Raw genomic sequence first — 72,089 nt, 5'->3', positions numbered from 1 at the left:
ATCTGAACATCCTCGCACGGTCAAACTCAAATAGAGGTTTTCCTTCAAAACACTGCAATAATCAGGAGAAATTAACCCACAATTCATTACAAAAAAAGATTGCATTTTTATCTAAATTGAGACTACGCTATGCGCAAAAAACACACAGAAACTCACCTGAGCAATCCAATCACCTATGGAGTAAACAACCCCACTGATAACCATCTTTGCAAAAACTGGATTTGTCTTAAGAGCTTCCTCATAAGCAGACCAGTTATGCTGAGGTGCATATCTTAATATCTCAAAAAGTGTCCATCCCTATATATAATATCCAAAAACATAAATCATAGCAAATAATGAAAATCTCAACCCAAAAAGAAAGTTACAAAATTTGAATCAAGTTTGCATGAGTTAGTCTTTAAATTTACAAAATTTGTATCTAAAGTTAGTTTTTCTTATTTCAAATTTCCACCACAAAACCAACTTCATTTCACAGAACAAAATTATCCAAAGAAAACACACTAAATCGTTTCACTTACATGCCAGTAATCACTATCAATGGTGAGAAGCTTGGTAAGAGCGAAAGTACCAGCAGCAAGCACAAAAGTGGCATTGATAGTCCTATCTATCAGCTTCTCTATGTTCTCCTCGCTCTCATCTCCAACCAAAGTGGAAGAAGAAGAAGAAGAAAACCCTTCCAATGATAACAAACCCTCGTTTGCTCCGAACCCACGCACCTGAGTCGCCAACTCGCCATCCTCATCTTCACGACTCACTACCACGCCTTCTTGTTGGTCCGTTATATCATTGCTCTGCACCGGTATCACGTCGAGCTCCTCCGCCGCCGAATTCGCAGCAACCACCCGTTTGTTTCCCGAGAAAATCCGATTCCGGGAAAATCTCGAGACCGGGAAGTTTTGCGCCTTGTGAGGGACCTTCGATTTGGATTTTCCTTCGGAAATTGATGACACGAAGCAGTGGGTAGGGATGGCGCTGTGGACCGACGCCATGGCCGCGCGTGGCTGAGTTACGAGTCACGAGTTTCGCCGCTGCGTTTTCTTCTCCGAGTTCGGTGAGCTGCGAAACGCGAGCAGTTATAGTCGTTTAATGATCCGGTGTGTCGCGCCTGTGTGCGGTTTGGTGCTTTGAGTTTTGACTTGCGATGTTGTTGGCTGTCTGTGAGTAACGGGCTGTAGTCTGTGTAGATTGATTACGTGGAATGTGACCCCACTTGAGTTTATGTTCTGGTGATCGAGGGAGTATGCTGTCCACATGAAATAGGACAATGTGTGGTTCCATTGGACATCACAAGAATTAGATAAGGGGATTAATTTTCTAGGAAAATATATATATATATAAGTGTGGTTCATAAAAAAATAAAAAAAATAAAGATGGATTCCACTTTTTAATTGTGAATGTAATATAAGAAAATTTTTTAATGAAAAATAAAAAAATTATTTTCCGTTAAATACAGTCAGCCATGAACATTTTGTCCTTTTTCTTAAAATTCATATTCGTTAAAAAAAATACTTTTTTGTTGTTATTAAAATAAATTTCATTAAAACAATAATAATTCATGAATGATTGAAATTTTAATAAAGGGCGTAATTTTAATAAATTTATTAATAATATATATTTAAACTTCAACGTAACTAACTTTTGATATATTTATAAGGTTTGGTGTTTGTCATTTTAAACGACATAAGTTATGTCATTTTAGGAGAGAGATAGACACAGACAAATAAAAATCTTGAGAGAGAGAAAGTGAGTGGTTTTTTTTAATTTAAAATTTAAATAATTTTTTTTCTGTGTCTATCTCTCTCTTAAAATGACAGAATGTTATGTCATTTAAAATGACAAACACTTTTTCCATATTTATAACTCTGTTTATAGTTCAAAAATTATTAATAACATAGTTTATAGAGTTTGACGTTTGTCATTTTAAATGACATAAGTTATGTCATTTTAGGAAAGAGATAGACACAAAAAATGAAAATCATAAGGAGAAAGTGAATGATTTTTTTAATTTAAATTTTAAATAAAAAAAATTATTTTGTGTATATCTCTCTCTTAAAATGACATAACTTTATGTCATTTTAAATGACAAATATTTCCCCCTAGTTTATATTATGACAACCAATATATAAATTGATCTTTCATCACAAAAGATAACAATCTTATTAGTTTGCAAAATTAAGAATGATCTAGCAAAATTAATATTAAGAAGCTTAAATTTATAGTAGTTAAAACAAATGTGAGATACCCAAAACGAATTTATCATGAAATCTTTATAATAATAACAATAGAAAAATTATACTCTTATGTTACATAAGATTCATCTTTCATGTTACACTCACGTAAAAATATGTGTCTTTTTTTTTTTTTTTTTAAAAAATTGATGGGGCTCATTTAATTTATCTCTCAACATAAGAAAAGTAAAACTCATAATAATAATAATATAAAATATGTACACATTCATGAGTGTGTGTCATCTCTGTACATTTAGGTTTATTTTAGTAGCATTAATCTATCATTTCATATTTAAACGAAAATTGAATGCACAACATTGATTTAATTATTTATGGATAAATAATGTCTAAAGTTTCAAATAGGTAAAGTTATTTTCTATAATTTTTTATCCTTGTATTTCTCTTTTTATTTTCATTATGATATTAGAATCTCAAGAATCAGAATCTCTTGCAACGAGTATTCAGCCATGTGGGCCTCTCAAGAGTCAAAACGGACACGGTCCAGGAATGCATTGGACATGAACCACACACTGACTCTTCCTGAATCCTGATCCTTATGCTTGAGCCGTGTTCACTTGGAATATAATTGAAGCAACTTGCTTAATACTTGTACAACCAAACAAAACGATGATGTCTCTGTTAAGGATAGCTGATTTAACACATTTTGTTGAGCAATTAACATAAGCCATTCAATTTTTTAAGGTTATAGATAAATATAAAGGGAAAAATATTTTTCCTCTTAAACAGTATAACATTATGTTATATTATTTCAAATGAAAATACAGTATTTTATAATAATATTTAATCAATTATGTTTTTATTTATTAATTTTTTTTTAATAAACTAAGGAATGATTTATACTTATAATTATTTCTTCCTTATAATCTCCTACAACCATTCTAATTATTATTGGATGAAAACAAAATTAAATACTCTCACTTAATATCAATTTATAACACTACAAGAAAAATTTATTTATATACAAAAAAATAAAAATAAAAAATTTATTTGTGACTAAAAATTTCGTCATAAATTTTGTCACAAATGACAATTTTTGACACAAATAATCAAATTTCGTCATAAATAAACTTGCGACGCAAGAATTTGTGATGAAATTTACTTGCGACGTAAGAATTTGTAACGAAATTTCATAAAATTTTGTCACTAATAAGATTGTTTCTTGTAGTGTAACCGTTGATTTGATTTAGAATGGTGGTAAGAAATTGTACGAGAAAAGTGATTATAAATTCTCTTTTTCCAAAAAAATACTCTTGTTCGGTGTTTAAAGAAACTTATAACAAAATTAAACAGGCAAATAAGGAGGGGGATATTTTGACTACCAAAAGTGTCAACTACCACCTTACTACCTATCAAATCACCATTGGATCAAAGAGAGAGAATGTTAAAAAGTTTTTCTAGAGAGAGAAAATATTAATCCAATGGTGATTAGATAGGTAGTAAGGTGGTAGTGAAAACTTTTGATAGTCAAAATATCCTCCCTCCGCAAATAAATGCAAGTTGAAATTTTGATCCACCTCTTGCGGTCCAAAGTGAGAGTAGAGATAGTTAGCCAGAGATATTCATGGCAACGTTTGCAGTCCCAAAATAATTGAGGTATACAACAAAAAATTTAACTAGATAATTGTAGAAATCGCCATTAGCAAATTAATAGACTTCAAATTGTATTATTTCAAGTAATTTAATTTATTTTTATTTTAATTGGTTTGGTTTATCATAATAAATTTAGTTTATCTTATCATATCATATTGTAATATTTGTTATCTTATTTCAAATTATGTTATTAGGTAGTTTAGTTTATGAGTTCATGTTTTCTTATGTTGAAGGACAACATGAGAGAAAAAAAAGCAAAAACAAATCAAGTGTGGGTCTCACATTTTATAAAACAACAAAAAAATAAAATTAGCTGGCACAAAAAATGAATTCTCTATAGGAAAAAAATTTTGCTTTCCTGTCGGAGAAGAGTATGATTTCCATTAGTTTATTTATTAGAATGTGTAAATTGTTACAAAATAGATAATCCCTCAATCACAAAGGAAATGAATGAAGTAATTACAATCTTTCTTCTAATTATCTTTTCTCCCTCGTACCTTTCTCCCTTATTCTCAATCTATCTTCTTTCTTCTTATCTATAATTCTTTTTCTTTTTTTTCTCTAATTCTCCTCTCTTTCTAATTTCTATTGCTACAACGATGCTCTTGATCCCAAATTCACCATCATTTTTTTGTGATCTTACATAGCAAATCCAAAACATCTTTACCAAGATGCATGCAACACAGAGAGCATTAAGCCCTTCTTCCAAGAATGGGTTGAATAGAATGAAGAAATAACGGCCATCAAGATTCAAAAGGCATTCCATCTTTATTTGTTGATGCACGTTATTCACCGATCATAAGATAACCAACTAATGAAGAAAAATCAAGAAAATATAAAAGTTGACCAATCACAGTCAGAGAATGAATCATACGTTATTGTTGCTTCAGCCACAAAAACCTTGTGTATTCATCTACATTCTGAATTTAAGATCATCACCATGCTTCGTAAGCACACACCTACCAATCTACAACATAACAAGCATGCATGGTATATGCAGTGGAAAGCAGCAGCAGAGCTGCTATACAACTGTGGTGGCGTCTTTTGCTTGGGTGGCATGTGCGACACAAAGGTGAAAAGAGCAATTGTTCAAGATAATGGTTATGTCCAGCTATGATGCACGAACACTGACACGGGACACGACACGACACGCCGACACATTAATTCTAAAAAATATCATATTTCGACACGTTGGGACACGTTTTGATATTAAATAATATTTTTAATATATAATACAATTTATATTTAATACATATAACAGTCCATAATAAGTCATATAACCAATCAAATATTCAAATTTCATATAAATAAAAATAATTTTTAATATCTTGTTAATTTTTAATTTCAAATTTCATAACAGAAAAAAATTGATTTATAAATTATTATTTTTAGTATAGTTAGTAAAATAAAATTAAGAGTAAAAAAAAACGTGTCGGATGCGTGTTGGAACGTTGACTGCGTGTCGAAAAGAGTTGACTGTGTGTCGGAAAAACGTGTCGGAACGTGTCAGAAAGTTGACCGTGTGTCCTAAAATGTTGACCGCATGTCAGAGTGTGTCTGTGTCGGACACGTGTCCGACACGCAATTTTTCCAAAAAGTAGCGTGTCGGGGTATCTGAGATGTCGAGTCCTATGGAGAAATTGAATCAATTGATGATGCCAACGCAGTATGCAAAGAAGACGCGACGATATATATTTGATCCCAATGGAAGCACAACTCAACCTCAAGGATGAGATTGTTTTGAAGGGTGATGAAATTTAGCAACTATCATAACCAAGCTAATAGAATTCCAATTATATTATCACATTTAGTTTAGTTTATTTTTATTTCATTAGTTTAGTTTATCTTAATAAGTTTGGTTTATCTTATCGATAATATTAGATTCATATGTGCTTCCACTGGGATCAAAGTTGAATTGTTATGTTTTCTTTGCGTGTTGTGTAGGTATCACAAACCGATTCAAATTCCCCATGAAACCAAAAAGGCTTAATTGGGGTTGAAGCTAAAGGGCTTCTTCATAAAGAACTTATTGAAAGTAGTGTCATCTTTAGATGTTCTTCCAAACTATTCTTTTGGCATCCTAACCAAAACATCCACATCAAATCCAATTTCGAAATTAGTTATCATATGAGGAAATTCTTTGTACGCTAAATACATATCTTCAAATTCCAAGATGAGGTCAATATTATCAACTTCACTAACTCGCATCTGGTCCATTGCTTTCGAAGCCATCACTACAAGGTGCAGGAAACACCTTTTTCAATTGGTGAGGAGGTTGCTTCAACATATATCCATCAAATTACTTTTGAATTTTGATAGTCGTAATTTTTTGTTCTCGTCGATCATCTCTTGCAACAAACGTGAAATGTAATTGTTGGTTTGATTTATAGCTTTGAAGGTTTGCATTATAATTTCACATGTTTGATTCATAGCTTCATATAGTTGAAGGAGGTGAAGGAGCCACATGTTTGTGTCCATGGAGAAAGATTTAAGTCAACAAGAGCACCAATTTAAGGAACAAAACTAGAAAAATATAGAGAAGTTAGAGATAGAAAAATTGAAAAAAGAGAATTAAGGAGGATATTGAGACATTATGAGAAAGACTTGAATTATTTTCTTATGTTTTTATTATTCAATTGTGTTAGGAATGTGGCTTTCATACTCAAGAGGGGGGTGAATTGAGTATTACAATATTTTCGCAAAAGCCCCCTTGTAGTTTCTAAATAATCATTTCAAGCAAACTTTGATATGTGAAAAGCTAATCAATACATTCAAACAATCCATAATATATAATATATCACAATTATAGAATTTGTTCTAGCACATACAAGATATCAAAGAAGCAATTAAAGTGTTAGAAATAAAGAGTTTAGAGTTTAGAGAATTGCAAACACAATATATCCTGGTTCGATCACTACCACTTGGGACCTATGTCCAAACCGAAGCCGCTCGATTAACCCTTTTCCCTAATGGTCAAGCTTTACGAGTGTTTAACAAACCTTTACAATCTTGCAAGACTTCGGGTTCTTGGATACCTTATAATCTCCAAGTTTACAGGTACTTGACAACCTTACAATTCACTCCAAATTTACTTAGGTAATTGGCTACCTCTCAAACAATGGTCTCACAACCCTTTCAACACAAGAATACAAGGAGAGAAATATTTAAAAATGAATATACACTCTCAAAGTGTGGATATACAACTTGAAGCACTATGAGTATATGGATTTTCAAGATATGAGCTCAAATATGTTTGATTTTTGAAAGATATATAAGAATATGAAAATGATAGTGTAGAAACTCTCAAATCATCCTTAAGATGTGTAGGAATAGTGATCTTCACATTTTAGGGTCATAAGGAATGTATTTATAGTGATTTTTAGCAAAACTAGTCGTTTATAGTTGTTATAGGCTTTCTGTCGCAGGGGGAATCAATTTTCATACTTAGGGAATCGATTCCCAACCTTTACAGGAAGAGGGAATTGATTTCCACATGGTGGTAATCGATTTCCTAGTTAGGGAATCGATTCCCATATGCAGGGAATCGATTCCCAACCTGTTGGAAGGCTGAAAATTTGACAACAATAACATTGTTTCGTATTTTGGGCATAACTTGAGCTATTCTTATCAGATTGATGTGATCTTGGTCTTGTTGGAAAGATAAAAGAAATATATACAACTTCTATGAGTACACAAGATCCAAATCCATCACATTGGATAAGAAAAATTGTATGGAAGGCAGTAGCAAAATTATGCAACAAATTTTAAGTTCAAATGTGTTCTAGCTTGCTTCCAACCATTTTTTATGAAAGATCTTGACATGATAAATATGTTTTGAAGTTATAAAATATGTCAAGGATCTTTTTCATGGATTTTTCAAATTTCTTTCAAGTATATAAAGGTTATAATTATGCAATTTGAAAAACACGTTTACTTTGAGAAAACTTTGAGCTCATGCAATGCAATCTATCATATACCCTCACATATATTCTAAGTCCTAAAGATATATTCTAAATATGATTTTAGATTTAGCTTCAAGTTTTGTGTCTTGGATCTTTACTTGAGTTTGATGCTTTGACTTGTTGGATATGACAATGTTTGACACTTGTTGATTTTGATCATTTTTCACCATGGTTATTATATTGAGCTTCTCTTAGATGTTGTCTATGATTTGTTGTCTTTGATCTTGGTGTTTCTCTTTTAATTATTCCTTGTTGCTCTTGATCCAAGCATCTTATTACTTTGATATGTCATTACTCTTCTTGTTTGGCTACATCATATATCTTCAATATCCATACTTGGTTGATGCTTTTTGCTCTTGATTAATACTCTTCTCTTTTTGTTGTTGCCACTTTGTAATCATCAAAACATACATGGAATCTACAAATTGTTCTTCTGTTGTTTATTAACAAAGTTGAATTATGTAACAAAATCCAACTGAAAATCTAAATGTAATATAATCTTAATTTGAATTAGAAATTATTGAAAAGATAACGTAACTAATTTTAAATATTAAGATAAAAATAAACCAATTTAATAAGGAATAATAATGAATTTGGATGATTACAATAATATTATGTGCTAACCATGTGCACTATGTCTAGTTGTCTACCTAGTTTGTGTGAATTGCAATAAGCCAAAAAGGTGATATTTCACATAAGTTCAATTTTTTATAGGGGTGTCAATATAGGTTATGACATGCGGGTTGACTTGCGACACGACACGAAAATTCATATTCGGGTTGATCCGGAAAAAAAATCATGTCATATTCGTGTTAGAAAAAATGACACGCAAAAAAGTCACGTCGTATTCGTCTTTACCCATATTTTTTATTTTTTATTTTAATTTTGACTCATTTTTTTAATTTTTTTATCAATTACCGAATTGACCCCTATTTTGCGTGTTATTCGTGTCGTGTGTCAACTCGAAAAAATTCATGTAGTATTCGTGTTGAAATTTTTGACACGAATAAAAATTCGTGTCATGTTCATGTTGATGTATTCGTGTCATATCAAATTCGTGTCGTGTCAATCCGTTTTGATACCCCTAGTTTCTCATGTGGTGTTTCACGTATCAGATTAACCACAGAATATCCCCCTCGCTTTTGTGCATAATGTGGTGCTGAGTTGGGAACAAAATCCTCCTTTGTTTATAACCACTAATGGTTAAATGCAAAGAAAATGGTATCAATTCCTCTCCACAAATAAAGTATGAAATTTCTGTGCATGCAACCTATGATATATGTTGAAAAATTCAAGTGTGATGAGTTCTACATTGGTTGGTAATGGGCTAAGTAAAAAGTATATAAGTGGATGGATCTATAAACCCATGCCTTAAGGTTTTGGGTTGAGATGTGGTGTCGGACCTACTTGGTGTATTAGATCCACTTAGCTCATTGGTGGTGTCCCCCACATGGGCTTCCCCCTGGACTCGCATGTCAGTGTTATTAGAGCCGGGTTGGGCTCGAGTTAGCCTGGTGATTGGCTAGGAGGTGGGTTGAGTATTTGGGCCCTAAGGTACTTAGTTGAAAGGGAGCATATCAATGTTGGGTTTCACACTTGAGGGGGAGATTATTGAGATATTAAAGTGTGATGAGTTCCACATTGGTTGATAATGGGCTAAGTAAAGAGTATATAAGTTGATGGACTCATAAACTCAATGTCTTAAGGTTTTGGGTTGATATATGGTGTCGGACCCACTTAATGTATTTGATCTACTTAGCTCATTGGTGATGTCCCCCGCCATGGGCTTCCCCCTGACCCGCCTGTCAATTCAATATACTTATTCTACAAATCAAAGAATTGAGTAGAAAATACTAGAGTTACTAGAAGTTGTCCATTGCTTGGAGATCTCTTTCATTGTGCCATTGGATTTAGCATGGACAGAAATTTCGACAAAACGTAGGCATTTACCCCTTTATAATTAAGTAATTTACGACACAACCCACACCACAACAAAATGAGGACGATGCCATATCCAGACATCCACACAGCATATATAACAAAGAATGAAGATTATTTTCAGCTCTAGCATGGCTGTAAGTTTGTAACACAATGAGACCTAGAGGTGTTCATCAACCGATCCAAACCGCAGTGACCGAACCGAAAAACTGAAAACCGAATAATTCGAAAATCAAAAACCGAAAACCGAAAAAAAAACCGCAAATTTTAAGTGGATTGGATCGATTTTTGGGTGGGTTGATCCAAACCGATCCAATATATTAATTCTCCTCTACCTACTTGGGTCTTTCCCTAATCATAGCCTAAAAATTTCTAAATCCAAGACCCATTAATCCATCAACTAAACTCAGGAAAAAATCTAGTCACATTTCATCAACAAATTTTTATTTTTGTAGAGCTTCATATCTCATTGCAAAAAAAAAAAACTACATTTTAGTTTGCTTTTGTATTTCAAAAAAAAAATTTACTAAGCCAATATATACAAAAGATGTTATTTGCACAATAATCATGAAATAAATTTTAGGATTTTCAAAAAATCGAAAACCGATTCAATCCAAACCGAAAAAAATTGAATTAGATCGGATCGGATTTGAAAAAAAATCCAAACCGAATGGATGATTATATGATAAAATCGAAGATATTGGATCAGATGATTTTTGCTTCCAAAATCGATCCAATCCAGACCGCGAACACTCCTAATGGGACCTACTCCACTTTCCTTTGGCAATGCAAGAGACCACATAACAATAGACTTGCAAGAAAACCACAATAACAAATAATATTTGTCATTTGGTGTGTTATTATATTGTATAATTCTATTCATTAAATTCTTTTAGGAGAATACTAATATCATATTATAAGAAACTAATATCTTATACCAATATAAAATATATGAGGTTCACTAATAATAAGAATAACTAAAAATGGAAGGTAGCCGAGAGATGGGTTATGCGCGTAGATCTACGCGCGCGACTTTTTCTTCTGTGATAGGGTTCTGGTGCTCGTTTTGGAGAATTTTTTTCTTTGATTTTCTTTTATTTCTGATGATGCTAATGGAGGATGAAGTTATGTTGAATCAAGTTTCCCTAGAGGGAGATAGAGGGAAGGGAAGTAGAGAGAGACTTCCATTATACGAGGAGGTGGACCTTCGAAGTGGAAAGAAACCGAAGGGAGAGTTGGTGGAGGTTCTGGTTACGGATGATCAGATGTTGGAGAAAGGTGAGGGGGAAGATCTACCTCCTATTCACTCCATGCATGCTGAGAAGAAAGCTGTGGGAGAAACCAGTAACTCACGAAGTAAGATGGTGTCTTACAGAGATAAATTACTTAAGCTAAATAGAGGAGGGATCTCGGATAGTGAGGAGGAAGACTGGTTGTCTAGGCAAAGGAGGGAGGAAGAAGAGGATGACCTCATGGATGAGTGTCCTCAAGATCCTTCGGAGGATCCTCTTTGTCCGATCTACCACATATTGAATGCCCAACATAAAGAAGACTGCAAACAATGGCGAAAAGCTCTGATTATCAAGTTGCTAGGGAAAAGGATTTCTACTAGATTCTTGATGGCTAGGCTTCAGAGGCTGTGGAATCTGACGAGTTCGCTTGAGTTAATCGATCTAGATAATGGATACCTGTTGCTGAGATTTCAGGATGACAACGATTACCGCCATGTTCTTGAAGAAGGACCTTGGATCGTGAATTACTACTATGTTGTGGTTCAAAGAAGGAGGCAATTTTTCGATCCATATGATGATCAAGTCAAGAAGTTGGCAGTGTGGATCAAAATTTGTGAGCTACCTATTGAGTTGTACACAGCCCACCACCTATGGAAGATTGGAAACATTTTTGGGAGGACTCTAAAAGTGGATAGGAACTCTCTACGCAAAAGTGATTCTGGTATGGAAGTCATCACTGAGAGAGCTCAATTTGCTCGAATATGTGTGGAAGTGGATCTAAGAAAGAGTTTCTTGTCAAAGTTTAAAATATGTAACAAAACTTTTCAGGTGGGTTACGAAGGTCTACATTTGATCTGCTTTAGATGTGGAGTTTATGGCCACAAAAAAGATCTCTGTTATGATATTGCTCTTAAGGAGGAACAGAAAGCTGAGGAAAGAGAGTGTCTTGATAATTCAGGACACAATAACCAAGAGCAAGCCAAAGTAGAAGGGAAGCAGATGGAAGCTTTTGGTGACTGGATGGTGATTCAAAGGCAATCCAGAGGAAGGAAGTTGAAGGCTGTTCTAACGAGGATGAAGAATGAGGGTGTGGGAAAGGGTACATCAGAAGTTAAGAAGGTGGTTCTTCTTGAGGTGAATAAGGTTGAAGCTGGTGCAGAGAAAATTGAAATTCATATGAAGGCTGAGCAGGTTAACAATCAGGGCCAGGAGCCAGAGGTTATGGAGATAGGGGACCTACCTAAGGCGAATTATAAGATTCAAAGTCCCTTGATGGATAGGTGTAAGAACCTGCACCGTTAATTAAGGAAGTTAATTAATTAATTATGTGAAATTAGGAATAATTTCATAATTTACCCTAATAATTATAACAAGGCTTAAATAATATTGGTAAGTGATTAATAATGCTGAAAGTCGATTTTCTGACGAAAAGTGCAGATACCGGTTCTGCTACTCGGTATAAATGTGTACCGATGAAGTATCCCGGAAAATTATGAAAAGTGTGTATATGTCACTAGAATAATATATAGGACTTGTAAAATAAGTTTCAAGTTAAAATAATGTGAACTGGTGCCATAACTGATACTGCTATGGAAAAGCGCGTACCGGAAAGGTGCTGCGAAAAATAAAATAAAAATATGATAAATCTTAGAAAAATGAGTAGGTTCTGAATCCTAAGTTTGGGATTAAAATGCTAAGCGTAGCTACTAGTGCTAATACAGTGTGTTAACACTTAAACTGGCTATATATACTCATTTTGGCCCAAAACCCTAGGCCATAATCAGTTTATACGTGACCCTTGGTGGCTGACCAGCTTCCTCCACTGTTCTATTGTCTTCCTCCCTCTATTTGGTGAGCCAAGTGGCCATTCTCTTCCCAATCTCCTCTTTGAATCACCTTAGATGTTGTGAACTAGTCTTGAGAGGTTGAGAGGCACCATTTTCCTGAGTGTTCAGCCACTGCTTGTGAGAGTTTGAGAGCTGAGTTCCTTGGCTTGTGTGGTTGAAGCCATTTTCTTGGTGGTTGGTGCTCCAAGGAGCTACCTTGTGAAGTAAAAGACCAACCTTGATCCTCATTTTCGTGAACCAGCGTAGTCAGACTTGTGGAGCTTCATAGAGAGCTCCAAGAGCACCCCTCTTTTCTGTTTTGAGCTTTAGGGTATGTCCTTGAACCTTGTTCATGAGTTTTCTTTGTTAAAAGTGAAGTCTTAACATGTAAAATGAGATGAGTAGGTAACCAACATAAACATCTGCTTTAATGTGTCTAAAAATGCATGCTTGGACGTCTAAAAGTGTTAAAAATGGAACCTTGAAGGGATATCTTCGCGAAAATGAAAAACTGCATTTTGTCGCGAAATATCCGGATATTTGGTTAGAAATATCCGGATATTCAGTCTGGAAATATCTGGATATGGATATCCGGATATTGGGTATGGAAATATCTGGATATCGATATCCGGATATTGAGTCTGTGAATATCTGGATATGGATATCCAGATATTGGGTCTGTGAATATCCGGGTATGGATATCCGGATATTGGGTCTGTGAATATCCGGATATTGATATCCGAATATGCACCTGAGAAATATCGGGATATTCTGGAAAAAATCATGTTTTGAGCTAGTTTACCCAAACAGAAGCGTGGGTTGGGTTTCTGGACCCTTAAATGATGGTTATGAACTTCTGTAATAATTAAACTAAGTCAGAATCTATGTGATTAAGGGCTTGTGGTTTTGTTAGAAGCCTAAAGACATGAAACGTAAAGGAAAGACGTTGTCTTTATGTCGTATGCTTGTAGAGTATGAATATTGATATTATTATTGGTCCAAACAGATTGTGTTGTGTGTGGACTTTGAGCTTGGTTGGACTATTGGTTTGGATTGTTAGCTTGCAAGGTAAGCTTTTGTGTCCTCGGTTTAGCCATTGTTGGTTCCACCATGTTCCATAGTGGGATGGTTTATATGCATGATGTGTTTTCATGTATTGTTTTATTGAAATGTTATTGAGCTGTTAAGTGCAAATGTCTTATGATATGTATGTGATGTTCGCCTAGACGGGCTATAATCCTGTGGGCAGGTACGACATGGGCGCGTACTGTGTGGGTAATAGACGTATTCCTGCACTTCTCTGATCAGTAGAATAGTTATAACACACATGACATGATTATCTGCTGCATTGCACTAGTTTTGGAACTGATATTGAATTACTGCTTTTAGAACTTATATTGCACATGTAAGTGAGCTTGGGGTAGAAGATCCTTGAGGACCCCTTGTCTTACTGAGATTTTTGTTTAGAGATCTCACCCCACGTTTGGGGCACTTATTTCAGGTTCAGGTAATGCGGGGGTTGAAACCTCTAGTGGCAGGAGGCCAGAGCTTAGCTGATATTGCTGTTTATATGATGATATGTCTGAATGCTGGATTATGCCTGTTGCTTTATGTTATTAGCTTGTTATGATTATTGTTGCTGCTGTTGAGACTATGTTGGGCTTTGTTGCCTTATTTGGTGAGCATGGGGATTGTTCATGCCACATTGTTTGACTTTGTCTTAGCTTAGATGCGAGTGTAATAATGTATCAGGATATTGTCCGGGCTACGTGTTGTAGTCTCGTGATTTTTAGATACTCACTGTTAACTTATATATTGAGGTATTCCAGTTAGATGTCTATTTGCAATTTACATACAGGCAATGTTTTGGAAATGAATTAAGTAATTCAACTTGGTAATGATAATGACATCATAATTGAAAAGAAAAAGATATTTCGCATTTTTAAATTAAGCGTGGCTTAATACGATGACATGTTAACAAACCGGGTATACACGGGGTGTTACAATAGGACTATCCCCGGAAATCCTGGCAACTTAAGGAAATCTAAAGTTGCTGATAGCAAGGTCAGAAGAGTCCCAAATAAGGAAGGAAAGGAAAAAGAAAGGGGTCCAACTAGTCCTATACAAAGGAAAGGAGGTGTTGAAAACAAGTCCCCAAATACTGTCTTGGAGGGCCCCCACAAAGTAGCTAGCAGACTGAGAGAGAAAGGGAAACCTAGCTCTGACCCTAGAGATAGATCAGATGGAGTGCTTAACCAGGAGGGTAAAAGAGGGAAAGGAGTTATGGATTGTGACCCTTCTAATTCATCTCCTCAGGTTCAGAATGAATAGGATGTCAATAGTTCCAGTCCTCATTTAGGGGGCACAATTCCAACTCAACTTTGAGTAAGATCTCTCAGGGATTTTAACCCTGGTCCTTTTATTATGCTTGTTTTTATGTCTGTTTGTGTATGAAATTATAGAGGGGTAGGTAAAAAAGGTTTTACTACCCTTATTAAAGATTTAAAATTCAGATTTAGAATTGATATTATGGTCCTGTTAGAGACTAGAATAAATGGTCCTAAGGGTGATGATATTATTAAGTAGTTTGGGTATCCTAATTACTTTAAACAGGAGTCTATAGGTTACTCAGGAGGTATTTGGATCCTTTGGGATGCCAATGTGATTAAGCTGGAGATTATCTCAGCTCATCACCAATTTGTGCACACTCAGGTGCATCTCCTGAAGTTTTCGAAGGTTGAGCTCATTACTTTTGTCTATGGCAGTCCTAGGAGGATGGAGAGGAAAGTCCTTTGGTAAGAGTTGGAGCTCATTAGCCAGTCCATTCAAGAACCTTGGATCCTGATGGGGGATTTCAACTTTATTCTTCATACTTTAGAGAAGATAGGATGGGGTGAGGTTTGTTGGGAAAGTATGACAGATATGCAGCAAAGCCTATTGAACTGCAAGGTTAGTGACATGGGATACAAGGGCCCTGAGTTCACTTGGAAGAGAGGGAAACTCCATGAGAGAATTGACAGGGCTTGCTCTAACGAATCCTGGAACCTTTCATGGCTTGACTGTTTCATCTCCCATCTTTCTTTCTTTAATTCTGGTCATATGCCTTTGCTGCTGGCCCAGAGTGGTCCATCTAGACCAGTTGAGCATTCTAGAACTTTCAAATTCATGGCAGCTTGGCTTACTGATCAAGGTTTTAGAAACTTGGTTAAGAACAGTTGGAAGAATAGTTCTGATTGGATTCAAGCCAGAAACAAATTTGAAGTAGAAGCTTAAAACTGGCATCTAAATGTTTTTAGGAGGAGTATTCAGCAGAAAAATAAGATATATGCCAGATTGAGAGGGCTTGATAGCTACATGTATAGGAGATATGATCACAACATGGAGCTGCTCCAGAAAAATCTGTGGAAAGATCTCCAGTTCATACTTATTAAAGAAGAGTTGACTTGGTATCAAAGATCTAGATGTCACTGGCTAAAGTTTGGGGACAAAAACACAAAAATTTTCCATTCTTCTACAGTGGCTAGAAGAAAACACAATAGAATCATTACTCTAAAGGATACTAATGGGTGCTGGATAGCTGATCCTGAAGAGTTGGCAGTTATGGCTGTTGATTACTACCAGAAGCTGTTTAAAGCTGAGGACTTGGATGATGGATTCTTTCCAATCCAGGGTGCTTACCCTAAACTGTCCAACAGTGAGATGTCTATGCTTGCTCAGAGACCTAGTAAGGAGGAGATTAGGAGGACAATATTCAAAATGGGAAAGTTTAAAGCCCCTGGTCCGGATGGATTGCATGCAGTCTTCTTTCAAAGTCAATGGGTTACTATAGAGGAATCAGTTTGCAAGTTGGTTCAGGAAGCCTTCTTGGATCCTGATAAGGTGAGGGAGATAAATAAAACCTATATTTGTCTGGTCCCCAAGAAGGATTGCCCTGAGAGCATGAAGGACTTTCGTCCTATTAGCCTTTGTAATGTAATTTACAAAGTCATTACAAAAATTGTATCAGAAAGATTGAGGGAGCTGCTGCCAAGGTTAGTCTCTCCTAATCAGAGTAGTTTTATTAAGGGGAGACATAGTGCTTACAATATAATAATAGCTCAAGAAGTCATCCACTCAATGAGGAGAAGAAAAGGGAGGAAGGGTTGGATGATGATAAAAGTTGACTTGGAAAAAGCCTATGATAGGCTGAGATGGAGTTTTGTGAGGGAAACAATCAGAGATATTGGCTTCCCTAATTCTCTATGTAACTTAATTTCCAGTTGCATATCTTCAGCTTCTTTCAAGCTTTTGTGGAATGGGGCTGCTACTAAAGAGATTATACCAGAAAAAGGAATTAGACAGGGGGACTCCATCTCCCCCTATCTGTTTGTTCTATGTATGGAGAGACTGGCTCACCTCATTCAAATAGCAGTGGATGTGAAAGCATGGAAGCCAGTTTTGATAAATAAAAGGGCTCCCCCTTTATCTCATTTGTTTTTTGCAGATGACATAATTCTGTGTGCTGAGGCTTGTACGAAGCAAGCTTATGTGATCAATCAAGTCCTGAAAGTCTTCTCTGATGCTTCGGGACAAAAGGTGAGTAATGAGAAAACTAGAATCTTCTTCTCAAAGAATGTCAGCTTTGGCAAAGCTAAAGAAATCAGTGACTGTTTGGGGTTCACCATCACAGTTGATCTGAGGAAATACTTGGGAGTTCCATTGCACCATAGAAGAGTTTCCAATAGTTCTTTTATTCATGTTATGGACAGAATGCATAAGAGACTATCCTCCTGGAATCAAAGCTCTCTCTCTTTGGCTGGTAGAGCTACTCTAGCCAAAGCTGTCCTTGAAGCTTTACCTGCCTACACAATGCAATCTGCTATCGTCCCTGTTGGAGTATGCAAGGAAGTAGAAAAGCTTACAAGAAGCTTTATTTGGGTTTCAAGCCAAAACCAAAAGAAAGCTCATCTAGTCAGTTGGTCAAAAGTTTGCAAACCTAAGATGGATGGGGGACTGGGTCTTAGAGACCATATTAAGATTAACAAAGCTTTCTCTATGAAGCTAAGCTTTGGTCTTCTTAATAATGCTGACAATCTTTGGGTGAAAGTACTTAAATCCAAGTATAAGGTTGGGAATGATATGATTCCTAACATCTCTATTGCTAAAAACGTATCTAATACTTGGAGAGGAATTCAGCAGGTGTGGGAGCTTGTCCAAGTTGGCTCCTTAATCTTTCTTGGTGATGGCAGAAACACGGATTTCTGGAAGGACACTTGGGTCCCTGGTGTTGGTAAGTTAATTGATAAGGCTCTATCAGAAATTCCTGAAGATGCCATCAATTGGAAGGTTACAGACTGCATCTCAGCTGAGGGATATTGGAACTGGAGCATATTGGGTCAATATTTGTCTGAAGAGATTTTGGATGTTATAGCAAGTATCCCTCCCCCCAATGAAGATGGTGGTAATGACAAAGTTGTTTGGAGACACTCTCCATCGGGTTTGTTTTCTATTAGTTCATCTTATTCTTCTTTAATCCCCCCTCAAAATGATCCTCATCCCAAAGATTGGAGCTTAGTGTAGAAATGGGAAGGGCCCCAGAGGATTAAATTCTTCCTATGGCTCTTATTTAGTAACAAGCTCCTTACCAATGCTGAGAGAAATAGAAGGCACATGTCTGACAATGCTAGATGTCCAAGATGTCAAGATCCTATTGAAGACAGGGACCACATCTTCAGGAAGTGCGGATGGGCGAGAGAAGTTTGGGACCACTGGATTGATAGCAGAAGGAATAACAACTTTTACAAAAATGATGTTGACAATTGGCTTAAGTTGAACCTCAAGTCTAGGCACTACAATCGAAGATGGCAGCTGAGATTTGGAGTTATCTGTTGGCATATGTGGAAGGACAAAAATAATCTCATTTTCAAGGGCAAAGGTCTTAATGCCCATGATTTTTTCCATCAGGTTTCTATTAGCATTTTAAATATTGAAAATTCTAATGAAATTCTGATGTCTTTTGGTTTAGTTGTGGAAACTATGAAGGAGGTTTGGATTAATTGGAAGGCTCCCATGGAGGGTTGGATCAAGATTAATATTGATGGATCTTGTAGAAATAATGGTACAAATCTGGCTTGTGGTGGAGTTATTAGAGATACTTATGGAATTGGGTGCAGGGATTTAACAAAAATCTGGGTTATGGCACTGTGCTTATGGTAGAATTGTGGGGTTGTGTAATTGGTTTGGAGTGGGCTTGGCAACAAAATTATAGATATATAATCTTGGAAGGAGACTCAATGGTGGCTAATCATTTGATTGTGGAAGGGTGTATTAATACCCATCCCTGTTGTTCTCTTGTGAATAGAATTAAGGAATTACTTAACCTCCATTGGTAGGTAAATATTTTACATACTTATAGAGAAGGCAATCGAGTGGCTGATTGGATGGCTAAACTCAGAGTTGATAATGACTCGGATACTCACTTGTTCAGCTCTCCTCCAAATGGTTGCAGGGACTTTTTATTAGAGGATTGTAAGGTGCCTAGGACTGTTTCTTTGTAGTTTGTTTGTTTTGTAGCTTTCCTTTGTTATATATAAAAATATATATGAAGTTCACTCATTTATTTATTTATTTATTAAAAATGGGTTCTATATACTTTATATTTATAATAATATTATTTTCAATTCTTTTATATGAACAATGGGAATTATGAGAATTGGTTGGATCTGCCATAATGTTAATATGTCGTTGAATTTTGTTATTTTTGGTCACTCAATTGTTAAAGAGGAAGGATATTTTTACTACCAAATTTTTTTACTACTAACTTACTATCTATCTAATCACCATTGCATCAAAGAGAGAGAATTCTAAAAAGTTTTTGAAAAAAGAGAAAATATTGATCCAATGGTGATTAGATAGGTAGTGAGTTGGTAGTAAAAGATTTTAGTAGTAAGAATATCCCTCCTCATTGTTAAAAAGCTTTTTTTTAAAACAAAAAGGCTTTTTTAATCTAGTTAATTGTTTACCAACTGAGTTGCTATTTTTGGTCACTATTATTATTTTTTAAATGATACCTTGTACTGACCTGATCTGCTGTAAAAAGAGAGAAAAACATGATTTGTTCACTAAGAAAGCAGTAATGCAAACTCATATACAATAATTAATACATTCACATTTTTTTTTTTTTTTTTTTTTGATAACTTCACATTTTTTTTAAAATAGAAAGTAAGTGTAAGAGTTTATCCGAAACCCCTTGTAAAATTACCGAATCAAACAATTTTTTTTTAATCTCAACTGAAAAATAAATTGTTTAAATATATAAAAATTTATATATATATTTTTCTTGAGTAGACCGCGAAGCACTAGATCTGCGGGCCGTGAATCCAATTCGAAACCTCCGAACTCCATACTCGAACTCGATCATCGAACTCAGCACACTCTCAGTCTCGCCAATTTCCATGGATCTGTGCTGATTCTACAGATCCAGCAATGGCCAACTTCCTCGCTCAGTTCCAGACAATCAAGAACACCTCCGATCGCCTCGTCATTTCAGGTAGTTTCCCTTTCGTTTCATCGCTCTGCAACCGAAGATCTGATCTTCTTCCCTCGACATTCGTTTTCATCTGTAACTTCCCAGCATTGATAAAATTCGAGGAATAGGGCTTCTAGTTTGGTTCCACTGCAATATGTTGTTCTGGCTTTGTGTTATTATCAATTATCGTTTATAAAAATCATCTGAATGAAATGCACTCCATTGATCAAGCTTAGTAATAACAGTACGATTTCATTGCATTGTGGTGATCACATGCTCATGAAATTGAGGAAGAAAGTGCGAAAATTATCTCAACATGTCCTCACTGCTATGACTGGTCGCCATAGAAGCGGCAATAGTCTTATGAATTTGATCAACCATAGCTATAACTATCACTGATCTTGATGTGTGTGTGTGTGTGTGTGTTTGTGTGTGCTTCTATTGATACTTCATCAAAATGATTCTCAGTGGAGGATGTGAGTGACTTATGGCCAACTGTCAAGACTGCTTTTGAGGCACGATTGCCATTCAAGAGGGCAAGTTTGAATAACAAGACGCGGAACCCTGTCTTGGTCGAGTCATTGCCTGCCGAGTTCATATTAACTACAGATGCAAGACTCCGTAGCCGGTTCCCTCAGGAGCAGTTGTTGTTTTGGTTTCGGGAGCCGTATGCAACTGTTGTACTTGTTACCTGTGAGGTAACTTGAATTCCTGTTGATATCCTTTTCTAGACTCTAGAATAAAGTTGTAATGTTTGGATAACATCTAAGGTTAGATGAAGGAGATCCACTATGATTTTCTCCATGGTTTGTAGCTTTCTGTTACATTGTGATTCATTTTTTTCTTATGGATGCTTTGATATATATTCAGTGTATGAAAGAACTATAACATAAGTAAATATCATGCAAAGCATATTGATTCCATTCTTAGCTAGTGGAAAGAAAGTTTTTTATTGGGTTGATGAATTATGTGTAATTTGAGTACATTTGCTAACATCAATTACACAGAGTGATACTTTTATAGTTTTCCTTTGATAGAAATAATTTGTAATGTCTTGTCCCTTTCCTTTTGGGGAAAAAATATTCCTTCACCATATATGATTGTATCTTTGTTATAGCCACAATCTTGGGGTTTCACCTAACTTTTCAACCTATAGGATGACTGGTTTCTGACATGTTAGCGTAGTCTTTTTTATTAGGTGGGCTGAAATTTGATCCTAGCTGATCCATTCGCATAACAATATTGTTTTAGCACAAGGTAATGGTGGGTTTATGCTTTATCCAAGCTTCAAAACCAAAGAGCTTTATAGTGAAGGGGCATATTAGGGAAAAACCTGATTTTTGAATTTGTTTCTTTTATGAAATTTTTTTGCAGTCTTCACAGCCATAATAGTCGCTTCTGCATTGATGCTCTTCTCCTCTCTATTTGTAATTGTTGTTCGACATAAAGATTACATTTTAAATGCTATTGGTTTGGTAAATAGATATCCTGATGTATATCTGGTTTTGTTGCTTCGGGGGGAAAACAATACTGATCTTTTTTTCTTGTTTGAAAGTTCTGCAAATGCTGGAAGAGTAATTATTGATAATATGATGCCAAAATCCATTGTAAGGAGCTTTATTTCATGGAGTTGGTCAAAAATCCTGTTGTCATATTTCTGGCATAATGCCATGCTGAGCTCTAGAGCATGTGGGGAAAAATATATATCTGAAATTATCAATTACTGGGTTTTAAAATTGTCTCTTTTGATTATTTTTGGTGTATGATTTCAATGTTTAATCCAGTTATGGAATCTATTGTGTAGCTTAACTCTTATTTTCTCTTCCCAGGATCTTGATGAGTTCAAAACCATCCTTAAACCACGCCTGAAATTAATTGTCCAAAATGATGACAGGGAATGGTTTATTGTATTTGTATCTAAAGCCCACCCAGCTAATGATCAGGCAAACAAAATGGCGAAGAAAGTATATGCTAAACTCGAAGTGGAGTTTAGCTCCAAAAAAAGAGAAAGGTAAACTTGCAAAATAGAACTTGCATCAATTGTACTCTCCCCTTCCCCCCAAAAAAATTTGAATGACTTCTTTTTTCCACTCAAGGTTTGTCAACTTTTTTCACAGACATTACAGCATATGGTCATCGTACAGGAATATTAACAATGATTTAATTGCATGCTGTTTCTTTATTATGAACTTGATGTGGCAATATAAAAAGCAAAAGCGGAGCTTGGAAGTTTAGATAGTTGCTCTCAGGAGCATCATTCTACCATCATTGTTGTATTTTTACTTATTTAGCAGAAAGGACAGTTCAAAAATATTAAGGAATCAACTGTTTATATTGCAAGTGTGAGTGGTTGAGAATTTGATGGTAGAATTACGAAAAAAAAAAAACATTGTAAGGAGTGATATTTACCAACACTCAAATAATAACCACTCTTGAGGGAAAAAAATGAGTGGTTATTCAAGTTTTTCCTTCCCATTTGTTTCAGAAGTACAGGTTGTTTAATTTTATTGCATTATTGATAAAACTTATTTTGATGGTTTAATGTTATTGCTTCATCCTAATATAGGTGCTGCAAATATGATATGCATTTCCCTGAAGCAAATTTTTGGGAAGATCTGGAATTGAAGGTAATGGAATGCATAAGAAATACACTGGATAGACGTGTACAATTTTATGAGGATGAGATACGAAAGCTCAGTGAACAACGCCTCATGCCAGTCTGGAACTTCTGTAATTTTTTCATTCTAAAGGTTGATCCTTTTCTTTTATAAATTATGGACTTAAAGAGTTCAATAAATGGTTCTGAAAGCCCAACCTTTTTTGTTCTTTATTAATTTTACCTTCAGTTCATGCTAGGAGCTTATGGCTTCTTTTAACAAATTTGTATTCTGTGCTCTCAGGAAAGCTTGGCTTTTATGTTTGAAATGGCTCACCTTCATGAAGATGCCTTACGGGAATATGATGAACTAGAACTCTGTTATCTTGAAACAGGTGCATAACGCTTAGTTTCCTTTTCTGTTGCTATTGTAGTCAAGATGATGTTTAGATTGACAATATTGTGCTTTAGACATCTTTATGGGACATTTGATCTCGTGTTAGACAGATAGATCTCCTGTGAGCAATGAAAATTGAACCAAATAAACTGGAATTAATGCAGTTAACATGACCGGAAAGCAAAGAGACTTTGGAGGAGCAGACCATGGTGACGATCAGGCAGCATTGCTAAATCCAGGAAACAAAGCATTGACACAGATTATTCAAGAGGACTCATTTAGGGAGTTTGAATTCAGACAATATCTATTTGCCTGTCAATCTAAGGTTTGCCCTAGTTGAAGCTCTTTTGTTGCCCAAAAAATGGTACATATATTAGCAGCTTAGTTGTAAAGAAAAATTAAATTGATGTGTCTTTTTGTCTTCTTTGATGTTTATAAACTCGGATACTTCTTTACTTGTAGAATTATTATATGACTTAAGATGCATTTTAATTTTTACAGATAGGACTGATTTTACCTCTAGCATATAATTAAAATTAATATTAAATAATATGCATGAAAATAATGTAGTCTATTTTATGCCTTTAGAAAGTCATTTGTTTTATCATTATTATTATACTTCCTTGTCTCTCTCACATGCTCCAATATGTGCACATTGTTTGTACTTTTGTGCAATCACTATGTGAAAGAGTTTGATTCTTCAAGTACTTTAAATAAATTTCACGACAGAACAGCCTGCAACCATCTTTTATACTCATATAGAAAGCTCTGCTTTTGTGTGTATCTGCCTGTATGTTTTAGTTATCTAATTGTTTCAAATGTGGTATAATTATTTTTTCATAATCCAACCTTAGTTTTTCATTTCACTTTTTAAGTGCAACATGAAAGTTAATTCTGTTATCTATAAATTGAACAAATCTGTGTTTATACACGAATAGTATTATTGTAATAACATATGTATAAATGATGTATAAACTTTACTGTTTTTAATTGGTTATTTTTAGCAATACACACTTTATTATTTTAATATCAGACCATCTGCAGAATAACCAATGCATTTCGTGCATCCTAAAGTGTGTATTTCTAACCATTTTAGAGGAATATATCAAAGGATTCAAAATTCTCAATGTGTTTACGTGTTCACTGTGTGAAAGAGATATTAAGAGAAAAATAAACTCAAACAGTCCCTTTCATATATCTTAAGGGGGTGTTTGGTAGAGGGTTTTATTTAAGATTCCTGGGAAAGTGAGGGTGGTAATCGTATTAGCCCATGTTTGGTATGCTCTTTCTGAAAATTTTCCCGGGAATGTGATTTTCCTAGGATTTTCATTTGTGTGCAAAATGTGATTGAAAATACCATCCAAGAATACCACCTGGTATTCTTGGATTACTAAGTAATGGGAAAATTTCTCAAATATTTTCGGATCAAAATACCCCTCCTCTCTCTCTTTTCTCTTTGCTTGAAGAGGACTCTGCCGAAGTTGTTGGTCAGAGAGACGTTGTCGGCCTGTCCGGCGTGACTTGGAGAGCGCCCAAGTTGATCGCTGAAGAGGGCATCATGTTGAAGATGTCATAGTAAGAGAGGTTGAAGGGACCAAAGACGTGATTTTTTATTTTGAGAATCTGGTCTTGGCTTGTCGCCGCTGGGAACAGCAGCAGAATGCTGATGACGGCGGTGAGGTATTGCCATGGAGCCATGTGAGGGTTGTGGTGACTGCATTGGAAGCGTTTATTGGGGCAATGTCAGGTATTATAATGTCTCTCTCAGTTTATGCAATTTGTGCAAAGAAAAAGTAAAAATTCAAGGGACCAAGAAACGTTTATTGGGGAGCAGGGGCAAGTGCTGCTTGTATGTCCTCTGACGCATCAGAAACAGGGCCAGGTGCAGCTCCAAAGCTCACAAGTTCCACCATAGCATGACGAGGGTTGGTCCTTTGCTTCTCATTGGAAGTCATGTCAAATGAAGCTGAATAAACAAAGGAGAAATTTTTGGAATTAAGGATAATTTTGTAAATGCGGTTCACATTCCCAGTAATATTTTACAATCAACCAAACATAGCAACAGGAAAATTGGCCCGGAAATATTTTGGCCTACCAAATAACTTTTTGGTTACATTCCTGGAAAATTCACTTTCCCAGCATATTCCCGGATAAAAAAAAATTTCTACTTTACCAAACGTCCCCTAAGAGTTCTTTCATCATTTGAAAAAAAAAAAATTAGTGATTGAAGTTACATTCCAATCTTGGTTGCTAAAGTTTTATCTATTTGGTCTTAAGTCACTTATTTAGAGATTTTTTTCTTTTAAAATGTCATTGACTCTTTGAGAACTACCTGCTTGAGTTCTCATTGATATTTTTAGTTTGTGCTACTATCCCAAGGAGTCATGCTTAATCAGATCCCAATGACATTTAGTGACTACTTATTTGTTTAGCTTTCTATGGTTGACTACTTTAATGTCATTTTGCAGCTCTTATTCAAGCTAAATCGTCCCATTGAGGTTGCATCACGAGGTTATTCGTTCATAATAAGCTTCTCAAAATCTTTGGCATTGCATGAGGTATTTGATTCTCTGTTGTTCATATGTTCTCTTCACATGTGTATATTACTAAAATATTTCAGTTTTGAACTGTGTAATTCTTTTTTTTATTATTTGTACCATTTTGACTTTTATTTGATGTTTCTTCTCAGCGTATTCTGCCTTTTTGTATGCGTGAAGTCTGGGTGATAAATGCTTGCTTGGCTTTAATTGAAGCAACCACTTCTAATTATACTGATGGACTTGTGGCGCCTGACATAGAGAAGGAGTTCTTTCGTCTTCTGGGTGACTTATATTCCCTAGCTAGAGTTAAGGTAGAATGCTTTTGTCTCTTATTGAGTGGATATCTATTTTGATGATTCACTCTTAAATGAGATCTCCAGTGACCAAAATCCACCGTTGAGTTGGAAATGGAGTTGAATCAGAGGAATCTTTTTTCCTCCTTTTTTTCCTCCCCTATTTTCTTTGGTAGGTTGATTGCTGACTACATTGATATTGTGTGCCATACAATTGTTAACTAGGTTGCTTTCTGAATTTAATATATGTTGGCAGTTCATGAGGCTTGCTTATTTAATTGGGTATGGAAGTGATATAGAAAGAAGTCCTGTCAACAGGTACATTTTCATACTTGGAAGGCCAGCAATCTTTTGCATTTTCTTAATCTGGTCAATTTTGATTCCGTTAGTTAATTTTGTAATGTAAGACTTGTTACATCACATTTGGTTTCATTCTCCTAGTTTGATAGCTGTTTCTTTCCTTTGAGCAGTGCTTCCCTCAGCTTGCTACCTTGGCCTAAGCCAGCTGTTTGGCCTTCAGTTCCTGCTGATGCATCTGCAGAGGTGCTTGAGAAAGAAAAGGTAACTTGTAATCATGAGTATGACATCAGAGAAGATTTCTTTACCCAACGGATTTTAACAAAAAAATTATTCATTCCTTAATACATCACAGTATTGTTTTTTCATTCCTTCTGTTAAATGATTCAGTTGAATGTTATGAATGAGATTACTAGCAATGGTATCTAACCAAAGATAAAAATTGTATAATGTAATTTATAACAGTCATGAGATTTCTTCCAATTGGCCTCCTTCAATGTACAAAGTAATTTTCACTAATGAATCTATATTAGATCTTGAGCTCTCGGAATCCACAAAACTCACAAGTTATTGGATTTGAAAGCTTTTCCCTTAAAAATCTATGCATTTTGCACCAGCCAAAGGCACCCAAGAACAACATATGGGCATGTTGTCATGTAGAATGTCTCAATTCCACTTTTTTCACAAATTCTATTTCACTAAAGGCTTAGATGAAGGCTCCTTGGTATTTCCTTTACTCCCTTAATACAATATTTTACTTTATCAGAAAGAGAAGAAAAATTGTTTTTGTTCCCTGTTCAAAATTCAAGGGTGAGTGATGAGTAATTAAGTTCCATATTGGTTGGGAATTGATTAAGTAAGGACCATATATGTGAAAAAGATCTGTATATTCAACGCCTTAAGGTTTTGGATTAAGATATGCCTCACTTATTATGGTTTGGATTTTCTATTTAGCCCATTGGTCGTGTAAATAACCAATTCAACCCAAAACCTTAAGGTTTTGGTTGAATTGGTTCTTTACATGGTATCAGAGTTCTCTATTTAAAGGGGTTATATGACCTAATGGGTTAAGCTCAAATAATCTAAAAATAAAATAAATAATAATAATACAATACAATATTATTTCTAACACTCCCCCTCAAGCTGGTGCGTATATATCATAAGCTCCCAACTTGTTACATATATGATCTATTCGGGGACCTCTAAGAGCCTTGGTGAAAACATCTGCTAGTTGATCACTGGAATTGATAAATGTTGTCTCGATCTATCCTGACTGAATCTTCTCTCTAACAAAGTGACAGTTAATTTCTATATGTTTGGTCCTCTCATGAAAGACTGGATTAGAGGATATGTGCAATGCGGCTTGATTGTCACAAATGAGTTTCATGGGTCGTTGTTCAAAGAGGTAGTTCCTTAAGCAATTGTCTCATATGAGCTCACAGGTTGCATTTTCCATTGCCCAATATTCTGCCTCTGCACTTGACCTGGCAACCACAGTTTGCTTCTTACTCTTCCAAGAGATCAAATTTCCTCCGAGGAAAACACAATAGCTAGACACCTCCCCAGTCAGCTTCTTATAGTTTCACTGGAGCGTCTGTCTGAAGGAGAACCTCCCCGGTCAGCATCTGAATAGCTAGACACATCTGCATTTCCTTTATTTGTGTATAATAAACCTCTAAGAGCCAATTCAACTTTTGAGTTGAATTGGTTCTTTACATAGTATCAGAGCCTCATGTCTTGGGTTCGATCCTCGCCGCTTCCCATTTTCTTTGTGGAATTTCTTAGCTCAGGTAGGCTGAGCCTGATGCATCATCCACCTTGCAAGCCCAATGGGCTCTCTTGTAAGGGGCCGTGTTAGAGTATAATATAAATCATTAAAGAGGCCCTCACCTAATAGTTTAAGCTTTTGGGTTGAATTGATTCTTTAGAGGTTGAGGTCAAGTATTTGGGCTCCCCTTGTTTGTCATAACAAGTGCTATCAAAGTCAATGGTTTGGCTGGTCAAGTATTTGGAAATTGTGATTTGTGTTCAGATTTGTGCTTGCCAAACCCTTGTTGTGGAGTCAACACTTCACCATTCTTCATTGGCTATTAATACTCGTTGAGGGGGGGCATACTTGAGGGTTAGGCCTCACATTTAAGGGGAGATTGTTGGAAATTCAAGTTTGAGTGATAAGTAATTAAGCCTCACATTGGTTAAAAATAGACTATGTAAGAACCATATAAGTGCAAAAGACCCTTGAACTCAGAGTCTTAAGGTTTTGGGTTAAGATATGTCCACTTATTATGATTTGGATTTCCTACTTAGCCCATTGGTAAAGGTCTCCCCTGTTTGGACTCCCCTTATCTTTTATAACAAGATTCCCCTTAAGAGAATTATAATTTTACTTAAAATATAAAGAGAAAAATTTTTCATATGAAATTTGTTGAGCACATGTTGTATGTTTTAATATTATTATTTTAGTTTCCCCTCAGATTTTTGTCCATCGTATGTTTACCTCAACTAATGTGATCATATCTCTGCAGTTGATTCTCCAAACAACTCCTAGAACCAAGCACTTTGGTATCCAGAGGAAACCCCTGCCTCTTGAACCTACTGTGCTTCTACGCGAGGCCAACAGACGGCGGGCTTCACTTTCAGCTGGAAATGCGTTTGAAATGTTTGATGGTCGCCAGGGTCCAATAGAAGGGTAAGGAAATGCTATATATAGTTCCAGATGGATTCATTTTCAGTAAATTGTTAAAAATCCTATATTTGCTTTTATGATTTGGGATTTTATCAATCTGATTTATATGCTGACAGATCAGGTTTCGATGCATCCGCGAGGATGTCACCGCAAAAAGTTCCTGCAAGTTCCATGTCACGTACTAATTCTTCACCAGGGAACTTCGATAGCTCAATTGACCGACCTATGAGGCTTGCTGAGATTTATATTGCTGCTGAGCATGCTTTGAAGCAAACAATTTCAAATTCAGCACTGTTGAAATCATTCTCGTCATCTGAGGAGTTTGAGGTATCATCACGGGCTGAAAGATAGCAGAAGCTCATTGAAATGATTTTCAAGGATCAGTTATTGAGAGTTTCTCATAATTTATATCCATGTCTGATTGTGTGTTTTATTATTACTTTTTCCCTTGTGAATATAGCTTTCTTTTTTGGTACTTCCTTATGAATATATCTTAAGTACTTATAAATATGTTTGTGAATGTCTATTCTAGTGGCATTTGGACTCCATCTTCATTAATTTTCTTATTTGTCTGTCTCTTGTTATGGGCAGCAAAAATATTTGGAGCTAACTAAAGGTGCAGCTGACAATTACCATCGTTCCTGGTGGAAAAGACATGGAGTTGTCCTTGATGGTGAGATAGCTGCTGTCTCCTTTAAGCATGGGCATTTCGATCAAGCTGCAAAGTCATATGAGAAGGTTTGCGCACTTTATGCTGGTGAAGGATGGCAGGACTTGTTGGCTGAGGTCCTTCCGTATTTAGCTGAGTGTCAAAAGATACTTAATGATCAAGCTGGCTACTTACTATCTTGTGTGAGGTTACTTTCTCTTGATGAAGGATTATTTCTTACCAAGGAGCGGCAAGCTTTTCAGTCAGAAGTTGTTCGTCTTGCTCATAGTGAAATGAAGGACCCTGTGCCTCTTGATGTATCATCATTAATAACATTTTCTGGAAATCCTGGGCCTCCATTGGAGTTATGTGATAGGGATCCCGGTATCCTTTCTGTAACTGTTTGGAGTGGTTTTCCAGATGATATAACTCTTGATTCAATCAGTCTTACATTAATGGCCACATTTAATGCTGATGAAGGTGTTAAGGTATTTGTTGTTAGATGTTATTTTTCTCATTTCAACAACAGTATGGGAAGTTTATGGTTTAATTATTTCCTCCCTGAGTAACTCAATTATTTAAATTATTGTAGGCATTGAAGAGACCTACAGCTATTGTGTTACACCCTGGTCGGAATACTATTACCTTGGATCTACCACCTCAGAAACCAGGGTCATATGTTCTTGGAGTTATTACTGGGCAGATTGGGCAGTTGAGGTTTAGATCTCACAGTTTTTCGAAAGTTGGTCCTGCAGATAGTGATGATTTTATGAGTTATGAAAAGCCAGCTAAACCCATTCTGAAGGTAGCCTCTCTTCTAACAGGACTAAAAACTGGAATCTGATAGTTCAATAGAAGATAGGGATGTCTTTTTTCATATTATACTCCTCTTCCTTTGATGTTTTCCTCTTGATTCTACCTACAAATCTTGAACTTAAATTGATTTTCTACAGGTTTTTGGTAAATATAATCTGTCATTTGTGTTAAGTAGTGCTGTTTATATTTTTAGCAACAAAAAAAGATTTAGCGTCAATTGTCTAATAATACCAATTGAATCTGAAATATATTGTATATTCAAGTGTGTAAGTCTGTACAAGGAGGCTCTCTATTTATAGAGACTAAAAAGACCTAATGGGCCAAGCCCACAATCTAGACTATTCTAGACTATTCTAATAATAATAAAATAATATTATTTCTAACACTCCCCCTCAAGCTGGTGCGTATATATCAAAAGCTCCCAGCTTGTTACAAATATGATCTATTCGGGGACCTCTAAGAGCTTTAGTGAATACATCCGCAAGTTGATCATTGGAATTGACAAATGCTGTCTCGATCTCCCTTGACTGGATCTTTTCTCTAACAAAATGACAGTCAATTTCTATATGCTTGGTCCTCTCATGAAAGACTGGGTTAGAGGATATATGCAAAGCAGCTTGGTTGTCACAAATGAGCTTCATAGGCCTTTGTTCACAGAGATGGAGTTCCTTCAGCAATTGTCTCAGCCAGATGAGCTCACAGGTTGCATTTGCCATTGCCCGATATTCTGCCTCCGCACTGGATCTGGCGACCACAGTTTGCTTCTTACTCTTCCAAGAGATCAAATTTCCTCCGAAAAGAACACAATACCCTGAGGTGGATCGTCTATCTGAAGGAGAACCTGCCCAGTCAGCATCTGAATAACTAGAGATCTCTGAACTCCCTTTATTTGTATATAATAAACCTCTTCCTGGCGCCTTTTTAATATATCGGAGAATTCTAATAACTGCATCCCAATGGGAGTCACAGGGAGAATCAAGAAATTGACTTGCAACACTCACTGCGAAGGAGATATCTGGCCTTGTCACAGTAAGATAATTCAATTTTCCAACTAGTCGGCGGTAGCGACTAGGATCTGGCAGTGGCTCCCCCTGTCCTGGTAATAACTTAACATTGGGGTCCATAGGTGTATCAATGGGTTTACAGCCTAACATTCCAGTCTCATCTAGGATATCCAGTGCATACTTCCTCTGACAGATGGAAATGCCCCGCCTAGACTGTGCAACTTCGATCCCCAAGAAATATCGAAGTCTGCCAAGATCTTTGGTTTGAAATTGATTGAATAAATGCTCTTTCAACTGATCAATCCCGATCTGATCACTGCCTGTAATGATAATGTCATCAACATAGACCAGGAGATAAACGCACTGGCCAGAAGAGCTATGCCGGTAAAAGACAGAATGATCGGCTTTGCTTCTGATTAAGCCAAAGGATTCAACAACTGAACTAAAGCGGCTAAACCAGGCCCGAGGAGATTGCTTCAGGCCATATAAAGATTTCCGAAGTTTACATATCATTCCAGAATTCTCCCCCTGAGCAACAAAACCTGGTGGTTGCTCCATATAAACTTCTTCCTGCAAGTCACCATGTAGAAAAGCATTCTTAATATCAAGTTGGAGAAGAGGCCAGTGATGAATGGCGGCATGGGCAAGAAACAGGCGAACAGAAGCCATCTTAGCAACAGGAGAAAAGGTATCCCCATAATCAAGACCAAAGATCTGTGTGTATCCCTTGGCCACTAAGCGAGCTTTAAGGCGATCAACAGTGCCATCAGGACCAACTTTAACTGTGAACACCCATCGACAACCAACAACAGACTTCCCGGGAGGAGCACGAACAAGATCCCAAGTGCCATTAGAGTGAAGTGCCTGCATTTCATCAAGCATCGCCTGGCGCCACCCTGGATGAGATAGTGCTTCACCTGTGGTTTTAGGGATGGAAACAGAAGAGAGACTAGAAACAAAAGTAAAATGTTGTGAAGAAGAAGTCTGTCATAACTCAAGAAAGAATAAAGGGGATGAGGATTTCGAGTGGATCGAATACCTTTCCGAAGGGCAATGGGAGGAGTCTCTGATGGAGGATCCGGAGGAGAAGAGCCGACGGGAAAAGGCGATGAGTCATCAAGAGGCAAAGTCGGAGGAGGTGCAGGCTGACGACGCTGGTATGTGAGGAGAGGACGATCTGCAGGTATGGAGGTAATTGGTTGCTCCTCTGGAATAGGGGCACCTGCAGCTGGTAAAGACAAGTCAAGAAAAGGATCAGGAAGGACCTGATCAACTTGTGACACTGGAGACGGAGTAGAGTGAAAAGGCTGCTGATCAAGGAAAGTGACATCAGCAGAAACGATATAACGCTTGAGATCAGGTGAATAGCAACGATACCCTTTTTGAAAACGGGTATACCCAAGGAAAATACATTTGAAGGCCTTGGATGTCAACTTGTCTTTACCTGGAGTAAGATCATGAACAAAACAAGTACAGCCAAAAATATGTAAAGGCAGAGGATAAGAAGGTGCTCCGGAAAACAAAATACTGTGGGGAACATCATTATTTAGCACAGAAGAGGGCATGCGGTTGATAAGGAAACATGAGGTGATAATAGCATCTGCCCAAAAACGAAGTGGGACGTTCATATGAATGAGAAGAGTACGTGCAGTTTCAACTAGATGTCTATTTTTACGTTCAGCGACTCCATTTTGTTGTGGAGTGTGGGGACAAGTAGTCTGGTGTATCGTCCCATGTGTATCCAAAAATTTAGAAAATTCAAGAGACACATACTCTTTTGCATTATCACTGCGCAAGATTTGAATAGAAGCACCAAATTGAGTTTTTATTTCTGCACAAAACTTTTGATAAATTGAAAATAACTCAGAACGATTTTTCATTAAATAAACCCAAGTGCAACGGGAGAAATCATCAATAAAGGTTACAAAATACTGAAAACCCAAAACTGACATAGTCCGACTCGGACCCCAAATATCAGAATGAACAATAGAAAAGGGAGCAGCAGCTCTTTTATTGACTCTACTAGCAAAGGAAGAACGAGTATGCTTTCCCTGCTGACAAGACTGACAATTCAAAGACTTAAGACCTGACAAAAAAGGAACCATATGCTGAAGCTTCAAGAGACTTGGATGACCCAGACGGCTATGGAGAAGCTCAGGAGACTCTGTGAGAGAGCATGCAACTGGAGCAGAGGGTGCATGGAGATAGTAGAGACCTCGTGACTCACCGCCCGCTCCAATCGTCTTCCCCGTACTCGGATCCTGCATAGAAAAAGACTGTTTAGAAAAGGTGATAGAGCAAGAAAGAGAATGGGTCAATTGACTAACAGAAATTAAATTAAAAGGAATGCCAGGGATGTAATAAACAGAGGTTAAAGTCAAGAAGGGAGTTGGTTTGGCTTGCCCAATGCCACGAGCAGGAGCCTTGGTGCCATCAACAAGAGTAACAGAGGGAAGATTATTAGAAAAGGTAAGGGAAGTAAAAAGATCCTTATTACCACAAAGATGATCAGTAGCACCTGAGTCTATTATCCAGGGTCCAAGAGACGATTGAGAAAAACAAGCAACATGATTACCAGTATCTGGAGCAGGTGGCTGAGAAGAACTCTTCTGGAGAAGGGCCTCATAGTCTGCAGCGGAAATAGTCACTGATCCGGTAGAGGGCGGCACAACATCTGTTTGAGCAAAGTTCATATGTGGTGGCTTCAAGTGAAGGTACTTTCTATAACAACGTTCTTCAATGTGGCCCAGATATTGGCAATAATTACACCGAGGCCTTTGTCCTCGGCCACCCTGTCCATACGACATCGTCTGTCCGCGCCCGCCTAGGCCATATGAAGTCATGGGCCCGCGACCGCCTTGTCCGCGGCCACGACCACGACCGCGACCACCATTGTTCCAATTACCACGAGAGACTAAAGCAGCAGAATCAGACAAGAGAGCAGTAGAGTTAGTAGCTGTGACGTGTGCGGGAGCCACCTTATCTTGAAGATTCAGAAGGCGCTGAAAGGTCTGGGATATGCTGGGAATCGCAGTACTGGTTAGAATGTTCTCACGAACACTTTCTAATCCGTCAGGGAGACCAGAGAGAGTCACAACCGTAAAGAGACGCTCCACTTGCGTCCTGTACACTGTAGCATCCGCAGCATGAGGTAACATAGCCAAAAATTCCTGCATCAAAGAACGAATCTTACCAACATAAACTTCCATACGAGCTTCGGGTGATTTGCGCAAATCCATCATCTGGGAGACAATGGAATAAAGTTGTTGAATATCATTGGTGTAGAGGTTTTTGGCTTCCGTCCACACATCATAGCAGGTCTCAAAAGGAATGAAAATATTGAGAAGAGATGAATCAATGGATTGCCAAAGAATACTGAGGAGCTGAGCATCAACTTTCTCCCATTCAGTCATCTGATCTTGGGAAATATCAGTCTTCTTAGTGGTGAGATGTTTGTCATGGCCTTGACCGGTAAACCAGATCTTAACGGAGGTAGACCAGGTCTTGTAAGTGGCAGATCCGGTCAATTTCAGAGTTGTGATAGATGGAATAGCACTTGAAATGATGCCGGAAGAATGTTTACTGGTTCCTTCCATCAGGAACAGCGATCAGACAACCAAAAAACTGTAAAAAATTACACGAAAAAGGAACAAAGTAGCGACTTTTGCACTAGAAACCCTCGAACGGAAGAGACCCACAACGATTGGTCACTGGATCTGGAAGGAGGAGGCAGAGGCGAGCCTGTCTGCCTTGGTTTGGTCGGAAAAGGTGGCCGGAACAGTGCACACGCGCCGGAGAGAGGTGGCGCGTGAGGCCCACGCGCAGACAGCTGTGGTGGCGCGTGGAGGCGCGTGCGGCGGCCGTTTGGGACTGGTCTTGGACAGAAATGGTCGCCGGCGTGAGGGGATCCTGATCGCGTGGTTTCTCGCCGGAAAGGTGGCCGGAACAGTGACGGAACAGTGTTTCTTGCGATGTGAACAGTGTTTTCTGGTCAAATAATGAAGGAGGATGACGATCTGAGATCGAAAAAGGGTCTAACAATGTTCGGAGGGTTGAAAAAGGTTGCCGGTATGATGCACGGCGGTAAAAAGGTTTGCCGGTATGATGCACGGCAGTACAACGAAAAAAAAAAATATATGCGGAAGCAGAGCCCTCAGATCGAGAGCTCTGATACCAAATTGAATCTGAAATATATTGTATATTCAAGTGTGTAAGTCTGTACAAGGAGGCTCTCTATTTATAGAGACTAAAAAGACCTAATGGGATGACCTAATGGGCCAAGCCCACAATCTAGACTATTCTAGATTATTCTAATAATAATAAAATAATATTATTTCTAACAATACCATTTATCTATTTTTAGGTTTTCAAACCTAGAGCGCTGGTTGATCTTGATGCTGCTGTTTCATCTGCTTTGTTAATAAATGAACACCAATGGGTTGGCATTTTAGTTCGACCTGTAAAGTATTCCCTCAAGGCTGCAGTCTTGCATATTGACACTGGTCCGGGGTTAGAGATTGAAAAGTCACACGTAATTGAGATGGAAAGCTATGCTAGTGTATCACAGAATAATGATGACCAGATGCAGAAGGGTGGTGCTCAAATAGGATCTGTAAATTCTGAGAAAAAATTTGAACATTTAACTCTTCATGATGGTAAAATAGAGTTTCCAAATTGGGCAAGTGACACTCCTTCTATTCTTTGGGTTCTGATTCGTGCCATCAGTGAGACGCTTAGCAGAGGATCATCTTCAGGTTAGGATGGTGATAGAAATCTTGATGTCTCCATACATGTGCATTTTATATTTATCCATATGTACTTATTTTGGTTATTCTTTCCAGTCACTACAAGGAGAGAGAGTATTGTAGATGGAATGAGAACAATAGCTCTTAAACTTGAATTTGGAGCATTCCACAACCAGATATTTGAAAGGTTTTTCCATTTTCCATCATTTATGTTTTAAACATTTTTATAGATCAAAATGCTATTGAATTGGAAGTGCCATGCATCTGGTTTTTCCGTACTGTTTCTTCTCTGTCATGAGTTAATAATCTCTTACCCTGATATCCAGGACCCTAGCAGTGCATTATACATATCCTTTCTATGTGAGCACACGAGTTACCGATAAATGCAATGATGGTACCCTGCTTCTGCAGGTATGGGTCTTTATTTTAATAATTGTTTAATTACAATTGATTTTGGACAATAGGCTAATCATAATCATTATCATGAATTAAAAAAAAAAAAATGTGAACCAAGGTACCATAACATGTATAATTAAAACACTAACCCTTTGTTTACCAAAAAAAAAAACACTAACCCTTCCTTTGCTTTCTATTCCAAAATTGGAAATAATACATGCATTGGATGTTATTACCAAGACGAACTCAAGGGGGGTGAATTGAATTTATCGAAATCAAATAAAACTTCAGAAAAATAGAAACAATGAAAATAAAGAACACGGATTTTAACATGAAAAAAATCCATTAGCTGAATAGGAGAAAAAACTATGGACCCAAATTGGATACCTGGGAAAAATCAATCCACTATAACAGGAGTCAACCAACCTCAAGTATAAAATAGAACCTGCTCTACCCTTGTGACGAACTCACCCTAATCTAAACCCCTAGATTCAAGTCCCCCAATTCTGTCTCTACAATTGCTCCTCAATTGTTTACTCTGACAATAGCTAAAACACGCGATTTTGCTTGCCTCTAAGCCACAAAAAACAAATAACAACAAAGTGCTTCTCAAATCAAGAAAATGTGTACAATTAACAACTACGGGTAGAATTAGAGAAATATTGTTAAGCCTTGATTGCTTGGTCTCTTGGAACTTGCTTAGAAGTTAGAACGTTGAAGACCCTTTTTTCTTTCTCTTAAAATTAATTTTATAATGGTTATTATTGTTATTATTTTATTTATCTTAACTTCTTATCTTTATCTTGTCTTTCTCTCTTTTAAAATTTTCCTAATCTCTCATATCTATCTTTTCTCCTTTTTAAATTTTTTGATCTCTTATATTTATCTTCTCTCCTTTTTTTATTTTCCGATCTCTTATCTTTAGCTTCTTATATCTCTTATCTCCATTTTCTTCTCTTATGTCTATCTTATCCCTTAATCCAATTTTTTCCCCACCTATCTCTTTTTTCATAGTTCCAAAGAAGTTTAAATTAAGGCAATAACAAACATTATCTAATCTACCCTTTACATGAATTTAAGATTTATATATTGTTCTTCATTCTTCATGACAATTTCAAAGCTTTTAACTTCGATCATTCATTGTTTCTTGCATTTTCTTCTTCACAAACCATCACATACCAAATTCTGGAACACACTTTTAAAACTCGAAATACACTATTAGATAACATGGATTCACTTGTTTGGTATCATCAAAACCAAACAAAGGACCCAATGTTTGGTTTTTTTCATTTGAAGTCACTTTGATTGCTGTATGAAGAGAGAAGAATAATATTTATGTGATTGAATTTTGTTAATCTATAGGAGTTTTCGTTTACCTCACTATCATTAGAAAGAGGTGCACTTTCAGCACTGAGTTTTGTTTACATGTTAGAGTCATGGTACCATAAGGTCAGTGAAAAATTAATCGGACCATTATTCACATTCAATTGGCAACATTGGACCAAAAGTCTAAGTTAATTTGAACTTTCTAGTTGTTTGAAGATTTGTACATATCTATAAAAAAATGTAACAATATTTTCTCGTGTAAGCATTTAACCACTAAAATTTCTACGACTTCATCTTGTTCTTTTTTCTTTTAATAAAGTACACGATGGTTCATGTGACTTCTAGGTAATACTTCACTCTGAAGTAAAGGCTACATTGAGCATATATGATGCTTGGCTTGATCTTCAAGATGGATTCGTTCATACTGCACAAACTGAGGGTAGACCAAATTCAAGCTTCTTCCCACTAATTATATCTCCCACTTCCAAAGCAGGAATTTTGTTTAGTATCTGCCTGGGCAAGACAAATGCAGAAGGTAATTGCTTTTTGCCAGAGATCAGTGAAATGATGTTATTTTTGCTTTTTAATATATTAACACCAAATAATTTGACAAATGCCCTAAATATCACAGTTACTATGTAATCAATGCTGAGTTGGGAACTTCTAATCACAATTAGATCCCAGTGGGTCTTTACATTTAACTGGAAGTGCATTTCTGTAATTCTATCCATTTTCAGAGATTTCTAATTGGTTGACTTATTCTAGTTCAAGTTTAATAATTTGTGGTAAACCAAAGCTGTCAATAACTCTACTAATATGTTTTTTCTCTTGAAGTTACCAATTCTATATCTATCTTTCTGAACATTCAAGAAATAGTTGTCTGCATGTCTTAACCTGTATTCTATGTTAACCCCTAATGATGCAATTTGCAGTTTTAATTTGTTGCAGAGGCACAATTGATGAGTGAGTGATGTTTGATGATATGACCACCTCAATAGTCACTTTTTTCATTTTATTCATTATGTTTTTCCTCAAGAGATTTTACTTATTAAGAATGAGGAGCATGTCTAAAGAATGTTTTACTTTGATATTGCATTTTTTATAACCCTTTTTTTATTCTTAAAAAAATAAATAAATAAAGGTGATATGAATATAATAAAGCATTTATTAGATATAATATAAATTTGTTAGAGATATAATAAAATCATTCATTAACCTTTACACAATAGCTTAAGTTTTGGGGGGAGTTGGTTCGTGACATTGTATCAGACATTCTATGACCAAGTGTTTTAAAATTTGATCCTTGCTGCCCCCATTCTTCTAATAAAAAAATCGAATTTCAACATAAAATTGCTGGTTAGAAAACTTTCATTACAGCCTGTGCATTATCCACACTTTGATACTGTTTTTTCGGAAAATTTACTGATTAACTTAAAAAAAAAACTAATTTCAGTTAATAATGATTTTGTATCAAATATATCTATTTTTTCTTCAAATTCTGGATAATTACTATTAAAAAAACAATTATTATGATTAGGAATATAAAGAAATATACCCTGAATCTTATTTATCAAAATGTGATTTTTTGTGTAAGCTTAAAAAACTCTTGCTTGAAGGGATGTGTGAGATATAGTATAAATCTGTTAGAGATATAATAAAGTCATTCATGTGCCTTCACCCAATAGCCTAAGCTTTTTGCGAGTTGGTTTTTGACATCATTTATTCTGTTGTGGTATGGACATGTCACAAGTAGACAACCATAGTCATAGGTTTCAATCTTGTGCATATCCCAATTGAAGTATTCACCGTGAAAATTATAATAGCCTGATTTCTGCAATTAATCAACTGATTTGTTTTTTCTAACAAAAAATAAATGCAGAAGCCAGGAAGCAACCAGAAAGTATATTAAATATCAAATATGGAATTTCTGGTGATAGAACAATCGGGGCGCACCCTCCTGTCATGAATGAATCTACTGGAGTTGATGGAGCCAGACAGGAGTTGATCTTCAGGAGTGTAATTACTTTGCAAAGGCCGGTGCTTGATCCTTGCCTAGCTGTTGGTTTCCTTCCTCTCCCTTCGGATGGTCTAACAGTTGGGCAACTAGTTAAGATGCAATGGAGGGTGGAAAGGTTAAAGGATTTGGATGAGAAAGAAGTTTCTGAGCAGAATGTAAGTCCCAATAAACAGAGACAAAAATATTGCTACTTGTTAAATATTTTTATGGTATCTTAGATCTCTGGTATATTTGCTATTGTGGTTTTTGAACTTCCAACTTAAACATATTTATGCGTGTAATTTTATTTCTTGTTTCATAGCAAAGTGATGACGATACAATACTTCCTTTGTGTGCCACCCCTTATGATCTAAATGCAGGATGCTTAATCAATCTTGGATGGTGAATGTTTTGACAGAAATCTTTTGGGTTTGTTTGGAACAAATTGAGAGAGGACAGAAAGTAGAGGCTCTTCTTTTCATAAAAAAATTATAAAAAAAGAAGAGGAGGAATGACCTTTTAGGGGGCATTTTATTCCCCCCCCCCCCCCCCCCCCCCCCCCCCCCCCTCCCCCTTTTTTTTTGGTAACAAATGAGACAATAACTTTTATTCCCTCAACAATTTTATTCCTCCAACGCTTCCCAAACCTCAAAGCTTACATGATTATTCTTACAGAATGATGTCAACACGTTGCATGTCTCTGTCTCTGTATTGTCTTGGAGAAACAGAAGAGGAAAATTGGTTAAGTGACTGATTTATTAAGAGTTGTTTCAGTCCTGAATCCAGATAAATATGTTGCGAATATTGTGTGATTTGCATGTACTCTTCCCATATTCCATTTGAAGCTATAATTTTGTTTTTAATTTTGACAGGATGAGGTGCTATACGAGGTAAATGCAAATTCTGGAAATTGGATGATAGCTGGGAGGAAAAGAGGACATATATCTCTCTCTACAAAACGAGGTACTTGGATCCATTGGCAGTTTGTTTGGAAAATTATCTTTTTAGGTAACTGAGAGGAGCATCTTTCGCAGCAGGTGATAGTCTGCAGGAATTACTTGCAATGCTATGCCTTTATTGATGATTTGAAATTTTTTCTTATAGGTGCGAGGATAATTATCTCAGTATTATGCATGCCACTGGTGGCTGGTTATGTTCGTCCTCCTCTACTTGGCTTGCCAGATATTGATGAGGCAAATATAAGCTGCAAACCAGCTGGGCCACATCTGGTTTGTGTTTTGCCCCCAGCTCTCAGCTCATCCTTCTGCATTCCAGTTAATTCATGAGCTTAACAGTATGTTTCCACTGAAGTTTGATTGAGGCTTTGTGTTCCATAGGAAGTTTGAGAAAAATTTTGGTTTCAGTAGAGTAGCAAAGCGTTACCTTTTGCCTGTTATCTTCATTGCATGAAAAATCTCTGCAGTTGGATTTGTGTTGCTACCTTCAGGCAGTGTTCAGAGAGTATCAGCAGCGACCCTGGCGCATGTACAGTGGAATTTTGTGCTCTTCTTTGTACGATAGATACAGTAACCATAACATTTTTTTGTCTCCATATATAAAATGATAAAAAATGGTAGGAAACATAGACAGTAAAAGATTATAAACTTTACTGTACTTTAAACTTAATAAGAATTGCCACTTAATTTTTTTTTCTGCGTCAGCAATCATATTCAATTTCATCATTCCCGAACATTTTAGTAGCTGACTGCCTTAATTTCCACCCTACATCTTTCTCGCTTTATCATTAATAAATTAGGATGTCAATCCTTGTAAACAACTTGGATCTGCTGACTCTGGTAAGTACTTTTTTAGGATGGCCAAGTTCGATTAGAATCCAAGCTTGGGCCCGGGTTATAATCCATCCGTTCAGTGCAACTGGCATTGGGCTTTGAAGTGCATGCTACGTATTGACACAGATAGATAATGAAAACTTCATTAAACATGGAAATTTGATAGCAAACATGATATTTACCAAGCATAAAATCAGCTGGAAAATGCCATCATCAAATGAATAAAAAAGGTCCCACCGAGATTTGAACTCGGGTTACTGGATTCAGAGTCCAATGTCCTAACCACTAGACCATGGGACCGAGTTTAGATGGTGATGTAAAAAAGAAATTTAAAAAATATTGGAATTACACTTACACTAGTTGATGCACGGACACGGGACATGACACGCCAACACGTTAATTCTAAAAAATGTCATATTTCGACATGTTGGGACACGTTTTGATATTAAATAAAATTTTTAATATATATAATATAATTTATATTTAATACATATAAGAGTCCATAATAAGTCATATAACCAATCAAATATTTAAATTTCATAACATAAATATAAATATAAATAATTTTTTCGTACTTTGTTAATTTTTAATGTCAAATTTCATAACAGAAAAAAACTAATCTATAAATTATTTCTTTTATATTTAGTTAACAAAATAAAATTAAGATTAAAAAAAAAAAAACGTGTCCGAGCGTATCCCCAAATATTGACCGCGTGTTCTCAAATATTGACCGCGTGTCAGAACGTGTCGGAGAGTTGACCGCGCGCCCTCAAATGTTGATTGCGTGTCGGACGCGTGTCCGAGCGTATCGGTGTCCGTGCATATGAGGTTGCCGGAAAGTCAAGATAAACACTTTTGTACGGAGTTGATCGCGGATCAATTTGCTTTGAATTCGGGATAAGAAAAAAATTTACGTGGATCAAATTTGACAGTTTGGTTGAAATTTTTTTTTCCCGCTAAACCCTATTTAAATTAAGGCTTTAATGTTTCTACAGTGAATATAAATAAGTTATTTACATTCACTTCCAAAATGAGATTTTTGTTGAAAATTTAAAAAATTATAATGAGAAAGACTATTATATCTCTAAAATAAATTATAATTATAAAATTATCTTGATTTTCGTCTCAAAACGATCGTTTTGGGCTCAATGTAAATAATTTATCTACATTGACTGCAGAAAAAATAAACCCTTAAATCAATCCAACCAATATTAGGTTTGTTTCGTAGGGTCATCAGGTTAAATAAAAACGCAGTTTATTATATTTTTTTAGGGAAAAATATTTGTCATTTTAAATGACATAAAATTATGTTATTTTAAGAGAGAGATAGACACATAATAATTTTTTTTATTTAAAATTTAAATTAAAAAAATCAATCAGTTTCTCTTTCATAATTTTGATTCCTTGTGTCTATCTTTCTCCTAAAATGAACTTGTGTCATTTAAAATGACAAACATTAAACTCTATTTTTTATTTTCACCCATTATCTTATATTTTATTTACAATTTTTTTAAAAAAATTACCACTACAAGGTAAAATAGTGATTTCTGGCTCTTTCATGATCTATGACAATAATCAAATCAATTTTAAACATTAATATTACCCTTAACTAACATTTAGTTCTTTTGACTATTACACACTTTTTTTTAATTTCTCTATATGATGATAAAGTTAAATAATAAATATAAACAAAGTAAACAAGTGATCGACCTATCAATGGTGGGTGTACTTTTTGAAGTTCTTGGGGGAAGATACCTCCTCCTACAAATAATTAGAAAGAACTCGTGTGAAAATTAGAAAGTTGATATAATGCACTTTCAGCATTCTATTGACAAATAATGAGAAATGCTTTAATGATATGCTATAAATAGTGTCAAAAGAAACACTACAATCAAATACAGAATCAAGATAACAAAAACTAAATTTCCAGAAAGATAAAATTCTAAAATCTCAAATCACATAATTAACAAAGGACCACACCCTACCGTTTGAGCGCATAGCAACATGACCCCAAAGTTATTAAGGGCTCGACATATCAAGCTGAGACATGCCATCGTGATCTCTGCTGCTGGCTCAATCAAGTAAATGGATTCTTTTAAATACATTCAATTACTGTCTGGTTTAGGTTTGTTTCTTCTTTCCTAAGTTTCTTGCTTTTCTAATTTCTAAGTAACCCATTTAAGAATGTCAGTTGCACAAACCTATACCAATATCAATAATTTTTTCTCTAAATATTTATCAAATTATCTCTGTCAATTTTCTTATAAAGCTCTTTGCAGAATATTTTTACGGGGGGTTCTTAGGTTTTTCTCTAGAAAATTCGAAGATTCAAAACATTAAACGTAACGACTACAATTTTACAAACTCTGCCACAATCGAGAGATTCTGGTCTTTGGACGAGTGATATTGTTGATTCGCTCTACAACGCAGAGCAAGAATATAGTAGTCTCAAGACTCAATATGTAGTTATGTTGTCCTTTTTCATTCACTCATTTGTCAAATTTACTAGCGTTATGCAGCTTGACCCGAGTAGCTATCCTGACTTTATTAATTATGGATGAACGCATCCATTATTAAAGGCTTGAACAAGATTTGTTACACTTGGATGGTTGCTGGTAGACCCTTAAATAAATACTGCATTTTGGGCTATTGAAAGAATGTCTATCTGGGGTTAGTGTTGAACTACTCATCGCTGAGTCCCACATTGCCTATTTGAATGCACAAGTACCGAAGACTCGACTATAAAACAAGCAATCCTGACCAGTACAATTCATACCTTTCTCGGCCTTTTGGCTAAGATCAAGTGTAGTATCTGTTCTTATCAGTTTAATATCTGATATGTGGGTCATTGGCCCACACGATATTAAATTTATTTTTTGAGGGGGAGGGTTCGCTACAGTAGCTTGCTACTGGGACTCTCGCGTGTCGCCCTTGCGTTGCACTATTGCATTGGCTGGCGCACCCCACCAAATCAGTTTAAAATTTATCAATGTCATAAAATTAGAAATTGGTTGATTTATGAAATTCGTTTTAGAAAAATCTATTAAGTCAAGAGATAGTATTACTTCTAATTTAAAATTGAAATTAAATTATAAATTTAAACTAAGTATCTTTCTCAATTACCCTGTACAAAAAAAATTTATCTGCTTTTTGCGCAATTAATGTTAATTTAAGGTTAGGTTTTACGATGCATTTTTAAAAAAATTTATCTACTTCAAAGTGATTTTATTTTCTCCATAATACACAAATAAGTAGAGCGAGAGACATAATTTCTGACCATTCAGATGGATTCACCTGTTTTTGGAGCAAAATTTTGGTGTACATTGGTACACCCAAAGTAACGGATTTTTTTTTTTTTTTTTTTTTATATTTTAACCCTTTTTTTTATATTTTCCTTTATGTCCTTTCAAAAGAAATTCGTCCTTTCAAATTTTTCCATTTAGTAAATGCAACTTGTAATATTAAAAATAAATTCACTGTTTTTGGTCTAATTGCTGTGTGGGCGGCCGTTCGCACTCTGAAAACCTCTTCAAAATCTGATAAATATTTTAATTCTCATGCTAGCCCAAAAAGGTTCCAACAGTCTACGATTTATTGAGTATTTAATCACCTTGAAGATATATTGTTACTACCATTCAAATTTGATTGCCTTTTTTGGAGCACCATGAAAAATATCGTTACAAATATTACAAACAGAAAAGTTTGTTGGGTCTCAGATTGATCACTTGCCGAATAATTCAAACAAATTGGCCGTGTGCAATTGAGAAATGGAAAGCACCACCTAACTTCAGAGAATGAGCTCAATCCATCTAATGTATCAGAGAAACAATACAAATTTTCAAATAACAGCTTTGACATGGCTACCTAATTTTTCTTGCGATGTTATAAGACGACCAACTAAAACATATGCACCAAATTTTTCTTGCAATGCTATAAGAGAGATAGATAGGAGACACGTGCAAGTAATGTGATGCATTTGGAGTTCTTTTTTTATTTTATTTTTATTTAAGGCACGGGTAAGTAGCTAGATGGTGGTAATCTATGAAGCACCGACTTCAAAATCTCTAACGTGTCGTGTCCGATACTTTCCGACACTCAGACACTTTCCGGCACTTCAATACTCGTTGCAAAGACTCAAAAAAAGATCAAAAGTTACGTTGCGTAGCGTTGCATTTTGAGTTCCAACTGTTAGATTTGTTGGATTACGATTACTATTTCATTGAGTTTAATATAAACATTTGAGATATCTTATGTTTCTTTGCAAAATTGATGGGTATTATAAGTTTAGCTTTATTTTTTTGTTAAATTATTGAATATTAAATATAATATACACTACATAAATTAAAAATATTATATAATAACGAAACGTGTCTTAACGTGTCGAAGAGTCGTGTCGTGTCGCATTCCGTGTCCCGTGTCGGAGTCAGTGCAACATAGATGGTAATGGGGTAGCACATTGGTTCATTTTGGCATGATTGCTTGACACGTGTGCTCGCTGTTAGCTCCTATAAGATATGGAGCATCACTAACGGTTGCAAGTTTTGATAAATTCCACATGGATTTGTGTTCCCTGCCCGTACCTAAGGTGTTCCATTGGGGCCACTTGATCATAGATTTTTTTTTTAAAAAAATAAAATAAAAACTAATTGTCGTTAGATACCAATATCTCACTAAAATCAGTAAATATTCTCCAACCTCTTTGAGAATTTCAATATAGTTTGAACTCACGTTCTTATGTGATATGAATCAAACCCTTAATCAACTATGTCTACTTTTGTTTGTGATCATAGAGCTTTTTAGTTTGTAAGCAATGCAATGCAAGTCTATCGAGTGAAGATGATTGGGGGTAACAGTAAAGATATTTTTAAGCTCAAGTCAGTTTCAAAGCAAAAAATGTCACAACACAACACACTAATATGACTAAAATATAATATAAATTTTTCTGTTCGTGTTAAGGGTAATAATGTTTTTTTTTACCAGAAAATAACATGGACAAAATGTGTTAAGAGTTAACCTATATGTGTTTGTGTTAGTGTTAATCAGAAAATGACATAAACAATTAATTATAAAATAAAAAAAAAACTTGGATTCATATTATGTGGTATCAATTAGTATAATAAATAAACGGTGTTATGAAAGATTTTGATACAAATAATTATTTGTATCATGTTCGAGCTGTGGATATTTGTGTTAGTATTATGAGTTTGTAAGTGAGAGATTTGGATCATGTTGGGCTTAGGTCCAATAAGAAATACTTGTCTACAGCTCCCAACTTGGAGAAATGTTGAGCAAACAAGTCTTGTTGGCCCCTTGTTAGTACTAGCATTAACTTTTTTATTTAAACACAACGGAAAGATGGATAGTCAAAGAAAGAATGGTTAGGGATCGAAGGCAATTAGGTTTAGATTGAAGGAGTTGTTCAAAGAAAGATCCTAGCACAAAACACTTAACCATATTCAGAAGATATGATAAAGGCTTGGAGAAGATCCACCACTTCAAGTACTTGTGCAATTAGAACTCAAATATCGAGTACAAAGTTTGACTAATCAATTATTAGAAGTTGAGTCTGGAAGAATAGAATGACAAGTATTGTTATCAATCTTAGACAGTTACTATGCAAAAATTACATTTGGAGTAGCAGTTACTAATCCTTTTGGTTATTCCTTGGCTCTTGTCATTCATCTTTTGATTGTCATTTAATTGTAAATTTTGATCATTGCCTGTAAATTATTTATTAGTAGTAATTTTTAATTCTGATTGATTGATTACAATTCTCATTATCCCTTTGATGGCAAGCATTTACCAGTTCTTATGACGGGCACATCTCACATTGCACCTCTTTGAAGTCTCAAGAGTTTCAAATCTACAAAATATATGGTTCCGGGCAATGATTTTTACACTAAGTTTAGCTATCATATTAAGCAAATTAAATCAAGGCTTTAATGTTTATACAGTAGATAAGTTGTCTACATTCACTCTCAAAATGACGTCATTTTGGGTTGCAAAATTAAAAATTTATAACGAGAAAGAATATTATATCCCTGAAATAAATTATAATCATAAAAATATCTTGTTTTTCGTCCTAAAATGACGTCGTTTTGAGTTCAATGTAGATAACTTATTTACATTTATGTAAAAAAAAAGGAACCCTTGAATTAATCCAACCAAGATTAGGTTTGTTTGGTATGGGTCATCAGGTTTATGTAAAAAAAAAAAAGGAACCCTTGAATTAATCCAACCAAGATTAGGTTTGTTTGGTATGGGTCATCAGGTTAAAGTAAAAACACAGTTTATTATATTTTTTATTTTCACCCATTATCTTCTATTTTATTTACAATTTGTTTTTAAAAAATTACCTCTACAAGGTAAAATAGTGATTTCTGGCTCTTTCATGATCTATGACAATAATCAAATCAATTTTAAACATTAATGTTACCCTTAACTAATATTTAGCTCTTTTGACTATTATACTTACACACTTTTTATTAATTTCTCTATATGATGATAAAGTTAAATAATAAATATAAACAAAGTAAACAAGGGATCGACCTATCAATGGGGGGTGTACATTTTGAAGTTCTTGGGGAAGATACCTCCTCCTACAAATAATTAGAAAGAACTCGTGTGAAAATTAGAAAGTTGATATAATGCACTTTCAGCATTCTATTAACAAATAATGAGAAATGTTTTAATCATATGCTATAAATAGTGTCAAAAGAAACACTACAATCAAATACAGAATCAAGATAACAAAAACTAAATTTCCAGAAAGAAAAAAATTCTAAAATCTCAAATCACATAATTAACAAAGGACCACACCCTACCGTTTGAGCGCATATTTACATGACCCCAAAGTTATTAAGGGCTCGACCTATCAAGCTGAGACATGCCATCGTGATATTTGCTGCTGGCTCAATCAAGTTAATGGATTCTTTTAAATAAATTCAATTTCTGTCTGGTTAGGTTTGTTTCTATTACGAAAAATAAAAACAAAATCTGAATCTGAATAAATCTTTCATTGATTCTTAGTGCCGAATGTCATGTACAGTGTGTCATATATATACAGGGATACCAAAATCAGAAAAGCAAAGGAAAGGGAAAAACAGAATGTCAAAATCAGTAAGGCAAGGAAAAGGAAAATAGAATGTCGTTACAACAAACTTGGTGACCTGGCAAAACAGAAAAAAAGCTATTCTTACTAAGACTAAAACTATTATTTACAAAAGAAATAAATGTATATTGTAATACTCCCTCTCAAGATGGATAGTGTATATTGAGAACTCCCATCTTGGATAAAAGCTGATGAAAAAGAGTAGGATGCAGAGGTTTAGTGAGCAGGTCAGCAAGCTGCTGAGAACTAGGGACTGGAAAAGTGAGGAGACGTCCTTGAGTGATTTGATCACGAACTATGCGGCAGTCAATATCAATATGCTTCGTTCTTTCATGAAAAAACTGGGTTGGCTGCAATATGGAGAGCAGCTTGGTTGTCACAAAACAGATGAGCTGGAGATGAGGTGGTTACCTGCACGTCAGTCAGCAATGAAAAAAGCCATAAAAGTTCACAAGTAGCATTAGTCATTGATCGATATTCAGCTTCAGCTAAGGAGCGAGCAACAGTGGTTTGTTTCTTAAACTTCTAAGAGATCAAAGATTGGCCAATAAAGACACAAAAACCAGAGACGGATCTACGGCTATCTGGGCATGAAGCCCAATCTGAATCACAAAAGGCGTGCAATTGAAGAGAAGATTTAGCAGAAAAAAATATGCCTTGACCAATGGTAGACTTAAGATAACCAAGAATGCGATGTACTGCCTGAAGATGAGGTTGCCGAGGAGCTGAAAGAAATTGACTCAAGTGATTCACAGCAAATCAAATATCTGGTCGGGTGATAGTAAGATATAGTAAATGACCAATCAGCCTGCGGTAAACAGTAGGATCCTCCAAAAGAGAACCATCAGTAGCAGACAAATGAATGTTTGGTTCCATATGAGTGGAACGAGGCTTGCATCTAATATACCCGAAATCCTAAAGCAGAGAAATTGTATACTGCCTTTGACAAAGAGCAATACCAGTAGGGGATCGAGCAACTTCAAGCCCCAGAAAATACTTTAAGGGAGCCAAGTTTTTAAGCTTAAAAATACTGTCCAAAGTAGTAGTTAGTTGTTGGACCTGAGCCAAGTTATTAGAAGCAACTATAATATCATCCACATAGACCAAAATAGCCATAAAAAATCAGAAGAGCCATGGATAAAAAGAGAATGATCCGCATGAGATTGAGAAAAACGAAGATCAAGAAGAGTAGAAGAAAATTTAGAAAACCACTGACGCGAAGCTTGTTTTAAACCATAGAGGGATTTAGTCAATCGACATACTGCATCAGAAGGTAGAGACTCCCCTTGTTGTGTATACCCGAGAGGAAGAAGCATGTACACTTCCTCATTCAACTCTCCATGAAGAAAAGCGTTGTTGACATCCAATTGGATTAAATGCCAATCATGGATGGCTGCAAGAGCAAGCAATAGACGAACAGTTGTGATTTTAGCTACCGGAGAAAAGGTTTTAGTGAAATCAATACCTTCATGTAGGTTATTCCCTTGAGCAACCAGCCGCGCCTTGTAACGTTCAAGGGATCCATCAGAGCGAAGTTTAACACGGTACACCCACTTACAACCAATAGGACGCTTACCTGCTGGCAAGGAAACAATATCCCAGGTGTGATTCTGCTCCAGCGCAAGGAGTTCAGCAGCCATGGCATCACGCCATTCAGGTAGTTGGGAGGCCTCACTGTATGAAGGAGGTTCATAACATGTAGAGATGACGTTGTGAGAATTGGAAAGTCGATCATAGGAGATATGGGAAGAAACTGGGTGCTGAGTAGAAGTATGGCAGACATAGTCCTGCAGGTGAGGAGGGGGTTTACGGATACGATAGGATGACTATGGTTGTGATGCTAAAGGAGTTGTAGTGGTGAGAGAAGGACTGGGAATAGAAGTAAGAGGAGAGGTAGATGAAGAAGAAGTAGCAAAAGGGAACACAGTCTCATGGAATGTTACATCACGAGAAATGATAATTTGATTAGATTCAATATCAAGAAGCTTGTAAGCTTTGTGGCTAGGAGGGTAACCGATGAAGACACAAGGCGTAGCGCGAGAAGAAAATTTGTGACAAGACTTTGGGAGTGTCGAGCTGAAATAGAGACAACCAAAAACACGAAGGTGAGAGTAATTGGGAGCTCTGTGAGAAAGAAGCTCGAAAGGAGTCTTACCTTGTAAAAATAGAGATGGTGTTCTGTTAATTAAATATACGGCAGTGAGCACACACTCTGACCAGTAAGCAAGAGGAAGATGAGACTGAAAGTGAAGAGCACGAGCAACGTTCAGAATATGTTGATGCTTTCGCTCAACGACCGAATTTTGCTGTGGACGATCCACACAGGAGTGGAAAATTTGGATGCCTTTTTCTAAAAAGAAAGAACACAAATGCAATTCCGGTGCATTATCACATCGAATTGCTTTGATGGAACAGTTGTATTGATTGAGCATCTAATAAAAAAATTGAGGGAAAACAGATGCAAAATCGGATTTCTGAGTGAGGAAATAAATCCAAGTGAAGCGAGTGGCATCATCAACAAGAGTTAAAAAATATTTGGAGCCAGAAACGCCAGTGGGATTAAAAGGACCCCAGATATCGCAATGAATGAGGTCAAATGCATGAGCGGACATATGAGGATGCAAAATGAAAGGTAAACGTCTTTGTTTAGCCAAAGGACAAATCATACAAGGAAAATCAGAAATAGAAGAATCAGTAAAATGCAAAGCATGTTTCATTGATTTCAAAACAGACAAGGATAAATGTCCTAAACGTGAGTGCCATAAAGTAAAATCACCAACAGAAGCAGTGAAACATTGGGGTGGGGGAACATGTTCAGGGGAAAAGGAACAACAGAATTGAAAACATAAAGATTTCTGAAACGATTAGCAATCCCAATCAGCTTGCCCGTGAGATGATCCTGTAGATGACAAGAAAATTGAGAGAAGTGAGCAACAATTGGAGAATCACGGGTTAGGGCACCAATAGAAAGGAGATTAAATGAAAAAGTAGGTACATGCAGGACATTGATCAATGTTAGAGAAGATAAAAGGGGAATAGATCCCATAAAAGAAACAGAGATGGAGACGCCATTAGGAAGACAAATCGAAGGAGAAGATGATTTGGAAGTGGAAGAAAAAAATCGAAGAAAAACAAGAAACGTGGTGCGTAACACCTGTATCAAGAACCCAACAAGACGATGAAAGAGAAGAGGAAGTCTCACCACTAAAGCTCACGACGGATGGCGGTGTAAAGGTAGAAGATGAAGCTGACTGTAACGACCCGAAATTTAAAGAACTAAAATAAATGGAGTCGCCACCAATTTTATTTACTTTGGAAAAATTGGAAAACCTTTTATTGCAAACTGGTCTTTAAAATTATAGATCAAAGGTTCGGGAGTCTAATTATGCGCAGGGAAGGGTGGAAACTTAATCCCACTGCACCCCTGACACATCCGTTTAAAAACGGTTACCTTAAATTAATTGTGTGAATTATTAATAGCTTTTTTAAAAAAATATTTGCTTAATCCCTTAAAATAAATAAAGATAATTATTTAGAAAATGAGAAGACTAAATTATTAAAATTTTATTTTAGCTTGACGGAAAGAGTTCCGCTCCGACGTATCCTCAGGTGCAGTGAGGAATTCAAAGCTACGTTGTTCTTTAAAAAATGCTTGTGTATTGATTGAATTTAATTTTTTAAAAATAATTTTAAGGAAAATCATTGGAAAGTTTAGGCTTTGATAATTTGTATCGATTTCAATAATTTTTTTATATTAGTATAAATTTTATAATATATTTTGAATCACCAAACCGTCACGACTAAATTGATTCAAAAGAGTATGGGATCGACAAGCCGTCGCGGCTAAATTATCCCCTTTAAATGATTTTAAGGTTACCTTAATATATAAAAAATATATGATAATTTTAATGAGTTACGAATCATCAAGCCGTCACGGTTAAAATGATCCCTAACCAAACACATAGGATTAAACAAGCCGTCACGGCTAAATCACCCTTACGTGTAATTTTAATATTATTATATGTTTTAAAATTGAAATGAAAATATGATAAATTTAATGAGTTTCAGATCATCAAGCCGTCACGGTTAAAATGATCTGGAATGAAACATAAGGGATTGAGAAGCCGTCACGGCTAAATTACCCCTTGTATTGTTATAAAGTTTATGATAAATTCTATTAAATTTTGAACCTTCAGTTATAATCCTTTTATTAAAATAAATTAATTTTTTTTTACCTCCCAAGCTTTATACCAAATAATAACAACAGTGGCGGTATTTAAAACTGAGGTTGACATTGATTTGAACAAATAAATAGCATTAGTCTAATGATCAAAAGAAGAATTTCGGTGACTATTATTTTAAATCAGTAGGCTTGTACAAATTAAACAGCAAACCAATTTTTATAGAAACCTTGTTAAAATGAAATTGCTTTTCACCATTTGTATTTTATGAAAGCATACGTTAATATAAAAAAAAACATCCTGATAAGAAATCATATATATATATATATATATATATATATATATATATATATATATATATATATATATATATATATATATATCAATCGTAGTGATTATCCTAATAAGAAAAAGAAAATGAGTTTTCTTATTATCTTTGTGTTCAAGTAATGTAACTTCAGATTTTTATTTATATTTATTTACTTAAGCAAAGAAAGAAACCGTCTAGCTGAGGATAAAAGAAAACGCTAAAAACTAAACGTAAGATGAATATTGATGATAAAAGTCTAATCTGAAAGAGAAAAAAAGAATAAAATAAACATAAATATCACTAAAGCCAACGTAAGATAAATGATGAAAAAAAGTCTAATATGATAGAGAAAAAGGAATAAAATAAAAGTAAATATCATTAAAGCCATGTGAACTCAGTTAGTAACACGATACCCCTGCATGACGTGACAAGTAATGAACAGCTGGGAGGTGATAAAAATGTAAGGAAATAAACGATAAAGAAAACAAATAAATCATAAAGATACCTCCTTCCCAACGTCTAACCAAATAAATTCTCCTCTTCTTTTGAATACTGGAGATAGAGGTATGCCAATAGATGGGTACAACAAAATAGTGATGAGGTTTTGTGTAGATGATAGTGCAGCAAGAAATGGGAGCTATCACGCAGTGACCGGTAAATGGTGACCGATGGGGCTCGCAGCGGCGTAGCTTTCCGGCGACACAGATCGATGGCACAAGGGAGACGACAACTTTGGTGCAGTTGACGTCTTGTGGCAGTGTGGGTTTCTGGTGTCTTCCCACCCCTTTTCTCTTTGGTGTTTCTCCTGTGATGTCTTCTCTAAATTTTTTGTTTTCTAACTTATGGAAGCTCCCTTTCTCCTTCTGATGGTGTTTTTCTTTCAATACCTTTCACTACCATGGACTACAAACTCTTACTCCGATTTCATCTTTTCCTTTGCATGCTCTCTCCTTTTTTTTTCCTTTTTCTCCCCCCTCTTTTTTTGAACACCCAGAATCCCTTTTATATAAAGAACGATTTTTGTTCTCTTCTTATCGCCTCTTTCTCCTTTTCTTTTTTTTTTGTCGTTGTTGCTAGCAGCACCCTCCCTCTTTGTATTTCCTGTGCCACGCTTGTAAAATTTGTGTTGAAGCCTTTATCTTTTTCTCCTACTTTCTTGTCATGGCTTATTTAGGCTAAAACCCAAATCAACTCTGATTATTTTTCTCTCGGCGTATAGACAACTCTGATCCTCTTGTTGTATATGCAAGTAAGGTGTTTGTCTTCTTCAACAGAGGTGTCGACAGAGGAAACTTGTAGCCATCTTTACTGAACATGTATTTTTTAACTTTCTGAAATTTCCTTTCTTGTGTTTATTACTTTTTCTGGATAAGATAAGGATGTTGTCCATAAGCTGAATTTAGCAATTTTTACGGATGAGATTTACAGCTTTATCAGTGTTGAATTGGACAATTTTCACCACTGTTGCCCCACTATTATTCGGCACTTTACCGACCAACAAATGTCATATAATATTTCTCTATATTTTCCTGTGAATATGCTTGAAATCTATAGTGGAAAACAGATACATAAAATACCCATCGATTAGATTACTTTGGTTTTGTATTTTTTTTTTTAAAAACACACACAGAATAGGAAAAAAAATAAAATAAGAAGAAAAGAAAACTTAGAAGAATGGTAATGGTAGCATGAATACAAAATTTAGAGAACAAGTGTACAAATGCTTAAGTATCATCACGTACCAAAAAAACATAGGGTTCAATGAATTTTACTTGAAGAACAAACGAGATAATAATAATAATAATAATTATTATTATTATTATAACAAAAAAATGGTGTTTACAGTTGCCCCTCTTTAATTGTTTCTAGCAAGATAATCTAATAAACTAAGTTTATATATTATCGCCGTAAAACAAATAAAGACATGAACACACATTTTTTTAGGTAACTAAAATTAGATGTATGCACGGACTTAAATCGCGTGGCACATAAGCTTAACAATTAAATAAAATAAAATAATAACAAAAATAACAAAAATACAACGCTTGAATTTCTTCTGAATATGAATGAAAAGGAAATTCGGAACCAACTTGATATGGGTTCAAAAAAAAAATAAAAAAAAATAAAAATAAAAATATTTGCAACCAAATGGATGTGGACACACAAACAGAAAGAGAAATCTTAACCGACTGGATATGGGTTTAAAGGTAAAATAATCATTCGCAACCAACTAGATATGGGTATACAAATAGAAAGAGAAATCTTAACCGACTGGATATGGGTTTAAAGATAAACATTCGCAACCAACTGGATATGGGTATACAAATAGAAAGAGAAATCTTAACCGACTGGATATGGGTTTAAAGATAAACATTCGCAACCAACTGGATATGGGTATACAAATAGAAAGAGAAATCTTAACCGACTGGATATGGGTTTAAAGATAAACATTCGCAACCAACTGGATATGGGTATACAAACAGAAAGAGAAATCTTAACCGACTGGATATGGGTTTAAAGACAAAATAACAAAATAACATTTGGAAACGACTGGATATGGCTTCACAAATGGACAAAAAATGTAAATTGTGTTTTTCGGCTGAAAAACTAAATTTTGATGAGCCTTTGAGTTTTGAAGTTTAAAATGCAAGGTTTCTGAGCTCGAAAGTTAAACTGCAATTAAGCCCAGGAATTTTTAATATGCAGAAAAAGTTGCAGCAAATAAAAAATCACAATGATCAAGAAATTATGAGAAGAAAAATTTAGAGACCTTTCCTTTTTATATTTATATATATATATATATATATATTTATTATTTTTATTTATTTTTTTATTTTTTTTTAAAAGATCCAAACTGACGGCAACCCGGAAAAGTTGAAACCAATCAAACCCTCATTCATGAGATTGTCACCATATCTTGTAACTTCTTGTGAACTCATTTGTCCCACCCTTTTCGCCTCTTTGATCTTCTTGCCTTTTCCAACAACATGATTATACCACTTGTGTTCAAAATTATTGAGTTCCACGATCAAAACCAATAATTGAAGAATTGCTATAAGCAATTTTTAGTCACATTGTTAAACTTAAATTACGTTACTCGAGACATAAACTTGATAAATAAATATGCATTCATGAGTGGAAGAAGGAAAGAGAAATAAAAATGATGAGATAAGCAAAGCCAATCCATTGATATGAAAGTTGATTGTACATGAAACCTTTGTGAGAGGAGATATTAGGCACGAAAAGAAAATGGAAAAGGATGAAAGGAATTTTGAGATCTCATGGAAAAATTGCCCCAGTATCAGTCCCTTGTCATTCATTGAATTGATTCCCTTCAGCTTTCTAGCAGTCTCACCAATGAAGTCACGGTCCCTTCCACAGTACGATCCTTTGTTGCCTCTCTGAATCTTGCCCCAGTGTGTGTTACTTTCTCCAAAAATCTTGGGCGGTTTAAGTTTGGGTCCTTAATGTCCAAGTTGCCCCTGCAGGTTTTCAACCTAACTGTTTTTTGTTTGCCATAACTTTTGCTTAGGTGACCTTGTTGAGCCATCAGCTTAACAGATTTCTTTTTATCTGCCTCGATTTTTGCTTAGATCGCCCTTTCGGGTTTTCAATCTAACATGCTTCTCTATTTTTCTTTTTTCCTTTTTCCTTTTTGTTGTTGTTAGGCATAGAATCTTTTGACAGCGTCAGTATTTATTGGTCTTCGTAACTCCTGCCCTTCCATATCTTGTAGAATTAACGCTCCCCCAGAAAAAGCATGTTTGACCACATAAGGGCCATCATAATTTGGAGCCCATTTTCCTCTAGCATCCTCTTGATTAGGAAAGATTTTCTTTAAGACCAGATCACCTGATCGAAATTCCCTTGGCCGGACTTTCTTTTTAAAGGCTTTAGCCATTCTGCTCTGATATAGCTGCCCGTGACAAAGAGCTGTCAATCTTTTCTCTTCAATCATGTTCAGTTGTTCATATCGTGCTTTCACCCACTCAGACTCTTCCAATTCTGCCTCCATCAAAACCCTCAATGAAGGAATTTCAACTTCTATCGGAGAGACGGCCTCCATTCCATATACCAAGGAGAAAGGTGTTTCTCCAGTGCTCGTACGTATGTTAGTACGATACGCATGTAAAGCATAGGGTAACATCTCATGCCAATCTTTATAACTCACAACCATCTTGGCAATGATCTTTTTGATATTCTTATTGGCTGCTTCAACTGCACCATTCATCTGAGGTCTATAAGGAGCTGAGTTGTGATGCTTGATCTTGAAATGTCCACATAACTTTTGTACTTCTGCGCCGTTAAGATTAGGAGCATTATCTGTGATTATTCTTTCTGGAACTCCATATCTGCAAATAATATCCCTTTTGAGAAACTTGACAAACACCTTTTGTGAAATGTTGGCATATGATGAGGCTTCTATCCACTTGGTAAAATAATCTATTGCTACCAGGATGAAACGGTGCCCATTCGAGGCCTTTGGATTGATTAGGCCAATAACATCTATTCCCCACATTGAGAACGGCCAAGGAGACACCATATTGTGTAGTGGAAAAGGCGGTGAATTGATACGATCTGCGTACATTTGACACTTTTGGCACTTTCGAACATATCCTACGCAATCTGCCTCCATGGTGGACCAGTAATATCCACTTCTCATAATCTTGCGCGTCATCATATGTCCGTTGGCATGAGTCCCACAAATTCCCTCATGGACATCAATCATGATTGAATGAGCTTCACGAGCATCTACGCATCTTAAAAGGGTGCCATCATGACTTCTCTTGTACAAAACTTCTCCATTCAAGAAAAAAGCCATCGATAACCGGCGAACGGTCTTTCTATGGGTTTCGTTTGCCCCAGTTGGGTACTCTCTATGCTGAATATACTGTTTGATATCAAAATACCAAGGTTTACCATCTGGCCCCTCCTCCACACTGGCACAGTAAGATGGTTCATCTCTCTTCTCAACTTGGATGGGTTGGACATCACTATGGATATCCAGCTTGGTCATCGCAGCCAACGTGGCTAGGGCATCTGCAAATCGATTCTTGTCTCTAGTTAAATGCGAGAATTCTATTTCTTCAAATTCTGCAATCAAACGAGTCAAGTACTTTTGGTAGGGCACTAACTTCACGTCTTTGGTCTGCCACTCGCCATTCACTTGGTAAATGATAAGCGCTGCATCCCCAAATACTTCCAACTGTTTTACTCCTAAATCGATTGCAAGACGCAAACCGCTTGCACAAGCCTCATATTCTGCAATGTTATTGGTGCATTCAAAGCCCAACTTGATGGCCACTGGGTATTGTTTGCCAGTTGGTGAAATGACTACTGCTCCTACGCCACTGCCGTGCATATTAACTGCCCCATCAAAATACATTTTCCATGCACTTTCCTCAATCTCATCTTCTTCTACTGCCAATATTTCCCCGCCTGGAATTTCAATTTGCATTGATTGGTCGTCTTCGAGGGGATTTTCAGCTAGGTGGTTCCGAGTTACGTATTGGATGTCAAATTCTGACAATATCATCTGCCATTTTGAGACCTTCAAAGAAATATGAGGGCTTTCAAATATATACTTCAAGGGATCTATTCGAGATATCAACCAAGTGGTGTAATACAACATGTATTGTCGTAGTCTTTTTGAGCTCCACACTAGAGCACTACACGTTTTCTCGATTGCCATGTAACGAACCTCACATTCATTGAACTTCTTGCTAATGTAGTACACAGCTTGCTCTTTCCTATCTGACTCATCACGTTGCCCCAACATTGCTCCCATGGAGGTAGGCAGCACAGTCAAATACAAAATCAAAGGGCGACCTGGTGTTGGCGGTACCAAGATAGGGGGATTCAATAAGTAAGCTTTTATTCTGTCGAACGCCTTCTGGCAATCTTCATCCCACTTCCCTGGTTGGTTCTTCCTCAATAGCTTAAAGATAGGCTCACAAGTGCTAGTTAAGTTTGCAATGAATCTAGCAATATAATTAAGTCGTCCCAAGAAGCTTCTCACATCTCGCTCTGATTTAGGGGCAGGCATATCTCGTATTGCTTTTGCTTTTTCCGGATCCACCTGTATTCCTTCTCTACTAACAATAAAACCGAGCAATTTTCCTGAGGATGCGCCAAAAACACATTTGCTAGGGTTCAATCTCAACTTGTACTTCCGGAGTCGTTCGAACAACTTTTGCAGGACTGTCACATGACTTTCCCCTTCTCTTGACTTAGCAACTATGTCATCCACATATACTTCAATCTCCTTGTGCATCATGTCGTGGAATAATGCAACCATAGCGCGCTGATAAGTAGCTCCTGCATTCTTTAGTCCAAATGACATCACTCTATAACGAAATGTCCCCCAAGGAGTAATAAAAGCAGTTTTTTCTTTATCATCGACATCCATGAGGATTTGATTATACCCCGAATATCCATCCATGAATGAGAATGTATGATACTTGGCCGTATTATCAACAAGCACATCAATATGAGGAAGTGGGAAATCGTCCTTCGGACAAGCTTTATTTAAATCCCTGTAGTCTACACACACCCGGATTTTTCCATCCTTTTTAGGCACAGGCACTACGTTGGCTACCCAATCTGGGTATATTGAGACTTCTATAAATTCAGCCTCCAACAGCTTTGTCACCTCTTCTTTAATTTTCAGGGATATATCTGGACGCATCCTCCTTAACTTCTGCTTTTTTGGTTCAGCATCTGGGTACAAGGGAATTTTATGTGATGCAATCCTTGGATCTACTCCAGGCATATCTCGATAAGTCCATGCAAAGACATCTAGATACTCTTTGAATAATTGAATCATCTCTTCCCTCTCGGGATTATCAACAATTTTCAATTCTTTCTTCTCTTCCTCAGTGCCCATATTAATCAACTCAAACGCCTCATCATTCAAGTCAAATTCCTTTTCGGAGCCTTCCAACAACTTTGAAAGTTTTTCTACTATTTGCTCCTCATCAGACTCTGGATCCTCTTCATTGATAGCCATAAAGGGATCAATCGGTGAGTTTTCAAGGTCCCTTTCGTGAGGCAAAGTTTCAATGAGATCAAGATTCCTGGAAATTAATTTACGTGGAGTTGGAATACAACAGATATAATGTCACAAAAGTAAGAACACAAGGAATAGTGAAAGGATGGACGAGAGAAGGAAAATAATAATAACGCTGGTTAAAGAATCTAAAATGAAAAACCAAATTGGATGAAGAATAATGAAAATTACTGAAAACTCATGCAAATTCATTTACTTAATTAATGTCTCGAGCAACATAACATAAGTTTCAAAATGGCTCAAACAGCTGCTAATACAAATCAACTAGACAATTACTTTATAGCAATCACATCAATAACGGGCTCTGTCTGCCAATTCTTCAATGCTTCATCATTAGTGGACGGACGAATTGTGCTGCATCCTCCTAGGTCTTCGTCATCTAGTGCATTGATATGGAGGCGGCATGGAAGATGAACGATCTCTTCAGGCATAATAATCTCTGCTGGCACCGGGAATGTTTCTCTTAGATGGGGAATCTGTTGCGTCTTGCCCTTCTTGCCTCTTTTTCCCAAAGACATACTCCCAACTTCTTCTTCAAACGACCCTTCATAACCTAACCCAAATCTATTTGACTTTTCTGGAATCATTACAGGTGACCGGCTACCTTGCAGCTGCGAGCCCAAACCTTTACCCACCTTATATCCACTCTTGGCCATAATTCGAGCGATTATCTCATTCACACTTTGCCCCAGTGATGCATCTTTTTTGCAACTAGATTCAACAACTTCGAAACTATGCAATCCATTCCCTTCTACCGAGTCTGTGTTTTCAACATACGGTACTGAGACTGGTTTCGAAACCATGATTTCTTCTTCTCCATGGATGGTGACAATCGTCTCATTCTCGATATATTTGACCTTTTGATGCAGGGTAGAAGGCACAGCACCTGCTGCATGGATCCAAGGTCTACCCAAGAGCATGGTATAGGCAGGTTCAATATCCATGGTTTGGAATAAAACCTGAAAATTACTCGGGCCTATCTCTAAGGGTAAAACTATCTCCCCTAGAATTCCTCTCTTTGTACCATCAAAAGCTCGCACAATCATCTCTTGAGGGGTTAGATCATTCGTGCTCATTGATAGCTGAGACAAAGTTGACAGGGGTAGGACATTTAGTGCTGATCCTCCGTCAATCAAAACCTTGGCTATAATATACCCTCTACATTTCAAAGTTATATGCAGAGCTCTCGAGGTCTTCTCATATGGACAAACGATTTCGTCAATTGAGAACGTGATCATGTTAACATGCTTCACTGGATCTACCATGTTGACCACATTTTCAGGAGTAACATCTGACTTGACATAAGCCTCACTCAACATACTCATGAGTGCTTTTCGATGAGATTCTGATGAGAGGATTAGTGATAGAAGTGATATCCTAGCTGGAGTTTTCTTCAACTGTTCCATTACATCATATTCACTTTGCTTCATGATCTTCAAAAGCTCATCTTCCTCTCCTTTACCTTTCATTTCACTGGCGATGATTTCTTCAGCTTCATCCTCCTTGTTACTTTTTCTCTTTTCTGGTTCTTTAGGGCCATAAAATCTCCCGCTCCTTGTGATTTCCCCGACTCTTATTGCATCCGTTGATTCCTCCTCCAAATGAGGGTTGTCAGTATGGGCTCTCGAAGCACTCCCAATTTCTTCAACGCTTGTCTTGTAGTTCCACGGTATTGCATGAGTATCATCGTAAGGAAAAGGCGCTGGTTTCTTCACCTTCATTACCATCTTTTCAGGCAAAGGATTTTGGTTAAGGGGTGGCACTCGAAGTATGAAGCGCTCTACCACACTAACTTCTTCAGAAAAAGTATCCTTTCGCCTGGCCTGTATGACACCCAATGTAATCAAGCCTTGGACACGGACCTTGAAATCCCAACAATTTTCAGTATCATGTCCCACGTGCCCGCTATGATAGGCACAACTCGACTCTATATCATACTTTTCTTCATCCTTCATTGAACATCCTGGTACCGTGATATCATAACCAGCTTTCTTCAATCCTTCCCATATATCTGACATGGGTGTATGCAAACTCAAAACCTTCTTGATCACTGCATTCTCTATTTCCACAGCATTCACTTGATTCTTTCCCCCATGATTCGGGATGGGGTTATTGACAATATTAGGCCCGGTCTCTTCTTGGATGTCGAGCCTACCACAAGCAATCAGTTTCCTTACTGCTGTTTTAAATGCTTCACAATCTTCAATGGAATGTCCAGCAACTCCCATATGATATCTACAAGTAGAATTTGGATTATACCAAGCTGGGAATGGGGGTTGCATTGGACGTACGGGACTTTCTGAGATTAAGTGAGCGTCAAACAGTCGTTGGAACAAATCAGCATTAGAAATGGATAGTTTAGGGAAAGGTGGAAGACTTTGATTTTGGGAGTTTTGATGTGGTTGAGTGTGATTTGGACGATACTGTGGACGTGTGGGATGAGGTGCATAGGACGGACGAGTTGGTGCATACCGTGGTGTCATTGGTATGTTGTTGACTTGGAATTGTGGGGTTGGTGCAGCGTTTAAGTTTGGGAAGTTTTGTGTGGGGGTTTGGTAAGATGTAAATGGAAAGGGATTGTATGATAGTATTTGGTGGCTTGGGTTTGGTGTAGGATGTCGAGGCATAAAAGATTGCTGATGCCTGACATGGTTCACTTCGGATTCTCGTTTCTTAGGTTGCAATCCTTTTTTGGGAGGACTACTCTGTCTATAGTCCATTGGCAACTTCCCAGCTTTGGCTAAAATTTCAATTCTTTCACCTGCAGCTATGAGATCAGCAAAATCCCGATATGCAGCACCGGCCATTGACCCAACATATGGAGCTCCTAAAGTCCCTAGGAAATATGAACACATCTCAGATAGTGTCAGCGGAGGTTGGACTTGTGCAGCAAGAGCTCTCCATCTTTGGGCATATTGCTTAAAGGTCTCTTTGTTCTCCTTTTGCAAAGCTGCCAATTGTTCTCTAGTTGGGGCAGTATCTAAATTGAATCGATATTGGTTCATGAACGCATCTGCCAAGTCTTTCCAACAACCAATTTTAGAATGATCCATCTGGATGTACCACTCTAATGCAGGACCAGCCAAACTCTCATGGAAGAAACTAACAAGGAAATTCTCATCCTTGGACCATATTGCCATTTTCGTGCAGTACGTCTTCAGGTGGATGATTGGGTTTGTACTTCCATCATACTTAGAAAAATCTGGGACCTTGAAATCTTTAGGGATAATCACGTCTGTCGCGGAGCATAATTCCTCCACCCCAAGAGATCCGTAAGCACTAGGACCTTGAATAGCTTTGATCTTCTCTTCCATCTTCTCCATCCATCCATCCTTTACCTTGTCCTTCTGATCAGAGACACGGCCATTCCCAAATTGGGTCCCTGTTGCCTGTCCATTCTGCCCAGCTTGTCCATGTACTTCAGCGTTGGCATCCTCCACTGATTGATATCCTTCACCAATATGCGGTTGCCCGTTTGCGTTTCCCATCCCGTTATTCCCTTGGGCATCGCCCGGCTGAGTTGTTGAGTGCTGTTGCGCATTCCCTGCGGCCCCATTTGCCCCAAGCATACTGATGGATACTGCCATAGCTCGTAACAATTCTTCCATTGTATTCATTCTTTCTCTTACCTCGTCTACTTCCTGACTTATGTTCCTCCCATCTTGATCGCTTGCTGCCATTCTGGTCCGAGATCTGGTATTATGAACTCGGGTTTGATTGGTATTACCTTTCTTTGGTCGCGCAATGTTTGAATCTTATATGATTTCTGCAAGTGATATTAATTAAATTTGGAAAAATTAAAAATAAATAACATTTATTTTAGTTTTATGTAAGGATAATATAATGAATAATAATGCTAATGTTTCAAGTTTGTCGGAGAATCGTTGATGCGTGTAAGTCTGACGTGAGTATCATTGATCGTTTTTGTTAGGACCGTTCCCCGGAACGTCACGTTCGAAAGTACTAGGTCCCATTAAATGTCAGTACAAGATCACAAACGGGTAGCAAACAAAATGTCTTCATTACAAACCATGGCATAGTACAAGTGTCTCAGAGGGATACATTGCTTTTACATTCGCCTGATGATAATCTGTTTCATTTTCATAATATAATTTCTACAATACTCAATGAAGTCTTGAATCTCCACAGGAGTAGTGAGAGGGTTCACCAGTGCCTCTGCCATTCCCAACTTATCCGGGATGTCTTCAATTGCATCATTAGCGAGCTCAGCCAATTTGGAAAAGCGAGTCATCCAGAACGCCACTTCATGCCTATATGCATCGATGGTTTCATCTTGCCCTCCGATGTAATCAGTTAGCCTTTGTACTTCTTCTTGCTCTCTTCGAATCGAGTCTTGGTACATCGCAATCACTTTCTCTGTACATTGTTTTTCTCTTTTTAGCCTGTCTTCATATTCTACAACTCTCATCTCCATTAGCCCCCTCATCTGTGCCATTTGCCTCTTTGATTCTTTGTGCTCTGCATTAGAATTTCTTAGTGATTCTTCAAGTTGAGTGCTTTTCGCAATAGCCTCATCTCTTTCTTGTCTTCGAAGGCTCAACTCCTTGTTTGCTACACGAAGGCACCCCTTAGTTTTTAGCACATAATTTTCCTCGGTCTTGGCTCTTTTATCAGCTTCCTCAAGGGTATGATTTTTCCTCTTATTTTCTCGCTCCAAGGCCTCGCACTTTTGTCTAGCTCCCTTAAGCTCTTCTTCTATCTCCTTCCTCTCCTCTTCGACCCTCATCAGTTTTTCTTGTATTTCTCTTATCTCTTCACTGTCGTGGGAGGCAGACATTGATGATTCAACATTTGTGGTGAATGTCAAAACTTGGAATGGTAGCTTTACTTCTTGTGCTCGACACCTAACCCACTGTTGATAGCTATCTTGGACTCCACAACTCTTAATCCTCAACTCCTTTCCTTTTTGAATGACCTTATCCCAGGCATCTCGAACTCTTTTAAGTAACTCATTACGTGCAGAGCTCATATCATAAAGAATGAAAGGAGCTATCATGTCTTCCGTGGGAGCTCTTCTCATAGGATAACCGAGTTGTCGTTGTGACAAGGATGGGTTGTAATTGATACACCCTCGAGTACCCATGAGAGGCACATTAGGGAAATCACTGCATTGGTAGATCAAAGTTTCTCTTTCAACCCATCGAGGATACCATCGGACACTTTTTTCATCCAATCGTGCTAAAATTTGAGTCCATTCATGACCACTTTTAGCCTTTAACTGATATCTTTGAAACTCAGTGATGGGGTATAAGATCTCGTATCCTCTTTTGAAGACATGGGCAGTGAGCCATATGAATAACATTGGTAAACAACACAAAATTCTTTTGCCCTTCTTCTCATAACAAAATTTTAGAGTATAGTAGACATCAGCAAGAATGGCAGGAACAGGATTTTCACCTCTAAACTTGCGAGCAAAGAAGACATCTATAGCTGCGAAGTCCACGAACTCGTCAACATTTAGGAACATGAGGATACCATAAATGGTGAGAGCTAGCACATCAATGAAAGCCTCCCAGTCTTCAATTTCAGCTAAGTGACGAAGGTGCTTCTCCAGGTACTTTCTTGAAAATCCATCGGTCCCATTTCTATTTTGTCTTTTTTTTTGCAAGCTTTTCTCAGGAACTTTTAAGACGTCAGCAATAGCATGCATAGAAGGGTAGTGCCCCAAGTAGCGGTATGGCTTCTCAAAATCTTCTAATGATAAGCCAAGAATTTGCTCAAATTCTTCCAAAGTAGGTGCCAATTGGAAATCTCGAAAAGTGAAACATCTCAGAGGTGTGTCATAAAACTGAGCAACCGCAGTGATTGCATCTACTTGCACATCAACTTCTAATAGATCTAGAATTTCCCCATATTTTCTAGCAAGAGTAAGACGTTGCGTTTTCTTCAACGTTCGACCCAAAACCTTCAAACTTTCAGTATCAGGCTTCTTTGCTTTCAGGTGCAAAGTCTTTTTCAATGTGGGTGGTATCACCTCCACGTGATGTGATCCCATACTATTTTCCATCAATGATACTCACAATCAAGCTCTGGAAATCAACGTTTCTCTAACAAAGTTCCCTGGAAGGGTTCAAAATGGGCAATGTGAGATGCTAAAAATGCTGAATAATGCAAGAATGGAAGTAAAGAGTGAGAAGGAAATACGCTCCCTTTGTGTCCTAAAGTGGTTAATCCTGAACCGGATGACTTTAGTTCTATAAATCAACAGGTTGTTCTATCAAGTGTAAAACTCTCGTAAGGTAGTTCTATGATCCTAACAATTTTGGTCTCTAGAGCTAAGATCTCAATTCAAAGTGTTGACCACAACGATAGTTGAACTAACAGATGTGGTGCACAATGAAAGAGTTACGCTCTAGATGAGGTTTTCGCAATAACCAAACAGGACGTACATCCAAAATGGCTACCATTACACAACCTCTAGCCTATCCTATGTTTCACTCAGACCCGGGTATAGGGCCCCACTCATAGTGTGTGATCAACGTGTAGGTGTTGTGTGTGGAGGGAGTATACAAACCTTCACATAAATTTAAAAATACCCAATCTGCAACACAATTGAAGAACAAGCGTACAACAATACCAAAATCATCTTTCTAAAGTTGGAGCCAATCATCACATCTTTCACACACATATCAAATTATAAGAAATAAGAATAAAAAAATACAAAATAAAAAGAGAGAAAAAAAATGAAGCAAAATAGCAAACTAAAGGGAACTAAAATAAATATATAAAACCTACTATGAATTCACACAATTAATTAAAACAGGCTTGACTCTCTAAAGTCCCCAGTGGAGTCGCCATCTGTAACGACCCATTTATTTTAATTATTTTAAATTTCGGGTCGTTACAATATATATGAGGTAGGATATTCTTACATCAGTGTAAGAGTTAGAAGTCTTACACTCAATCTTGATCATTGATCTACTTGTATCCAATGGCTCACGTTACTAAAAAATTAGAACTCTTAGATATAAGTGGGATCAATGGTCAAGATTGAGAGTGTAACTTACACTGGTGTAAAATGATCTTGACCCTATATATATATATGAAAAAATATTTTCTCATGTTGCATGAGAATTGAATTCTCATGTTGTGACCTTTCGATTTGCGTGCAAAGCTTTTTTTTTTCCTTTTTTAATAAACGTGGAGCCCACCACTAGTTAAGTCACAACATGAGAATTTAATTCTGATGCAACATGAGAAAATCAAATCCTTATATATATATATATGATATAATTTTCAGTGAATATCTGACATTATCTGAGACAAAATGCAATCTGGTTTTACAGGAAAATTTATTAATGGTGGAAATTACCACCGGTTTGTGCTGTCAAAAAACAGTTTCCGTGATGCTTTAGCATTTTGATCAAGCAAAGATTTCCTGCAACAATTAAAATAGTCATCAGGGGAAAAGCAAAAGCGCAACCAACAAGGCTCAAATATAATTAAGTAATGTTTATGCTTCCATCTGTCTTAATGTAATCCCAGCATCTCATCCATTAAACAATAATGTATACAAAATGCTCTAGAAGGTGAGCTTAATGAAATGCTTTGTACCAAACTAAGGAAGCTCTAATACATGCTGGTTAAGCAAGTGGCGCATATTAACCACAAGTTGATTAGTTTCTCTGCTTAAAAACCATTTGAATGCTCATGTCCGTATCCCTTGTATAATTTTTTAATGATATATAGTGGCCCGAATATTCATGGAGATACATGTGTGTCACCATGACTAAATTCACAATATATCTGGCTGCTGCGCTTGTAACGGTAAAAACAACACAAATAGTATAATGTACTAGCACCGTTTTTAATGTCATTTAAGGTTGTCCTAGCCCGGATGATAACTGACAAGCAAATACAGAAAAATGGACAATGTTACGAGACTTCCAAAAGGAAAATGTTAGAAATTTGATGGCTTAGGTACTAATCATGTATTCTGAACCAACAAAGCTTAGTATTGACCCATTACAAAGCAAATACCAACAAAACCATTGGGCATATATTCAATAATAAACTTAAGACATACTGATGAAATGTTCAATAATAAAAGGATAAAAGCATGCATGAAAGGAGCGCTTACAATGGAAAAGGTGTTTTGCAAGTTTTCATTGGGCATATATTCTGCGACAAGCAACCTTTCATCTCCTTCACAACAACAACTTAGCAAATTTGTCAATCATTGGTTACGAAGCTGACCAACTGATCTTGCTTCCTCCTGCAGTTATGAAAGAAAGTTGTTTTGATTAATTGAAAGTGAAAAGAATGAGTAAAAAGGGTTGTTGTTTTTACATAAAAATCCTAAGATAAAAAACATGCAGAAAAATCCTAAGAAAAGTATATGAAGCCATTGAGTAGAAAAAAACACTTGTGAACCGAAACCGTACCTTTGTAAAGAAGAAGAAGAAGAACGAGTTGAAGAAAGAAGAAATCAGAAGAGAACAAGAACGAGTAGAACAACCTCTATGAAGAAGAAGAAAAAAAAATAGCTAAATTTCAGAACTTAAAAATTTCAAAATTTCAGAAGAAGAAAAAATCGCTAGTGAAGAAGAAGAACGTTCACAAAGACAAACAGAAATTAGGAAAATAGGTTTTGTTAAAAAAAAAACGGGTTGGTCCGCGGTTGGCCCTTTCATAACCCAAAAGGAATGAAGGCTAAAAAAAGGCAGGGCTTGAAAATGAGGGTTAAAGGGGTGGCCCAAAGGTTTGGGGCCTTTTTGACAATTTTAACCATAGATATGTTAATACACCAGTTACCGATGGGATGTTACACCAACTATCTTTGGGAGTTGTTTCGAAACATGATATTATGACCATGATTCTTATGATTAATGAACTAGTTATTATCTTCCGTAAGTGTCTTTTTGGTCAATATTGATTGAAGACATTAGCATGATATGTGTCGGAGGAACCAAATGTTGTATCAATAATTCCATATTATGAGTTTGTTTCTGCAAAGAAATGAAATGTGGGGCAGTTGATATTGAAGCTCAAGAATGATATTCATTTGTTATATTATTGTTCCTGCACTTGGTAGTTGGTAGGCCGTTTTAGACGCAACTCATCATGTTTCCATTTTATATATGGCAACATCAAGTGACCCATGAATACTGTTACATCAAAAGAAAGATGTCCCATCATTTCAGTTGTTTGCAATTATTTCAATCACTAGTGGATTTCAACGCAGGCTCGGAATATATTTTTTTGGATATTGTTTGACATCCAAAATAAGTTTCATGAAAATTAAGCTTTTTCATGGCCAATATTCTTAAAACGAAAAACGAAATCTGTTAGATTCCCAAGATAATGTATAATATTTTATTTAAATTATAATATTATCAACTATAATTAAAGGAAAGAACTAGAAAATTCTTTTTTTTCCTTTAATTACAAGCAGAGCACAATGTTTAAATTAAGCGCTCCACTGAAAAAAATAATCCATAGAAGTCATTCAATAGTATCTATCCGCATCCAATAAGAAATCTTCCTAGAAAGTGAAACCCACAAGAACAAGCTAAATACCTAAATGCACTAGAAAATCCGCAACCCTAGCTATGACCTTATATCAAAGAAAATTCTCATTAAAATACGATGACAATGCGATAAATATATTATCTAGTTCAAAGTAAAAAAAATAAAATTTTGATATGAGAAATGATTAATACATTCTTTCTTACGGAAAGAAATTACATACTAGACCCATAACAGGAAGTAGTCTCATATTTGACTTTTTAACCTACTTAAATGTTAAAAAATAATAATTTTTCTTATTGATTCAAAAGGCAAATGATTTTACCAAAATAATATAGTGAGAAGTTCACGGGGTGTACGCATACTAGTTGTGCATCACTTCATACATAATTTGTGCAAAAGTCAATGTATCTCAATCTACCGTATGTGGTGCTCTGCAATGCGCAAGAAATAATACATTTATTGTAGAGCGCAACACATGACAGGTGCGCGCTGGCTTTGAATCAATGATAAAAAATATTTTCCTTTTAATATTTGGAGTTAGAAAAACCCTCTGATTATTCCATGAATCAACATAAAATTTCGTCCAATATAAAGAAGTTGAAAAGAATGAAAGAAATTGTTACTAACATTTATTTTCTGATATAATCATAAATACAAATTTTGTATGATAGAAATATGCCATATAATATGTTCTTTTTTCATTTAACTTTGTTTCCTTTTTCCAGGTTTACTATTTTATTTCATTTTTTGGATAAACTCCAGGTATCCTTCACGGGAAGTAATCTTGTTCGAGCCGGGAACATTCACATCTTGGTGGGGCTAGCTCTCTTAAAAGGAAATTTTTTACATTCACAAGGATTTGAACCCAAGACCTTGCTTAAGTAGAATCAAGTATGTACCGCTTGAACCAATCCCCTTTAATTTTTCCCCAATGTATTGATTGTTGAATGTTATGAGTTTCAGAGAGAATGGTTTATAGGTGCTTGAAGTATTACACCCTATGAAGCACCGACACTTCAAAAACCCTGACGTGTCGTGTCCGACACTCCTCGACACTCCAACACGCATTATAGAAATTCAAAAAAGGTTCAAAGGTTGCGTTGCGTTGAGTTTTTAGTTCCAACTATTAGATTCGTTAGATTAGGATTACCATTTTATTGAGTTTAATATAAATATTTGGCATATCTTATGTTTCTTTGCAAAATTGATGAATATTATAAGTTTAGTTTCATTTTTTTGTTAAATTATTGAATATTAAATATAATATACATTACATAAGTTAAAAATATTATTTAATATCAAAATGTGTCCTAACGTGTCGAAAACTAACATTTTTTAGAATTAACATGTTGGAGTGTCGTGTCGTATCGTGTCACGTGTTCCGTGTCGGTATCGGTGCTACATAGATTACACCAAGGACATCAGAGTTTGGAATGCTCGATAGTGTTACCTTTAGCTTAGGAAGTCCTAGAAATAATGCAAGATATTGGGCTGCATCACATATGGGCCCAAATAATCATGCTTTCACTTATTGAGCTTATATGTGAACATACTATTTTCCTGTATTATTAATATATCCAACAATCTCCTCCTATGTTCACCATACAACACAATCCAATAGAGTGATCAGTGTAATATTCAAACAAATATAAATCATTCACATACAATCCGAGACAATTAACTCAGATCTATCAAAGAGTTTTAATAGTAATATATTAAATTCAATCATCATTTACAATGTAAATAAATAAACCATTATTATCATGAATTTGTTCTGAGATCAACATACCAAAATAAATATTTAGAGTTTTAGATTCTATCTAAACTCACCCAAATCCCATCATCCAATGTAAGTCTCAAATTTAGTTTACAATCAACAATGTTCATAAAATAAAGATAACAAAATGTAAGTCTCAAATAAATGTACTCCATCAAAATGAGCAATGGCAGTTGAACTGTCAAGTCCCCACACACTTTAAATGATATATTCATTCATCAAGGAGGTGATCTTGTTCGAGATCCCTCTCAGTAAGCTCTCCTTCATCTCTCAAATATGAATTTTATATTATCATGAATTCAATCAGTTGAATA

At 36.2% G+C, this 72,089-nt stretch overlaps 4 protein-coding genes and 2 non-coding genes across 9 annotated transcripts in view; 2 read left to right on the top strand and 4 right to left on the bottom strand.

Moving 5' to 3' along the window:
• The window catches only part of LOC133303420 (uncharacterized), a 3,022-nt gene extending 1,873 nt beyond the window's left edge, over positions 1-1,149 (bottom strand). The window contains exons 1-3 of one of the 2 annotated variants that reach the window (XM_061503333.1): positions 519-1,149; positions 157-297; positions 1-52 (exon numbers count right to left, since the gene is read on the bottom strand). The exon at positions 1-52 is cut by the window's left edge and continues 62 nt beyond it. In XM_061503333.1, the coding sequence (XP_061359317.1) occupies positions 1-52; positions 157-297; positions 519-989 (664 nt within the window). In that variant the 5' untranslated portion in view covers positions 990-1,149. The remainder of the gene's footprint in view (positions 53-156; positions 298-518) is intronic. The other variant, XM_061503334.1, reaches the window with a different exon arrangement.
• A 19,005-nt stretch (positions 1,150-20,154) lies between these two features.
• LOC133303418 (trafficking protein particle complex II-specific subunit 130 homolog) lies at positions 20,155-41,679 on the top strand. Of its 3 annotated transcripts, XM_061503331.1 has the most exons (22): positions 20,155-20,325; positions 20,773-21,002; positions 22,134-22,315; positions 22,871-23,054; positions 23,205-23,295; positions 23,462-23,622; positions 25,766-25,855; positions 25,987-26,148; positions 26,387-26,448; positions 26,601-26,691; positions 28,953-29,116; positions 29,230-29,440; positions 29,705-30,250; positions 30,355-30,567; positions 35,946-36,336; positions 36,424-36,514; positions 36,654-36,738; positions 38,395-38,584; positions 38,815-38,819; positions 39,940-40,221; positions 40,918-41,008; positions 41,150-41,679. In XM_061503331.1, exons 1-22 carry the CDS (start codon positions 20,262-20,264, stop codon positions 41,329-41,331), a joined length of 3,768 nt encoding a protein of 1,255 aa, XP_061359315.1. In that variant the 5' UTR covers positions 20,155-20,261; the 3' UTR covers positions 41,332-41,679. The 3 variants fall into 3 exon arrangements, with proteins under 3 accessions (XP_061359315.1, XP_061359313.1, XP_061359314.1); XM_061503329.1 differs by lacking the exon at positions 38,815-38,819 and having other exon boundaries at positions 39,929-40,221; XM_061503330.1 differs by lacking the exon at positions 38,815-38,819 and having other exon boundaries at positions 38,395-38,590; positions 39,932-40,221.
• A 384-nt stretch (positions 41,680-42,063) lies between these two features.
• On the bottom strand, positions 42,064-42,135 carry TRNAQ-CUG (transfer RNA glutamine (anticodon CUG)). Its single transcript has one exon. It is a non-coding gene; the product is annotated as a tRNA-Gln (tRNA).
• A 2,472-nt stretch (positions 42,136-44,607) lies between these two features.
• On the top strand, positions 44,608-44,802 carry LOC133303426 (U2 spliceosomal RNA). Its single transcript, XR_009750463.1, has one exon. It is a non-coding gene; the product is annotated as a U2 spliceosomal RNA (small nuclear RNA).
• A 12,299-nt stretch (positions 44,803-57,101) lies between these two features.
• Positions 57,102-64,186, bottom strand: LOC133303422 (uncharacterized). Its single transcript, XM_061503336.1, has 3 exons — positions 60,783-64,186; positions 58,358-60,513; positions 57,102-58,312 (listed from the first exon to the last, which is right to left on the bottom strand). The coding sequence occupies exons 1-3, from the start codon at positions 64,184-64,186 to the stop codon at positions 57,102-57,104; spliced, it is 6,771 nt and encodes a 2,256-aa protein (XP_061359320.1).
• Positions 64,187-64,575: 389 nt separating this feature from the next.
• Positions 64,576-66,522, bottom strand: LOC133303421 (uncharacterized). The gene has a single exon (XM_061503335.1). It carries the CDS (start codon positions 66,520-66,522, stop codon positions 64,576-64,578), a length of 1,947 nt encoding a protein of 648 aa, XP_061359319.1.
• Positions 66,523-72,089: the final 5,567 nt, after the last annotated feature.

This window comes from Gastrolobium bilobum, unplaced genomic scaffold (genome assembly GCF_033153095.1).
Source record: "Gastrolobium bilobum isolate Gb01-03AN ecotype WA unplaced genomic scaffold, APGP_CSIRO_Gbil_v1 utg13475, whole genome shotgun sequence".
NCBI lineage: Eukaryota > Viridiplantae > Streptophyta > Magnoliopsida > Fabales > Fabaceae > Gastrolobium > Gastrolobium bilobum.
This window is presented reverse-complemented; position numbering and strand designations above follow the sequence as displayed.

What these genes read in the sequence shown, in the direction of transcription:
- LOC133303418 (XM_061503330.1), top strand. Translation starts at nt 20,262, where the DNA reads ATGGCCAACTTCCTCGCTCAGTTCCAGACAATCAAGAACACCTCCGAT. An exon ending in TAGCAGAGGATCATCTTCAG is followed by an intron (nt 36,337 to 36,423) that starts GTTAGGATGGTG and finishes TATTCTTTCCAG; the next exon opens with TCACTACAAGGAGAGAGAGT. An exon ending in ATCTCTCTCTACAAAACGAG is followed by an intron (nt 41,009 to 41,149) that starts GTACTTGGATCC and finishes TTTTTCTTATAG; the next exon opens with GTGCGAGGATAATTATCTCA.
- LOC133303422 (XM_061503336.1), bottom strand. Translation starts at nt 64,186, where the DNA reads ATGGCAGCAAGCGATCAAGATGGGAGGAACATAAGTCAGGAAGTAGAC. An exon ending in ATTGATGTGATTGCTATAAA is followed by an intron (nt 60,514 to 60,782) that starts GTAATTGTCTAG and finishes ATTAATTTCCAG; the next exon opens with GAATCTTGATCTCATTGAAA. An exon ending in TGTGGAGGAGGGGCCAGATG is followed by an intron (nt 58,313 to 58,357) that starts GTAAACCTTGGT and finishes TTCAGCATAGAG; the next exon opens with AGTACCCAACTGGGGCAAAC.
- LOC133303421 (XM_061503335.1), bottom strand. Translation starts at nt 66,522, where the DNA reads ATGGGATCACATCACGTGGAGGTGATACCACCCACATTGAAAAAGACT.